This window comes from Hypanus sabinus, chromosome 12 (assembly GCF_030144855.1).
Source record: "Hypanus sabinus isolate sHypSab1 chromosome 12, sHypSab1.hap1, whole genome shotgun sequence".
In the NCBI taxonomy this organism is placed as follows: domain Eukaryota; kingdom Metazoa; phylum Chordata; class Chondrichthyes; order Myliobatiformes; family Dasyatidae; genus Hypanus; species Hypanus sabinus.
In genome coordinates, this window is record NC_082717.1 from 65,038,577 (window position 1) to 65,110,665 (window position 72,089).

At 41.2% G+C, this 72,089-nt stretch overlaps 1 protein-coding gene across 9 annotated transcripts; it reads left to right on the forward strand.

The window, feature by feature from the left end:
- The first annotated feature begins 613 nt into the window (after positions 1-613).
- b3gnt2b (UDP-GlcNAc:betaGal beta-1,3-N-acetylglucosaminyltransferase 2b) lies at positions 614-54,867 on the forward strand. 9 transcript variants are annotated; one of them, XM_059986103.1, is made up of 4 exons: positions 631-972; positions 29,998-30,944; positions 48,665-48,774; positions 52,704-54,867. In XM_059986103.1, exon 4 carries the CDS (start codon positions 52,714-52,716, stop codon positions 53,899-53,901), a length of 1,188 nt encoding a protein of 395 aa, XP_059842086.1. In that variant the 5' UTR covers positions 631-972; positions 29,998-30,944; positions 48,665-48,774; positions 52,704-52,713; the 3' UTR covers positions 53,902-54,867. The 9 variants fall into 9 exon arrangements, with proteins under 9 accessions (XP_059842087.1, XP_059842086.1, XP_059842085.1 ...); XM_059986108.1 differs by having other exon boundaries at positions 642-724; XM_059986107.1 differs by having other exon boundaries at positions 659-728.
- Positions 54,868-72,089: the final 17,222 nt, after the last annotated feature.

Genomic DNA, 72,089 nt, shown 5'->3' on the forward strand with positions numbered 1-72,089 from the left:
CTGACTGCTGTTGAAGTGTTTCGGAGTTTTTCACCAAATATGGAAATACATTTCATGCGGAAGCCGCAGCCACAGATCTTGTAAATCTCTATGCGGGGCGTAGCGGCCGGAGAATATTCGGCTTTCCCATCGATGAATCGCAATCGTAAGTGGCCGTTTACCCTTCCTTGCTTGTTTCTGTGATGGGTCAGTGGTTGACTTGCAGCTGGGCAGGTTATCTTGGCGCCATCTCCATGTAATGTGGCACCATTCAACACATGACACGGGAAATGCGAAATCAACGCCGACTTGGGACGGCAGCAATTCTGGGAAACACGGCGCCGTTTCCGGAATGATCGCAGGTGACAGCAACATCGCTCCGACGTCCCAAGCCTGCAGTCAGATTCAACGAACAAACCAAAAGGGCCCGAGGGAAACATCTCCCACCCTCCCTGTGACCCAAACCTGTCCTTCGCCCCCCAAAACTCCACTCGTTACATTTGCACCCTCACAGTTCCCCCAACTCCCGCACACTTTCTCAAAGCCCTGCCCCGCAGCAGCCAGCGGCTCCACCCCCTGCGCGTCCGGAGTCACTGCCCATTCCCTTGTCACGTAATCTTGCCCGGCCCCTGGAGCTCCATCTTCCCCCTCGGCCCGCCCACCGCCCACTGCCCGGCCGGGACTCGCTCCAGTTCCGTGCCGAGTCGGAGGCCGGTGGCTGCGGCGTGAGCGGCTGTTGCAGCCGGTAGGTAGGTGGAGGCCGGCAGATGGGGGGGCGCCGCCGGCTGTTTCGGGCTGCTCTGGATCGGGCGCTCAGCCAGTTTCCGCGGATGATTATATTCTTGGAAATGTTTCATTTCCGAGACTCGGCGGCCGGAAACGGCTTTTCGCGTAGACCCAGTACTTCAGCTCGTGAACTCGCGTACGTCGTCAACAACCTGTGATCTGTGATGGACTTAGCACGAATTTTAACTGGCGATGTGGTTATTAAAGGTTCGTCAAGATATTTGGTGATACGGGGAATTTAATGTTGGGCGTTTTTGCCTCTGGCTTGCTTTTAACCTTACCTACCTCTCCCGCGTTCTGTTCTCTACACCCGAATGGTGAGTCCCTCTACCCCTGTTACATTTGTTCACTCTATTAGCTCATGAAATGTGTGGGACTGGAGAAAGGTCTGTGTTGGAGGCTTCTTCGTGACTAATAGCACACGGTTGAAACCATGGGTTCTTGCGGCGTATCTTTTCCAACAGTGCCTGTTCTTTCTTGCCGACTTAATTGGCTGTCAGGTGCCCGGAACGTCACAAATGGTGCGGTAGAAAGCAAGTTTTCCCCCCCGGTTGTAATGGAGTTGTGCGGAGAGGGAATCTCTAGAAAAAAAAAAGAAAATCAAGTTTCAAGGTTAATTCATGTTGGTTAAAGAACGAAGTTATTTGTTCTCTTTTATGAAGGAATGGTTTTCGCAGGGATAGGAGTTTTTCAGATTTGGAAATAGAAGATAAATGTTATCCTTCTATTTCTGATTTAGTTATAGGGCAGTTCCGTGCAGGTTTCACTCCTTGCCGATGTTGAAGATGTCAGTGATTGATTTTTAGTTTTAAGTATATAAAAAATAATAAAGCTTTGTGGCTTTGTCAGTACATTTAGTATTTATGCAGCAGAATTTGAATGAGGTATGATTGTTTGCATTAGTGATTGAAATTTTAACTAGACCCTGCCTAAGGCATTTTTTAGAATTAATATTACTAGGGAGAAGGTCCTTGGGAAACTGAAAGGTCAGAAGGCAGATAAGTCACCCGGACCAGATAGTGTACACTATCTGAAAAGGGTTCTGAAAAGGGTGGCTGAAGAGATTATAGAGGCATTACTAATGATCTTTTGAGAAGCACTAGATTCTGGAATGGTTCTGGAAAACTGGAAAATTGCAAATGTCACTCCAGTCTTCAAGAAGGGTGAAAGGCAGAAGAAAGGAAATTGTAGGCCAGTTAGTTGGGAAGATGTTGGAAGCGAGTGCTAATGATGTGGTTTCAGGGTACCCGTAGGCACATGATAAAATAGGCCCTAGTTGGTATGATTTCCTCAAGCGGAAATCTTACCTGATCTGTTTGATTTCTTGCATGTTTGATTTCTTTTGTAAGATAACAAGAAGGATGGACAAAGAATTGGGTGATGTTGTATACTTGGATTTTCAGAAGGCCTTTGACAAGGTGCTACACGTGAGGCTGCTTAACAAATTAAGAGCTTATGCTATTACAGGAAAGATACAGGCACGGATAAAGCAGTGGCTGATTGGCAGGAAGCAAGAGTGGGAATAAAGGGAGCCTTTTCTGGCTAGCTGCCGGTGACTAGTGTTCCACAGTGGGGTGTCTTGGGACCATTTTTTAAATTAAATGTCAATGACTTGGATGATGGAACTGATGGCTTTGTTGCAAAGTTTTCAGATGATATGAAGAGATCTGGAGGGTCAGGTAATTTTGAGGAAGTAGAAAGTTGACAGCAGAACTTAAACAGATTAGGAGAACAGGCAAAGAAGTGACAGATGGGGATACAGTGTCAGGAACCGCACAGTCATGCATTTTGGTTGAAGAAATAAAAGGGTAAACTATTTTCTAAATGGAGAGAATATCCAAAACTTTGTGGTGCAAAGGAACTTGGGAATTCTTGTGCAGGATTCTCTAAAGTTTAATTTACAGGTTGAGTCAGTGGTGAGGAAGGCAAATGCAATGTAAACATTCATGTCAAGAGGACTAGAATATAAAAGTAAGGATGTAATGTTGAGACTTTATAAAGCACTGGTGAGGCCTACTTGAGGTATTGTGAGCAGGTTTGGTCCTCTTCTCATAGAAAGGATGTGCTGAGACTGGGGAGGATTCAAAGGAGATTCATGAAAATGATTCCAGGATTAAATGGTTTGTCATATGAAGAGCATTTGATGGCTCTGGGCCTGTCTTCACTAGAATTCAGAAGAATGAAGGGTTACCTCGATGAAATCTCTAAAACAGTGAAAGGCCTTGATAAGAGTGGGTGTGGAGAGGATGTTTCCTCTGGTAGGAGAGCCTAGGACTAGAGGACATAGCCTCAGAATCGGGGAGTGTCCTTTTAGAATGAAGATGAGGAAGAATTTCTTTAGCCAGAGAGTGATCAATCTATGCAATTTGTTGCCACAGGCAGCTGTGGAGGCCAAGACTTTATATTTAAGGCAGAGATTGATAGATCTTTGATTGGTCAGGGCATGAAGGGATAGAGGGAGAAGGCAGGACAGTGGGGCTGAGAGGAAAATTGGATCAGCCATAATGAAATGGCAGATCAGACTCAATTGGCCAAATGGCCTAATTCTGCTCCTATACCTTATTGTTGTGATGAACTTTTTTGATATTACTATGTTGATATTGAATATGTGCATTTGGGAAAGCATGGACTGGTTAGAGGTAGTCAGCACAGGTTTGTGTGATGGAGGTACTATCTCAAATTTTGTCTTTTGAGGAAGTGTGAACATAATTGAGAATGGATATTTTCTCGTTGATGTGGACTTGAGAAAAAATTTTGACAAGCTTCCTCTTGGTCAGCTGCTCCAGGAAAATGAGACACATGGCATCCATGGCGAATTAAAATTGGATACAAAAATGGTTGGATCAGTGAAGACAGAGGCTGATGGTGTGTTTTTTCCACTTGGAAGTCTGTGGCCAGTGATAGTCTGGAAAGCTCAATGCTGACACCTCAGTTCTATATAAATGAAAAAGCACACAGTCTGATAAGACAAAATATGAAGTTGTAAATTGTGAGGAAGATTGTCAAAGGATACAGCAGGATATCATTTGGAAATTTGGGAGGAGGAATGCCCTGTAGAGTGTAATCTTTCAGGTCAAATGTAAGAGGAAAGTATACAAGTAATGGCAGGACACTGATATATAGAGAAATCTTGCTGTACAAGTCCATAATTCCATAAGGATATGATAGGGTCTTTTAAGAGACTCCTGGATAGGTATACGGTACATAGAGAGCTGTGGGTGACCCTAGGTAATTTCTAAAGTAAGTATATGTTCAGCACAGCATTGTGGGCCAAAGGGCCTGTATTGTGCTGTAGGTTTTCTATGTTTCTAATTCCCTGAAAATAGCAACTCAAATGAACAGGGTGATAAAGAAGGTTTGCGGCATACTTGTTGGTTGGGGCATGGAGTATTAAACTTTCTAAATCATATTGCCGCTGTAGAGAGGTTTTTACTTTGGTCATATTAGGGGTGTAGTGAGTGGGTCTGACCACCGCATTACAGGAAGGATGTGGAGGCTTTGGTGAGATACAGAAGGAATGCATCAGGAGGTTCTCTTGATTGGAGAGCCATAACAATAAGATGATTTTGGATAGAGTTAGACCGTTTTTGCTGAAGCTTCAGAGCCTGATAGGAGTATCCTGAGAGGCATGAATAGGATAGATTGAAGGAGTCTTTTTCCTGGTGTGGAAATGTCAAGTGCTCAAGGGATTTAAGATAAGGGAGGGGGGGATCTTAAGAGGTCAATATCAGTGTTAAAAGGCAGTTAGATGGATAGATGAACATTGAGGGAACTGAGGGATACTGACTGTGCAAGCAGATGGGATGAGTCAGGTTGCTACAGACATTGTGGGCCAAAATATCTGGCCCTGTGCTGCTCCATTCTGTCTGGTTGCACACTTTATAGCTTCATGTGGTCCAGAATTATCATCTGGTATACCAAATCAATTCATTGCTCAACCTGATATGTACTATATTGCTTTGCTAGAGTTTAATTTAAGAAGAACATCTACAGTGCACTCTCCAGGGAGTATGTTAGCAAAGGTGTTCATATCCAGTACTACTTGTTCCACATACCTTCAAGCCTTTGAACTTGGAACTGCAGCTGTATTCTGATTTTTTTTTCCCTCGATGTTGGGTCCAAGGATTAAAATGATTTTTTTTTTCCTTTTTAGGTGCACCTTGACTCCTTTGTTTGAAATGTGTTATCTGTGTGCATTTATATTGTTGGTACCTGTGGTTTTTGTTCCATTTCACTGCGTTGCATTAAATATGACCAGAAAATCTTGACCCTGCAGATAATTCAACTGAGCATAATCTCAGTAAGAAATCAGTTGCTTACTGTAATGCAACAAAGGAAAAATTTAGGGATTATGCTAAAAATAAGAAAAATCTAGTGATGATATGTCAGGGGATGTTCTAGGTGGTCCTTCTTCCCCTCTCCCCACCTTTTTATTCTGGTGTCTTCCCCATTCCTTTCTGGTCCTGAAGAAGGGCCTCAGCCTGAAGCGTTGACATCCATTTCCATTGATGCTGCCTGACCTGCTGAGTTCCTCCAGCATTTTGTGTGTGTTGCTTAAAGACTCTGTGGAGTGATAATGCAAGTGAGAAGACTTGTCATCATAAATATCTGTCATGTGGAAAGTCATTATGAATATTGTCACTTCCCAGAGGCAGAAAAATCTGTCAGTCACAATGGGGTTCTCAGCCAACAAGAGGAAAGAGGGAATGTGGTTTTTATTTCAAGAGAAATCCAAGGAAGTGTGAAAAGCAGCATTGAACTTCGCTTTTGCGAGTTTGTAATGGCGATCAACCCAAAGGGATTGTGTAGAATCTTCAAGTGTATATGCCTGACACGAGCAATGTTTTGTGAAAGTGTTGTTGAATTTTGATACTGATCGGAATTATTCTTATTTCAGTGGGACAACTTACACTGCTCTGTGGTTGTAGAACTTAACTAAAGGGGACTGAGAAATCTTCTTTGGATTTGGCTAAGTTCGGAAATTCTTCCATATGCTATACTTTTTCTATGGTGGCATGCGAGTCACGACCCTAACCAAAGAGTCCAGTGCAATTCCATGCCAAATGCTGTCAGCGATCAGTCAAGACAATCTCACCACAGCAACCTTCCTTGTTCTCAGTATTCCTTGCTGTAGTACTGCATTTGATTTCCCAACAAGCTTCTTGCAGGAACAGAATTAATGAACATGACAAATGGGAAAATATTCGGCCTTTATCATTGAATTCCAAAGCCTCATTCGCTGATTCATAGTTCACAGGTGACTCTTGTGTATGTGCACACACATTGTAGTAGGTTGTAGCTTGCAGGTTCTTCCACTGAAGCCTGAATGGACTGTGCACCAAATATCTTGAAGACAAAGCCAATCTACAAATCTACCTCTCTGGTGCAATAACCACTCCTCCTTCCACCACACAATCAAGGTGTAGAATAAGCCCCTGGAAAACATGGCTGACCATCCATATCATGGGACCACCTTGTCACTTAAGGCCGACAGGAGGGACAAAACATGCCATTGTATCCAGGGCATCAGCACAGCGGTTAGATCATTGAGGAGAAATGTGTGTAAGTTCATGTGATGTACAGATACAATGAAAAACCTTAGCTGCAGCAGCATCACAGACAAAAGCATCAGATGATAATAATAATATTTACAAGAAAGACAAATTATACAAGTGTACTATCAGAACAAAAACAAATTTAATCACAAACAGATTCTGAAGTATTAATATACTGAACTAGTGTTTAAGATTGTACATATTAGTTCAAGAAGCGAATGGTTGAAGGGAAGTAGCTTTTCTTGAACCTGGTGGTGTGGGGCTTCAGGCTTCTGTACCTCCTGCGTGATGGTAGATGTGAAAAGATAGCATGGACTGGATAGTGGGGATCTTTGATGACAGATGTTGCCCCCTTGAAGCAGCACCGCATGTAGATAGTTCTGTTGGTGGGGAAGGATGTGCCAGTAATGTACTGGGCTGAGTCAACTCCACCCTTACATTCCTGCATGTTTGAGTTGCTGTACCAAATCACATTGTGATCAGTCAGGACACTTTCAAAGGTACATCTGTAGAAGTTGGTGTATGGTTACATATTAATTAGACCTCCTTAACCTTTTAAGAAAGTGAATACATTGGTGTGCCTTCCTTTTTGTTCTATGTGTTGGACCCAGATAAGTCATCCAATATGTTAATGCCCAGGAATTTAATGTTAGTGACCCAGTCCATGGCTGATCAGCCAATGTCAACAGTCATTTCTTTAGAATCACTGCCAGTGAGTAGAGGAGGCTGTTGTTATGACACCACTCACCAGGTGTTCAACCTTATTCCTTTGTGGTGACTTGTGATTTAATCAACAACAATGTTATCTTCAGTAGATGTGTGAATCAGAATCATATTGGAACTGTTCTTTGTCACACAGTTGTGTGTGTATAAAGTGGAACGGGAAGCACTCAGCTGTGAGGTGCACCTGTGTTGATAGTCAGTGAGGAGGAGGAGGTAGTGTTACTAATTCTTACTGTTGAGGTCTGCTGAAGATGAATTTGTGGATCCATTTGCAGAGGAAGCTAAAGACCTAGGTCTTGAAACATGATATGTTTGGATGGGATGATTGTGTTGAAGGCTGAACTATATTCTTAATTTAAAAAAAAGATAAGTACAAAGTAAGAAACAGTGCAAAAACATTTGCGTTCATAGCCGTTACACTCAGGTGTGAACTTTTATAATACAAACAAAGAACAAACATGGCACCATTCCATTGTGTGGCTCCCTGGGGTGCTACGCTATTTTTATTGTTCAAGGGGCTTCCCCATCCACCTCTACCTCTCTGTGTGCAGCAGCAGAAGCAGTCTACACTGGATAGCAAGTCCTGGCTCACTCACTCCCACAAAGCCAAGTACAACTCTGCCAGTAAGCGGTCACTTCTGTGAGTTTATTTGTGCTGAAGGAGCAGATGGAGCCATTCAACTTCTCCAGGTACATTGGCTCATCCAAACTTCCCTGCTTGCCATTATCTAACCTCTCCTTGATAAAGGATGGGGAGTTCCGGGAGGCTGCATTGTCTGTTGGCCTATCTGTCATAGAGAATGACAGATAAGGATCTGCAGTATGTCTGTCTGTGAAGATCTTCCTTAAGGCTGTGAGTGACAGAGTTCCCTCCCCTGTGAACCTTCTGGAAGAAAAAGCACGAGCATGTCTCATCCCGCTCAACAAAGCGGATCCTGGATTGAAAGATGATCTTAGAGGAAAAGAGTGCAACTTACTGGTTCTTCACCTCTGAGTTTCACTCTCATATCCTCGCTGCTCAATTGCAGAAGTTGCTGCAAGTTTCCCTCTTGCTTTCAGCATGGAGAACCTGTTGATGTTCTCCTTGGTCGCTTCCTACTGGTGAAACAGAGTTAATGAAGCGCATCACAGTTCTCCAACCTCTGTAATCTCTCTGTAGTTCCTTGATATTCTGAGGTCAGCACCTTGACATTCAACATCCATGTTCCCCTGCCTGCGTTCCAGTGCTCCTGTGGGTGACTGGAGGCATGAAGAAGGCAGTGGTCAGAGAAGAACACTGGTGTGATGTTAGGATCTGACTGTGACTGCTTTTCTGTTCCAATGTAAATGTTATGTGGTAGCTTCCTGAATTCAGCTTTATTTTGAGTATTCCATGTGACATAAAGAAGAAATCCCATTGGTCCAAGTGTGTTTCAGCTCAGCTCCACCTGCAGGGGCACTGAAGGCATTGCAAACTCTGAATCTTTAGCTGTTTCCAGCATCTTGGGCTGCACTTCACTGTCCTGTCCGCACTGTCAGATTGTCCAGCCACCAATGATGCAGCTGAGGTCACTGGCCAGAATGACTGGTTGGGACGTTGTCATCATCGGTGGGTGGGAGCTGGTGGAGGGCAGCTCGACACTCCCTCAGCACGCGTGAGGTGTGGATATTGATTAGGTGGAATGGAGTGTTACCCTATATCAGTCACAAGAGCTGCTCACTCATCAGCTCATTGACTTTAGTGAATGACAAGTTGCCTCCCAGAATACCCAGGATTTGTGATTATTATTTCTCTCACTGGCCACATAGATTTTCCTTGGGACCACCATTGCAACCACCTCCGATAGCTGCAAAGATGAGGCAGCCCACACTCTTACAGCAAAGTCACAACTGCCTTGACCATGGTAATGCATTGGAAGATGTTAACGCATTGCACAGTGCGAGTGTTTAGAGATGCCAGTTTTTATTCTCCATAGCTTTTGGTATTAAGGGATCACGAATATATAGTCAATTAACCTGAGCTCTCACACTGAATGCCTTGGTGAACTACCTGACTGATTTTGGACTCGGCTACTCGGAATGTTGATGCTGGGGAGAGATCTGTCTGTGATTCTGTTTGGATTTCTGTTCTTTGAACTGGGGTGTGTCAGAATGGGAAACCAGGGAGGTTGGGGTAGGTGACAAGCTGAATATCCCCTTGCTTGTATTTGTCTGTGAGCTCTCTGACTCTTTGTCCCCCCTCTGCTTTGATGCTTTCTCTGTCTGTTGGTTTTCCATATTTACTTCATCCTCTGGTGAGGAGAGGTTGCTGCTACCGTTCAGTTGTGTGACCTTTTTCTTCTCATTACTTTTATTCTGATAAGCCCGGTGTCTCTTGTCTTGTCATTGTCTCGTGACATCTTCCTTTTCACAGCCTGTCCATCTGCCATTCACTCTTTTGTTGACTCCTCGTGGGGAGGGGCTTGTAGTTGGGGTTTGGGAGTTCCAGGTGGATGGCTTTTTCTCAGTCCTGGGCTTAATCTCAGTCTCTGTCTTTGTTGGGGCCTCTGCATTGGCAGGGGATGTGTCAGCATTTCTTATGGGGTTGTGGTGGCCAGCTTCCCCTCCCATTGCCTGGGCATGGATACAGGAATGTTGCGAGCAGGCCTGGGCCTGGGCATGGGTAGAGGCGAGTTGCAGGCAAGCCTGGGTCCATGGGTAGAGGCCATGGTGGCAGGACATGTTCTGTGCCTCAAACTGCAAATAGTAGTTGGGCAGAGACCTCTTAAGGCGAGCATGATTCCTGTCTCCTACAAAGATGTGACAGGTGTTGGGGGTTCGCCATTTCATTTTTAATGATAATGGCACCTTGTGCCTCAAGTGCTGCCTTGACGTCTGACTGAGGGGAGACGTAGACTGCAGTCAGGATGATGATGGAGAGCTGTCTTTGTTGGAGCAATAGCCTTATTTGGCATGAAGCTTGTGGCTTGTTGATCAGCAATGATCCCTGCCTTTCTCTCTGCTTCAGTAACAAGGGCAACCTGCAGCAGGCACCTCACAACTGAAGATGCACAGTACTGTGCAAAAGTCTTCGACACCTGTTTAAGAACATGCTGTAAAGTGAAGATGCCTTCAAAAGTAATGAATTGAAAAGTTTTTAAATATCATTACTATAAAGTATAGCAAACTATTAAAATATCAAATCAATATTTGGTGTGACTACCCTTTTCCTTTAAAACTGCATCAATTTTCTTGAAGTACATGGTCATGAGTTTTGTAAGAAAATTGGCTGGTAGATTGTTCCAAGAATCTTTGAAAACTTGCTACAGTTCTTCTGCAGACTTAGGTTGTTTCACTTCTGTCTCTCCAGGTAATTTGCAATAGCTTCAGTGATGTTCAGATCAAGTCTTTATGGAGGCCGTATCATCTGAAACCATATAAATAATCTAGTGTACCCAAGATTTTTACACAGTATTGTGCATATTTTTAATGCTAACTAAAGTTATTCATGCTGCATTCAGAGCCAGTTTATAGTCTTATTTTTTTTACATCAATCTTTTCTATTTCTGCATGTTAAAGGCTGTGAACTAAGTCCACCTTTCTACATTTCTGCCTCGTGCACAATTTTGGGGTACTAGTGTTAATCCTCATTTTACAATATGAAATTTAGGTGCAGCTGAAATTATTTGTTGAAATGCTGAGAAAATGATTTCTGGATCCCTGTCATTAAGAGCAATTTTTTTGGAGTTATTGGTAGATGGTCACATTCTGATACAGACACAGTGGAGGTACATCTTCCCATGTGAAATTCTCCCTGAATGTCTCATTCCTTCGAGTTGTGTGTTGATTTTTATTGGCACCTTGCTTGATTTCATTTCCAAAACTTTAGAAGTTTTATATAGAGGGGAAGAATTTCAAAGAAAGAGTAATGGACTTTACACTAAGACCCAAATGGAATTGTTGACTAAAGGCTTGGTTAAATGGAACCTTTTCTAAGAAAGAGATTGAGGGCTTTTGTTGGTGATGAGCAACTTGTATGACAGTTAAAGTGTACCATCTTAGTCCTATACAGAGTTGTTCTAAGCTGGGCCACATTCAATTTGCCATGTTGTTTTCGATTGCAGATCTTTGCTGCTCTGGTGACAGACAGACCTCTCCATTGCATGGTTGAATCTGGTTTCTGCTGCCAGACTGCCCTTCACAGTACGGCTCCTCCTGTGTTTGCCCTGCTGTCAGATTGATCCCCACATTCCAGTTGTCTCTACCTCCATTCTTTCTCTCCAGTGCTGTGGCCTCTCCTCACTCCCACCGCAGATTTCCACACACCACAGGTATGAGTGCAGGTTTCAAGTTTTGATTTTAAAACTTCACAACCTGAGCAGTGGAAAAAAAAATTGGAGTGTGGGTGGTGAGGGAGTCAATCATTGGATGTTTACAGTTCATTAGTAACTGTGGTTAGATTGAGGGGGATCTCCAATTACCTTTCAAGCAGCTTCATGTCATATCTTAACGGAGTTTCCAAAAGTGGATGGAATCACCGCACTGGAGAAGAGTTTGGAATTAATGGAAAAGCCTATTTATTAGATGGAGCAAATGTTCAGTTAGATTAGAAACACAAAGTAATTAGCTTACTTCATTCAAAGTAAGAGGAAAAGCCATGCAGGAAGCCACTGAAGTGAGCCAATAAGGCTGAGGTTGTAGTAGCTGCTGCAACAGATCTGTGAGTTGAGGGGCTTTCCTTCTGAAAAACACATCCACATTAGGATGGTGGTGAGTGTTGGTAGCTCGGGTTGAGGCATTGGATGTTGTGGTGTTTGGCAACTAGCTTGCAGACATTTCACCGCCAATCGATGTGACATCCTCAGTGCACAGTTGTTGATATTTCTCTCTGGGAGTGTTCGTATTTATGTCGGCCCCTGTTTGCTTGCGTCGGTCCTGATTGTCTACCTCTTCGGTTGACCTTTGAACTCTGGCTTGCGTTTCTTTGGCTCTTAGGGGTTTGTAGATGATGTCTATTTCGATATGTTTGTTTACAGACTTTTCAAAAGAGAATCCGAGAAATTGAAATTCTTGTGTTGACTTCGTGTTTGGCTGCGCCAGAGCCTCCGCGGTAAGGTATCCCAGTTAAAGTGGAGTCCTCCCTGGTGTTCCTGTATGAGATTGGCAACAGTAGATCATGTCTCTGTACTGCCAGTTTGTGTTTCTGTAAAAGACTTGAGAGTTTGTGCCCCGTCCAGCCAATGTAGTTCTTGTCACAGTCTCTACAAGTGATCCTGCTGTCACACCGGGGAAAGAGTTCCTCTTGTCCTTACCTACCACCCCACAGCTTCCACATCCAGCACATACTTTCAGTAACTTCCACCACCAAGCACATCTTTCCCTCCCCCCTCACCTTCCACTTTCCACAGGGATTGCCCTTGACATGATTCCCTTGTCCACTCACCCACCTGACTGATCTTTCTCCCGGCACTTACTCTTGCAAGCTAGACTATTGCCACATGTGCCCCTACACCTCCTCACTCACTGCCATTCAGGGCCCTAAACAGTCCTCCTTGGTGAGGTGACTCTTCACCTGTGAGTCTGTTGGGGTCATCTACTGTGTCCGGTGCTCCCAGTGTGGCCTCCTGTATATTGATGAGACTGCTTCGTCGAGCACTTTCACTTTGTCCGCCACAAGAAGTGGGTTTTTCAGGTGGCCACTCGTTTCAGTTTGGCTTCCCTCTCCCGTTCCAACTTGTGATGAGGCCGCACTCAGGTTGGAGGAGCAACATTTTGTATTCTATCTGGGTAGCCTCCAACTTAATGGCTTGAACATCAATGTCTTGACTTTGAGTAATTACCACCCCTCTGTCCCCCTGACCTTCATCATTCCTACTCTTGTTTGCCTCTCACACCTCTTTATTCGTGCCCACCACCTCCCTCTGGTTCTCATTCCCCTTCTTTCTCCCATGGTCTTCTACCCTCTCCTATCAGATTCCCCCTTCTCCTGCCCTCTATCTCTTCCAGCTATCAGTTTCCAAGCTCTTCACCCTTTCCCACTCTTCCGGTTTCACCTATCAGCTGCCACCTTGTACTACTTCCCCTCTGCCACCTTCTCCTTTCCTCTCCGGCCACAATGAAGGGTCTCAGCCAGTGCCATTGGCTGTTTATTCCTACCCATAGATGCTGCTGAGTTCCTCCAGCACATCGTGTGTATTTCCAGCATCTGCAGAACCTCTTGTGTCTGTGATGTACTGCAACCGTTATCATTTAAAGAAAGACTTTGCTACAAGAAACACCAGGCAGTGTTCCGTCATGGGTACTTGACAAAGGATATACTGGAGTGGTGATCTTGGCTTTAAAAAAAGATGTAAGGAACAAACGTCAGGAAATGAAGCTAAAATACTGTACATGGTAATTGGCTTTGGTTCTCTTGAAAATCATACCAATTATGCTGTCTGAAGGTTGCTGCAAGTCAACGGCTCTGAGCTCTGCCAGGGCATTTTGCATCTTTCACATGTAGAAATGAATGGTCTTTTAAGGATTGAACAGCGAAGGAAGAGGCGACGACCATCCAATTAACTGAATGGCACGAAGTTCACACTTTTCTCAAATCTGGAAATGATTCACCAGCTGGTGATGATTTGGGGAAAATATCTGTGAAGATCACAAGGGGTTGCAGTTAGTTGACTGTGACTGATGTAATTTGCCAGCGTCAAAATAAACGTTAAATATAGTATTTGCATCGAAATACAGACTTTGTATTCCACGGAGCACAAAGCTCAGAATGCCACGCCGTATCGTCATTGTAATACATATCTCCGTTGTAATTTGTTACAGTTAGCTCGTAAGCTGTGAATTGTGAAAATTGGCTAACTGCTACATGTGACCATTACAATGGTTGTTATATTAACAGGGTCATCATTGTTTACATCATCTATTCAGTTACTTTTGTTATTCATTGTATTTAGTGCTATTCTGGGATTTGCCTGGTGTAACATGTTGATCTTTGATCTTTGTTTCAGGCTGTTTATCAACAATGATGATGCATGCCATGCTATCAGAATTTAATAACTTGTGTTTTAGGTGAATTTGAATGCTGATTTCAATGTCCACTTGATACCCTGATTATGTGATCATCAGAATTTTCGGTCAAGAATTCTGAGCTTGATCTCCAAATTCAAACAAGTATGTCAGAGAACAAAACAAAAGTAACCTGGTGACATACTCTGGTAGTCCGCTGTCCCGCTCTTTATAAAATCCTGATGCTTTAGCATCTGGCACACCACTTTCACTAGCTGGGTGCCAACCTCCTGTGCTACTCTTAAACTTACCAGGTCCACTAAGAAGTGTGTTTATAATACTGTGCAACATCTGAATAATGTGAATTCAAAAATGTTGGCTTTTAAAATAAATGGCCTCCAATTGTCAGGCACACCAAAGTTAGCTTTGTGCTGGATCACTGGGGTTTTACTGGAGATGAGGAAGTTTTTCAATTGTATTAAACTGCCAGAAAGAACATCGTAATGATTCACCGTGTGAATGGGTTCTCACCACCAATGCCAGCATACACAAAATCACACACACAGTCATCAACAAGAGAAAATCTGCAGGAGATCCAGGCAAAACCCACCTTGTGTTTCTCCCTCCCCTTCTTCCACTTTTTAACTCTACTCCTCATCTTTATTTCTCCAGTCCTGCCAAAGGGTCTCGGCCCATTGAGTGCACTCTTTCCCATAGATGCTGCCTGGCCTACTGAATTCCTCCAGCATCTTGTGTGTATTACCTAGTCATCAAAATTGCCTTTCCTGCTTGTGTTGTTAATCAGGATACTCTTTTTAGAAGAATGTGTTTCCTTTTAAAAGACTGTGGGCCTCTATACATGGGTGCTTAATACATACAGGCTCTTAGGTCAATATGATGACTTGAATGTTTTTATATAAACATTTACAGTCCAGTATCATTCTTTATATACATATAATGCCTGAGTCAATACTAAAATTTAAAGGCATATAGACATAATCTTACCATTAATTAAGTCTTTGTATAAAAATCATTTGTAAGACAGAGGGAAATTGAAACAGACTGCAAAAGCTGAAGAGATTCAGTGGGTCAAATGCCCTCCAAAGTGCAATAATGTAGCTCTTCTATCCTTATTTTGCAAATTCCTCAAGGTCTAGGTCACCTTTGCAAATTGCTGCACTACTTTCTATCTTTAAGCCCTTGGTATCAATCCCAAAATGATGGTGACTTTGTGTACAGCTCTGACGAGAATCATTAAATGTTTCTGTTTAGGACCAGTACAGCTGAAAACCACAGTCACAGCCATCTTTACTTCAGTAAGCAACATTTTAAGATGTTTTTAAAATCAATCCTTCAAATCATTTGACCCCAGATGACAGACTAGTGCAGTTCCCCTTTAAGAAAGCAGAAACTGGGAAGATATGCTGGTCTACAGGTAAGATTGAAACACAGAAGACTCAGACCCTCACTCCTGACTGTCCTGCTGGTGAATGTATGGACTGAAAAGGAAAATTGAAGACCTCAGAGTAAGATTGCAGTACCAGAGGGACATCAGGGATTGCTGTATATTTGGCTTCTTGCAAATATGGCTCATCACTACCATTTCAGATGCAGCGCCACAGCCTGATGGCTTCACCATTCTCTGCAAAGTGAGGTCATTTGAGTCTTTTCAAGGTAGAGGAGGGGAGTACACTTCATGATTAACTCATCGTGCTGCACAGACATGATGGTTCTGTCTCAATTCTGCTCACCTGACCTAGAACATCTGGAGTTCAAGAGTCATCAATTTTATCAGCTGAGGAAGTTTAGTGCCATCATCCTGGTAGTGGTGTACATTCCACCTCAGGCCAATGTCTGACAGGCACCGGAGGAGCTGAGCACTGTGATTAGCAGTCATGAAACAGCCCACCCCTGTATCTTCCGTATCATTGTGGGGGATTTCAACCAGGCCATCTTGAAGAAGTCTCTGAACAACTAGCACCAACATTTCACCTGTGGAACAAGAGGAGCTACCACATTTAACCACTGTTATACCACTATCAAGAATGCTTACTGTGCCATACCATGTCTGCACTTTGCGAAGTCTGATCATCTGGCTGTACTTCTACTCCCGGTATGTTGGCCGAGACTGAAGACTGCAGCACCACTGGTGAGGACCAAAAAGTATCATCAAGCAGATGGGTGATCATAGGACTGCTTTGAGTGAGAGGACTGGACAATATTAATGAACTTATCTTTGAATCTGAATGAATATGCCATAGTTGTCACTGACTTCATCAAGACCTGTGGCTGAGTGTGTGCCTTCAAGAACATACCGGACATACCCAGACAAAAATCCATGGATGAATCAGGAGATTTGTAGACTGCTGAAGGCTAGGTCTGTGGCATTCAAGTCCAGTGATCCAGATCAGAACAAGAAATCCAGGTACAACCTACAGAAGTCTGTTTTAAGAGCTTAAAAGCAATTCCAATTGAACAACACATGCAAAATGCTGGAGGAGCTTAGCAGATCAGGTGGCATCTATGGAAGTGAATAAACAATTGATGTTTTGGGCCAAGACCCTTCATCAGGATTGGAAAGGAAGGAGGAAGATGCCAGAATAAAGTGGTGGGAGGAGTGGAAGAACGACAAGCTGGCTTGTGATAGGCAAAGTCACGTGGGTGGGAATGAAGGAAGAAGCCGGGAGGTGATAGGTGGAAAAGATAAAGGGCTGGAGAAGAAGAAATTTGATGGGAGAGCAGAATGGACCATAGCAGAAGGGGAAGGGGGAAGTGAAAGGTGGGTGAGGAGGAGGAGCAGAAGAGGCCAGAATGAGGAATAGAAGGGGAAAGGGAAGGATGAAAAATTACAGGAGGCTACCTAGACAAAATATGAAGTGTTGCTCCTCCAACCTGAGTGGCCTCATTGTGGCAGAAGAGGAGGCTGTGGACCAACATACTGGAACAGGAATGGGGATAGGAATTAAAATTGTTGGCCACTGGGGATACTGCACTTCGCGGATGGAGCAGAGGTGTTCAATGTAGTGGTCCCCCAATTGAGGTTGGAGACGGAATTGGATGTACATCAGTTCTGGCAGGTTTGCAGGCCATGAGTACCCATAAGGTGAAACCTAACATCTTGAATGGCTGTGATGCTTCACTCCCAGATGAGCTGAATGTCCTTTATGCACACTTTGAAAGAGAGAATAAAACTATACCTGTGTGAATCCCTGCAGCATCTGGTGACCCTGTAATTTCTGTTTCAGAGGCCAACGTCAGAACATCTTAAATGAGGTTGCACCTTTGCAAGGCATCAGGCCTTGATGGTGTACATGGTAGGGCAATGAACCAACTAACTGGCGTGACCTTTCAAAGACATCTTCAATCTCTCACTGCTGCTATCAGAGGTTCCCACCTACATTAAAAGGCCAAAAATTATACCAAAAGCCCAAGAAAGCAGGATGAGCTGCCTCAATTAACTATCATCCAGTTGCACTCATATGTAATGTGATGAAGTGCTTTGAGAAGTTCGTCATGGCCAGAATGAACTCCAACCTAGCAAGGACATGGACCCGTTGCAATTTACCTATCATCGCAATATGTTTACAGCAGATGCAATCTCATTGGCTCTCCACTCAGCCTTGAATTCCCTGGACAACAGCAATGCTTGCATCAGGCTGCTGTTTATTGATTACAGCTCCGTGTTTAACTCAATCATACCATCAGTACTAATGAACAATCTCCAAAACCTGGGCCTCTACCTCCCTCTACAACTGGATCCTCGACTTCCTCACTGGGAGAGCTCAGTCAGTGCAGATTGAAAATAACATCTCCTCATTAACAGTCAACACTGGTGCACTTCAAGGATGCATGCTTAGCTCACTGCTCTAGCCTCTCTACACCCAGGACTGTGTGGCTAGGCATAGCTCAAGTGCCATCTAAAAATTTGATGACACCAATAGTTAGTAGAACTTCAGATGGTGACAAAGAGGCATACAGTGAGGTAGATCAGCTGGTTGACTGGTGTCAAAACAACCTCACTCTCAACATCAGTAAGACCATGGAAATTGACTGGGAAGGGGCAGTCAAGGGTACACACCCAGTTCCTCATTGAGGGGTCAGCAGCAGCAAGGGTGAGCAGTTTCAAGTTCCTGGGTATCAAGATCTCTAAAGATCTATCCTGGGCCCAGCATATTGCTGCACTTACAAAGAAGTTATGGTGATACTTCATTAGGAGTCTGAGGAGACTTGGTAAACCACCAAAGACTCGGCATATTTCTACAGGTGTAGAGAGCCTTCTAACTAATTGCATCACTGTCTGGTGTGGAGGGGCCACGGAACAGGATCATAAAAAGCTGCAGCATGTTGCAAATGGTTGCATCATCAGCACTAGCCTTCCCACTATTGAGGACATCTTTGAAAGGTGATGCTGCAAAAAGGTGGCATTCATCACTAAAGATCCCCATCACCCAGGATGCTCTCCCTTCTCATTGCTATCATCAAGGAGGAGGTACAGGAGACATACACTCAATATTTTAGGAACAACTTCTTCCACACCACCATCAGAGTTCTAAATGACAATGAACCCATGTTCACTATGTCACTGTTTTCTTTTTTTTTGCTCTCTGTTTGCATTGCTTCCTGAATTTAATTGTTTATATATTGTAATTTAGTTATTCTACCATTATGTGTTGCGATGTCCTGCTGCCACAAAACAACATATTTCATGACATACGCTAGTGATAGTAAACCTGATTCCGATTGTGATTGAGGCCACTGAAACCAGGGACCTGGTGAGAATGCACTTTGGGATCTTTCGGTGCCCAAAAGGCTGAACATTTTCTGAGAATACGATTAAATGACCAACAGCATCCTTGACCCCAACGCCTGTCCCAGCCAGTAACCCTTTCCCTACCCCACATGCCCTGCTTGAGAAGCCTGTCACCTGGAGTGAACAGAGTGACAAAGGACACTGGCCCTCACTTCTCAATTACTTGACACTGTATTGTGTATTCAGCCTTGCCTTACTGTGTTTTCCAATGTAATATAGCCAAGCTTGGCATGCAATAACTCTACATAGTTGCTCTTTGGAGCCTGTTAGGGTCTCAACCCAAAATGTAGATGTCCCTTTCAGTCCACAGATGTTGCCTGACCAGCTGAGTTCCACCAGCAGATTGTCTGTTGCTTCTTAAACCCAAACAGTTCCTGTGCAGGTACTCCTGTCATGAGGATAAATCAACTTCAGGATTTTGACCTTTTGGCAATGATGTAGCAACGCTTTACTTGTGAATCACAGTGATGTGTTCCTTTTGAGAACGAAGTCTCCTCTTGAGACTTTGCCGTTTCCCTTCTAGGTGGAAGAGCTCACTGCTCAGGAGTGGCTGTCAGAGGAGGCTTCAGTGTAGCCAAGGTGTACCGTCTCGGGAGGCACTGAAAATTCAGGTGGTTAGCTGAGCACAGCCAGGTGTTGGTCAGCTTGCCAAAATAGTTTTAGTGTGAAACGGTGTGGCAACTGTCTGCAGTGACAGGGATAACTTGGGCCAAGATTGGCTTTGTGTGAATGTATGCAGTAGGATTGAGCTCTGATGTTGCTCTTAATCGTAAGAGTAGCTATTTTTTGTTGCACCTTTCATATCCCCAGAACAATTCTGAGTACATTTGAAATGTAAAACGGTACTATGTTTGCTGTAGTTGCACAAAGGCACAGGTTCAGTATTGTTGACTGGGATTAAGATTAATTTATTTCCACAGCGAATAGAAGTTCAGTGTTTAGTCTCCGTGTTTATTTTAGTATTTCAAACATTGGTTTGTGTATAGCTTTGTTTCACTTCACACCTAATGTTTAAAGGATGCTACTTCACATGAGGTCACATTGCTCTCAGCAGGTTCTGTTGTAAAATCACTTAGAACACAATTTTATTTTACTCATTTTTTTCACAGCGCTTTCCTGAAAATATGAACTAATGATTGTTCATGGAAGCCTTTTGGAGTGAAGAATTGCCAAGGCTTGAGAAGAAATTGGAAATTCTAGTGGTTTAATCTTTATCAAGTTACAGTGCCCTGAAAAAGTATTCAGTCCCCACAACTGTTTTCACATTTTACTAAATCATTTTCTAAATTAAAATGTATTGAAGTAGGATTTTTTGAGCTAATCCACAAAACATTGTGCATCATGTCAAATTCACAAGAAACATTTCAAAACTTGTCAACAATTTAATAACAATAAAACCCAAAATTGAGAGGCTGAAAAAGTATTCATCCCCTGTGCTAACTTTCCTCCGGTGTAATACTGTATATTACCATCCCAACTCAGCCAATTTGTTGATGCAGAAAATTGGCGGATACAGGTGGTCCCCGTTTTTCGAACGTTCACTTTATGACAGCTCACTGTTACGAAAGACCTACGTAAGTACCTGTTTTTGCTAACCAAAGAGGATTTTCGCTTTTACGAAAAAAAAGACGCCCGCTTTATATGTGTGTTTACCCGAGAAAGACTACCATGACTGTGAAGCCTTGTATGTGCAGTTGTGTGTGCATGCATGTACGTGCATAGGTGTGTATGTGCACATGGGTGTAAGTGTAAATTTTTTTTTCTCCAATTCGATTTCAGCTCGTTGTCTTCCCAATTTTGATACGTGAAACTACACCGTACATATAATATTTCTACTTTATTTAGGCTGTATACTGTATTTATCATATCATTCCTGCTTTTACTATATGTTTGTGTTATTTTAGGTTTTATGTATTATTTGGTAGGTTATTTTTTGGGTCCAGGAATGCTCAAAAATTTTTCCCATATAAATTTATGATAATTGCTTCCTCGCTTTACGACATTTCGGCTTACAGGTGGTTCCATAGGAACACTCTATCTTCGGATAGCGGGGGAAACCTGTATTGGAAAATTAGACCTGTTTTCACTGAATTCATGAGGATATATTCTCCTTAATATCCCCTCTCTCTGTAAGGTCCAACAGTATGGTAGGTTTTCAACAGACCAAACCAAAATGAAGACAGAAGGGCATTCAAGACAAGTCAGGGAAATGATGATAGAGAAACACAAATCTGGGGAAGTGTATAATTCAATCTCAAAGGCATAGATCATACCTTGGAGCTCAGTGCAGTCCATTGTGAAAAAATATTAAATCACAGCCATACTGCCTAGGTCAGGCTACCCATCTAAACTTAATCACCAATGAAGAATACCACTTGTAAGAGAGGTTACCATAACTCCAAGTGAACTGTAGAAGTATTTGGCTGCAATTGGTTGCATATAGTTCATGGTTCCACTATCTCTAAGGCTTTGCACAAAAAGCGTATTTATGGGAGAGTGGTAAGGAAGAAGTTCTAGTTAAACAAATCAGCACATTCTTGCCCATAAGACTTTGCAATGTGCCGCTTAGAAGGCACTGTAAAGATGTGGAAGATGGTCTTGTGGTCAGATGAGACTAAAGTGGAACCTTTTGACCTCAACACTTGGTGTGATGTAAATCTAATACTGCACATCAGCCAGGTAACACCATCCCTACTGTAAACTATGGTGGAGGTAGTATCATGCTATAGGGATGCTTTCAGCAGCAGGGACTGGAAATCTGGCCAGGATGCTAAATACAGAGAAATCCTGAATTTTAAAGAAAACCTGCTGGCCTCTGCCAGAAAGCTCATACTGGGGAGCAAATTCAATTCAGCAGGACAACGACCCAAAGCACACTGCCAGAGCAGCCATGGAGTGGCTTCAAATAAAGAAAATTGATGTCCTTGAGTGGCCCAGTCAGAGTCCTGACCTTAACCCGACTGAACATCTCTGGCAAAACCTCAGATTGCTGTCTACTGCCACCCCCAACTAACTTGGCACAGGTTGAACAATTTTGCAAGGAGAAATGGGAAAATCTTGTTCCATTACATTGTGCAAAGCTAATAATTGAATTGATATGACTTATTTCTTACATCCTTCACATACACAAGGAGTAAAAATCTTTATGTCTCAGTCTGATTGTGCAAATTATAGTAATTTGTAATAAGTAGTTCGTACTGTAAGATGTGCAACAGAACAGTCAATATAGCTTAGAAATATGATTGTGTCATTATGAATTAATCAGTCTGATGGCCTGGTGGAAGAAACTGTCCCGAAGCCTGTTGATCTGGCTTTTATGCTGCAATACCGTTTCCGGGATGGTAACAGCTTGAACAGTTTGTTGTTGGGGTGACTCGGGTCCCCAATGATCCTCAGGGCCTGTTTTAAGCATACATCGCTGTAAATGTCTTCAGTCGTGGGAAGTTCACGTTCACAGATGTGCTGGGCTGTCTGCACCACTCTCTGCAGAGTCCTGCAATTGAGAGAATTACAGTTCCCATACCAGGCAGTGATGCAGCCAGTCAGGATGCTCTCAATTGTGCCCCTGTAGAAAGTCCTTAGGATTTGGGGACTGTTGCCAAACTTCTCCACCAGTCTGAGGTGGAGGAGGTGCTTTTTTAACCAGGCCAAATATAGTCCTCGGTGATGTGTATACCAAGGAACTTGAAGCTGTTCACTCTCTCAACCCCAGATCCATTGATGTCAATAGGGGTTAGCCGGTCTCCATTCCTCCAGTAGTCCACAACCAGCTCCTTTGTTTTTACGACACTGAGGGAAAGGTTGTTTTCTTGACACCACTGTGTCAAGGTGCTGACTTCTCTGCAGGCTGCCTTGTTGTTATTTGAGATAAAGCCAATCAGTGTAGCATCATCTGCAAATTTAATTGGCAGACTTGTCCAGAAAGTCTACTGCTAGTAATAGTTGAGAGAGGTGGCTCAACTAAGCACTGAGCAAAGGAGGATGATTTTTTTTGATTTGCTGACATTTGTTTTCGATTTTTTAGTTTTTCATGCTTTATAATTTTCCCTGTTTTGTTTGGCTCCGCTGTGGAAAGAGGAGCTTGTGATTCACAAATAAAAATTCTCAGTTAAATTGATCAAAATCCCTGGTTGTAATACTCTTTATGTGAACAAAGGGTTGGGAGCAGAATACTTGTACAAGGCACTGTCAGTATAGAGAAATAGAAAGCAAAACTATTGAGGATAGGAAGAAATTTGGGGTTAAGTAGGCATTTTAAAAATTGTCATTACACTGCAAAGGAGTGAAACTTCATGGTTAGTAAGATAATTTTCAGTCTCAGAGAAGGTGCGAATACTATTTATTGAGGGGCTGCAACAGACAAGACTTGGCTTTCTGCAGTAAGTATTTACCACGTATCATGCTGCTTTCTGCATGTTAATTCTGAGGCGGAGAGTGAAAGGCAGTTTTCAGCAGCCACTCAGAATTCCATTTCCTATGTATTAGGATGGTACAAATACACCTTTTAAGTAATCACAGGTATACAGTGCACAAATTTTACAGGGTGTAGTACTGTCTTGCTTGGAAACTTGTAGTTAATAACAATTGTGCACGCTTAGTTAAATAATCTTCACATTTAAATGTGACAGTTCACGTTTTTCCTGCTGGGTGAATTTAAGTTATTCTTTTGCTCAGGGTAGATTATCAAATCCATCATCAGCTTTTCTGACTCAGCAAACTGCTTAATGAATTCCCCTTCAATCCCCCAGCTCTTTCCACACCCACTGCAACCTTCAATAAGCCAAACCTTGGCTGTTCAGTCACTGCGTTATTAGCCCTTTCTGGTTCCCATCCCATAATCCGAATTGCATGATTTTTGTTTGTTGTATTGAGATGGTGAATAACCTTTCATATGTTTCAGTCCTTTTCATTCAGCTCAGTTTGTTGGCTAACTAGAGATTCAGCAATGTGACCAGTAATGATATCAGAGGTCAGCCCAGGGATTTATTAAGTACCCGTTACCAAGCACCTGTCATAACATCTGGTGGTGCAGTCATAATGGAAATGACAATCACTGCTGGGGACTTCCCTTAAACTGGTTATGTGTAACAGATTTTTTGGAAATTGAAACTCATCTGCAATGTATTTTTTAAAAGAATTTAGCACATGATTTGGATTTTTATTACCAAATGGGGAAATGCTTCAAAACTCCAGAAAATTTACAACACTGGATCAGGGTTGTGGTTGATAGCAAACTGATGGAGACTGGCTGCACAAGAGACATGTATTAAAATTGTAATGTTGTCCTGCTTGGGGGAGAATGGGGAGCTTATTTTTGTGCCAATGAGAATAACAGTGAAAATTGATCCAATTAAGTTATTGTCTCTACTAGAATTGAATGATTGCTCAAAAGTAGGTACTACGTCTGTTTTGTTTTGAACTGCATTCCATGATTTATGGGGATATAATGATGACAGATGAGACAAGATCCACTGATTTATCAGTGTTATCCCACAGAGCAGCAATGCCATTTGTGAACATGTACCTGGGGGAATAGTGGTTGAAGCTCTTTGCTGATGAGGGAAAGCTGATGTAAATGGATCAATGACACGTTTAATGTGGATAATAATATTTTTCAGTTTTGAAACGTGTTCTAATCTGGAAAATGTGCGTAGTTTGATCTAGAATTTGTGTGACTGACATTTGTACAGTGCTCACCTCGTGTTGAGTTCTCTGAATTTTTGATGGTCCTCATTTTGGATGCTCTGACAAAGACCACGACCTGCGCCTATGGACTGTCTTGGCATTTCTCAACATTCTTGGTGATTTGTTTTTGAAAATGCTTATACTGAGTAAAATAGGAAGTGATGGTTTTCAAAATGTGCCCAGGGTAGGTTGATGGAGTGTGGTTATTTTGTATAAAGGTCTTCTGTTCAAAAGACTTAACTGTTGGAAATTATTGTTTTAGCACTTAGTTTCATCGTAATGGTTCAGTACTGCAGTATAAATTTGTTGAAGGGATGTGGTTTATTTCTGAAGCAGCATTATGGATTCCACACAACCCTTTTCTGAAAGGATGGAGGATTCTGACTGGTGGATTGTTCCCTGAATATTGGATTGAAGGTTCTTGCAAATGACCTCTAGACAAGAGGGCTGACCTTTACCTCATGCAGGAAAGCAGGAAAAGGAATCCGTCTTGTTCTTTTGCTGCTCTGCCTTGTTGTTTATCTCATTGTTTTTCTCCTACCCTACCTTGCTTAGACAAGGCCTGAACCTCTTGTCTGGAGGTCCCTGTAAATGTCAGTTACACAGTGCTCATCTCATTTTTGATTTAATTCTCTTGAAATTTTGGATGCATGTTGCAGTGTTTACCATGTCCAGCAGTGCCTTGTGATGTTGTTCAGCTTCTTTGAACCTCTGGGAAAGCAACATCACAAAGCTTACTTGCTCCTGTTTCAGCTGGTCACTGTTTGGAGAGTTCGATGCTTCAAGTACTGGACATGAAAATGCTGCAAGTTGCTTTAGTGGACACCAGGGGCCAGTTTGCCTTGCAGTCAGCCCTTTAGTTACCGTCCAGATTGCCGTTCTTAGTATGTGCTTCAGCTTGTATACTAAACCACATTTGTTGTTAAATTGGCACTTTAGTTCAAAGTCTGATTGTAGTGACCTTGGCAGATAATTTGCTTTGGAACATGCTGTCAAAAGAGATGCACTCCATCTTGAAGCACCCAGCCAGTGAAGTGATCAACTTTGATCCTGCCTGTGTTTCTTACCCACCACCACTTAGTAATAGTGGACAGATGCCCACTGCATTTACCATGGTGTGTGCAGTAAACCTTGCTGCTTTTAGATAGTTCACTATACCATCTTCGTCCAAATTCTTCTTTCCAGTGCTCAGGCTTGAGATACGCTTGTTCCCAAATTTTGACTGTCCATTATCAGTAACATTACACATGGTTAGGGAATCAAGAACTAGAGGGCATAGCTTTAAGGTGAGAGGAGAGCAATTGAAGGACAACTTTTTTTTACACAACGGACTGTATCTATTTTGGATGAGCTGCCAGAGGAAGTGGTTGAGACAAGAACAATAGTGACTTCAAAAAGAAAGTTGGATAGTTATATGGTTTGGAAAGTTTTAGTGATGCAAATGTTGGCAAATGGGGCTGCATCTTTGGGAAAAAAAGTACAGTTGACGTTTTGGGCCGAGACCCTTCGACTGTACTCTTTTAAATAGATGCTGCCTGGCCTGCTGAGCTCCTCCAGCATTTTGTGTGTGTTGCTCAGATTTCCAACATCTGCAGACTTTCTCTTCTTTGTGCTGATTAAGCATTCTTTGTTTAAACAATTCCCTACAGGTCATGTGTAAAAAAAAATGTGTGAATAGCATAGGGCATGGTACCACACTTAAAGTAAAAACATGTCTTACCTCCCGACTCTCTTGTTTTCCTTTCAATAATTGTTATGCCTTACAGTAATAAAACATGACAGCTTCCATGCTGCATAATTCAGTGACTCTATTTGGATTCTGGTCTCTGTTTTTAAGACGTTGCTAGTAGGGGTGGATTGGGTTCCATATTCAAAATGATAATGGTCAAATTTGCCTGGAGATGAGCTCTCTCAGCACTTCTATCACATTCATGTTGCTAAACAAAGTTTCACCATCCTCTCAAGTAAAAGGAAGTAGAGGAATAGGTTAATTGGCCCCATGAGATTGCATCATCATTCAGTGAGAACATGGTTAAGTTTCTGAGTATATTCCGACTTGCCTTCCCAATGCTATTACAGCAAAAGCTCTTAATCTTAGTTTGAAAACATTCAGCAACTAGATATGCACAGTTTGATATATTCCATCGATGTACAACCTCCAGGGTCAACAAATTTCTCCTTGGCTCAAATCCTTTTTCTGAAACAAACTCTCAGCCTATTAATGGAGTCCCTGTATCCATCAATGGAACCACCTTTCATCTTGTTTCATGTGTAGGCCACCCCTTCTCAGAGGGCAAGTCTTTTACCTTGGTATCAGTGTGATTAATCTACACTGCACAGCCATCACTTCCAAAGCAAGTGAATCTCATCTTGAGCTGTCAAATTTTCAAAGGGGCCTGTATCATTGTGGCAAAACTTTCTCACTGATTTATTTTTGGCCGTCTTTGAATAACGGCTAATGTGTTGATTGCTTTCTGCATCTTTGTTAATTTCGTGCACTTCATGGCTTGTTACACCAAGGTATCTCCAACCACCAACCTTCACTGTTTCCTATTATTTTCAAAGGTTCGAAGGTCCAGTTTGTTGTCAGAGAAATGTATAGTATATACATCCTGAAATGCTTTTATTTGCAACCATCCATGAAAACAGAGAAATGCCCCAAAGAATGAATGGCAGTTAAATGTTAGAACTCTAAAGTGTCCCCCCCAGTTCCCCTCCCTCCCGTGTGTAAGTGGCAGCAAGCAAATTCTCCCCCCACTGGCAAAAAAAAACATTGGCACCCGCCACTGAGCACTCAGTGTGAGCAAAGCAACAGCAAAGACACAGACTTGCAGTTACCCCAGAGACTTTTGCGTTTCACCGGGTATTCTTGTGCTTAATAAATTCAGATGGTGGTGCGATGTCTATGCCATGCATGAACTTTTACATATAACCCGGAATGAGTTATTTAAACAGCAAAAAAACAATGTTTACAATATTACTGAAATATTAAATACACAACACTCCTCCTTGCTTGGCTGTAAACTCTAACTCAATATAGAATGCATCTGAGGGCAAATACGCTGTTTGAAATGTAATGCAATATAGACATCCCCAGCATAGTAAACTTTAAATTGTCCCATTTAGACCTGAAGATTTAACCACTATGGAGGGTTTCTCACTCTTGTGGGGGATAATATCTTTCCTGATGAGAACGGTCACTGCTTGGTAGGCTGTGAAGCAATCTCATGTTCTGGGGCCGCCTCTGTGGTGGCTATTGGAGTTGGCTTTGGGACTGCAGGAAGTGATCTGACAGACCACCACCTTTCTTTGCCAGGATGCTCTCGGCATCTTCTGGATGTGTTAGCATCCCAAACAGTGCATTGAAGCTGGTTGATGTGTGCATAACCCTTTCTCTGCAGTGGTATGTGAACGTGATAAAGGCTATGGGGCGTTCATTTCCATCGTTCATAACACATGACATGGCTGTACCTGTACCATGAGGTGAGGCTTCACTGGGTGGGGTGGATCTGAATGTTTGGGTATAGTGTCTGACCTCAACATTTCCTTTACCTTTTTGAAAGCCACCTCGTGCTTCTTTATCCATTTCTTCCTGGTCTGTAGGAATGAGTTCAAGGGGTGGAGCACAGTAGACAGATTTGGTGGGAACCAATAATAATAACTGACAAATCCTAAAAGAAGTGACACGTTCCTGGGCCTCAGGGCATCCATTACTGCTTGAATTTTCTCAGCACAGATGTGTAATTCTTGTGTGTTAGTGGTGTGATCACTGTAAGAGATACTTGGTTTAAAGAACTCAGACCTGTTACATCATGCTCTGAGCCCATATTTTTTTAATACTGTCTTGAGATTGTGGAGATGCCCCTTGTCATCCTTGCCTGTAACAATAATCTCATCCTGTCATCCAGGTAACACATTGCCTGGGAGGCCTTGCGGGACCAGGCCCATAGCTTTCTTGCCAGAGTGCAGGTGCAGTTGCTACTCCAAAAATAAGCCTATTATAATGATAGGTCCTTTTCTGAGTGTTCATGGTGAAAAACTCTTTAGATCCTTCTTCCATCTCCATTCACAGTTATGCTTCAGCCAAGTCCACTTTGCTGACGTGTTTCTTTTCAGAAAGGTTTGTACAGATGTCCGGTATCTTGGGCAGAGGGTATTAGTCTACTTTCAGTCCTGGGTTGATGGTGACATTAAAATTGCCACAGATCCTAAAAGACCTATTCTTTTTGGCTACTTGAACCACTGGTATTGCCCGTGGGCTCCACTTAACCTTGAAGCCTTTATGCGAGTTAGCTCACTGTGGCTACTTATCACAGATCGTATAGGAACCGGACAGGCTTTACAAAACTTGGGTGCAGCATTTTCATTTAATACAATTTTACCCTTGATATATTAGAGTTTTCCAATGCCAGTCTTGAACGCTGGCAGCATCTGGTACCTTTCATAATTCATTTTCAATCAACTCTATTGCAGGTGGATGTGGCATGCAAATGACATTCAAGTTGTAGTTGCCTCAGCCAATTATGTCCCCACAATGCTGTCCTTCCTGTTTTTACATCATATAAGCCCAAAGAGGCTTGTTATTTTATTTCACTGTTATGAATGTCATTCCCACAAGAATTATCTTTTCTCCAGTATAAGTTCTTGGTTGGGTGGTACGGTATCTTTGAAATGCCGTTCAAACTTACTTTGTGGAACAACTGAAACAACTGACCCAGTGTCTAATTCCATTTAATTAATTTGCAGTCCACTTCTGGTATAAACCATATTGCTTGTCTATTGTTAGTTTTCACAATCCTGTGTTGCTCTCATCATTATCCGATTTCTCATCAACAGCATACAGATGAGTGCTCCTGTTGAAAATGCAACTTGACTTTTAATCATTTCCTCTTCCCTGAGCAGTCGATTTATTTTGTCTGCCGGATGTGCTGTTTGTATGTGACACACTTTGTTACATTGTCTGCAAATTTCACTTTTGAATCTGCAATGGTAACCTATGAATTCTTCCATTTTCTGCCTTTTTCAAAAAACCTTGGATGTCTTCTTTTGCAAAAAAACCCATACTGCTTTTTTAAAAATTCAAATGTCTCACTGCGCTTTTTGAAAAAACTCCCAACATCTGGCTGTGTTTCAGCATGTAGGTAGTTCTCTGGGGGTTGCTTTAAAACCTCCTCGTCACTACGGTTATGTTTTTTAACACCAAAACATAAATCTAACTGCAAGAAAAAGATGAGAGTCTGGGAGAATGGGTCTTTAGTTTTGTTTTTACTTTCGGTGAGGTGTGCACATATGTTGTAGTGGTGTGCTGACATCTGCCATGGATGTACTTTTACATACAATATTACCAATAATGAGTTATTTTAGCAACAAAGAATGCTTAATCAAATGGTATATTTACTATATTACTCAGATATTACTGAAATATTAAATGCACACAATTTTTAGATCTTTATCAATTTCTTCAAATAGTCTGTTTCATCAGTGTTTATTCTTTTGCAGACATTTTTCAATTTCTGTCGAATCGTAGGAGACAAGTGGTGCTTGGTTCATCAGTTTGGAGAGAGCTCCTTTGCCCTGTTCCATTAGCCCTTCACTGCAGATCTTGGCCCTTTGCATTCACTTCGTCGTTGTAATGTGGTAATAGTTTCTGCCTTCAACCCTTCCTGGCAATGAGTTTCAAACCTCAGCCACACTCCAGGGAGAGAAGACACTTCCTCATTTGAATAACTGAGGAATGAATTTGAACAGCCCACAGGAAATATCTTCTGTTCTTCTTTGCAATAATGCTGCAGTATTTTGAAGTCATCTGAGAGAGCAGATATTGTCTTTGTTATAGTTTTGTCCAGAAGACAGCACCTCTGATGTGCAGGTCTCCTCTGCTGGGCTGGAGAGGTGGACTGCAATTTTCACACTGGCTGAGTGACTTTAAGCTGAGTGAGAAGGATACTAGTTAAACTTAATCAAAGCTGACAATGTAAAGCTTTCCTGTATTCCCAATTTACTGTATTCTCCTTCTGCCTTGGAATCAATTTTTGTCTGGTTATAATTCAACAAATTTCTTTGTGTTTCCATGTTTTATGTGCTAAACCAAATCAGGGCCTCTGGAATTTGTTCCTTATTCATTTATTAAATGTAAACCTTGTATGGCATCTGTTGGTCTCGCGAGACCATGGATCTGTGCCTGGAAAGTCTCCAGGGTGCAGGACTGGGCAGGATTGTACGGAAGACCGGCAGTTGCCCAAGCAGCAAGTCTCCATCTCCACGACACCGATGTTGTCTGAGGGAAGGGCAAGGGCCGATACAGCTTGGCACCGGTATTGTCACAGGAGTTGGCAGAAAAAGGTTGAAGACAATGTCAGAACAAGGTTGAAGACAATGTCAGACTGCCTTAGGGCCTCCAGCTCCGGATTTGTCCTCGGGGTTTACTCCCAAAGCCTCTCCCATGAGTGAGTATGGCCGCAAGGCAGCGGAAGTTTGAAATCAGATTTTCCCCTCTCTTAGATGGACTGCCTTCTCAGGCTGACAAGCTCCATCTACCTGATGTAAACCTTGGGTGTTGTTATATTTATTGCACGTATTGTTTCTAAATGGAGGAAGTAAGCATGTAAGTTTATTTTTATAGCCTTTTCAAACTCAAGGCAGTTCAAAGTTCTTTACATAGAACAAGATATAAAAATCAAACATAAAATTTCAGTCAATATATGAGAGAATAAAATCACATAAAAGTTGATAAATGTAAGTTATAGTGCAGGAGATTCTAAGTAAAAGTTACAGCAAAAAGAAATGTTTTATGTCTTGATTTAAAAGAGCTTAAAGTTGGGGCAGACTTAAAATCCTCTGGCAGGTTATTCCACATATGTGGAGCATAGTAACTAAAAGTTGCTTCACCATGTTTAGTTTTGACCTTGGCTCGGTAAGCAGGCCCACCTCAGGCGACCTGAGAGCTCGGGAAGGTTCAGTAAGAGATCAGAGATGTATTTTGGCCCTAGACCATTCAGTGCTTTATAAGTCAATCCTCTGGACAGGAAGCCAGTGTGGTGATCTGAGAGCTGGAGTGATATGTTCTACTTTCTTTGTCACTTTTAGTGAGGACTAGCAGCAGTGTTCTGAATGAGCTGCAGCTGTCTGAGGGATTTTTTTTAAACAAAGCCTGTGAAAAAGTCAAGCCTACCAAAAATAAATGCATGGACGAGTTTTTCCAGATCTTGCTGAGACATAAGCCCTTTAACCCTTGCTATGTTTTAAAAATTGGAGTAGGCTGACTTTGTAATTGTCTTAATGTGAAAGTTAAAATTTAAGCATCACAACACCAAAGTTTCAGGCTTGGTTAGTGGTCTGTAACAACAGGGATTCTAAGTGAGCACAAGATTCCCCTCCCCCTTTCTTCCAAGGCCTTCCGTCCTATGATACTCCCCCTTCTCTAGCCTTGCATCCCTTTTGCCAAACAACTTCCCAGCAATTAGCTTCATCCCTCCCCCTCCTGTATTCTCCTATCATTTTGGGTCTCCCCCTCACCCTCCCACTTTCAAATCTCTTATACTATCTCTTTTTTTCTGTTAGTTCTGATGGAGGGTCTCGACTCAAAACGTCGACAGTGCTTCTCCCTACAGATGCTGCCTGACCTGCTGCATTCCACCAGCATTTTGTGTGCGTTGACTGACTTTCAATTATTCCTTTTTGGCACCAGAAACAATTATTTCTGATATGTTTTTAACTGAAAGAAATTTTGGCTCATCCAATCAGTGATTTGTTCAATCCAGTTTTTTAGTGATTGTATGGGACCATAGTCACTTGATAACGCTGTTAAAAAAAATCTGAGTGCTTCTGCGTAATTACGGTAAGATATTTTGTTGCTTACCATAACTTGAGCTAGAGTAAGTCTGTATATGTTCAACAGAGGAGGCCCTAGTATGAAGCCTTGAGGCACTCCACATGTAATTTTTGTTTGAAAATGAGTCACTGTGGAAGTTCTCTTGATGCCATAATGCAGCAAGTAGGGGGGATAGAGGGAGGGGTAGATGAATGTTTGGATTTGGAAGATCAATGCATGTAAATATCCAACTATAATTTCCAACCAGCCATTAGGTTGCTTCATGTTGTCTTCTGTAGCCTTGGCATGTAACACACACAATGCTGGAGGAACTCTGTGAGTCAAGTAGCATCTATGGAGTCAGGACATTTGTCAAGTGTTTGTTTACTTATCGGGGGTGTGGCTGGTGTCCAAAACCTTTTATCCTTGTGGTTAAACTGGATTTACTGTGCATAAACCTCCCTTATCTCAGTTTACTGTGAAGTCTAGTACATCTGCCTGTGAGGATTATCTAGAGTGGCATTGCATCTTTTGGAAAGTTGGGCACACTATTCAGGGAACCGTAGTGCAAGAGACATAAAGATTAGCTTTTTATATACAAAGCCTGCGAGATGTGACTTCTGGAAATAACTGCATTATCAAGCATAGCATTTAGAGGGCTTGTCTCTGAAAAGCCAGACTCTGAAAGGGTTCTGCAGATCCTTAATGTTTTTCATTCTTGAATCCTCTGGTGATGGGCAGTTTCCCAGCATTAGATCTTTTAAAAGTTGGAATGCTGGGGTCAAATATTACTCCTGAACCAGTAAAGAGCATGCAAATGCAACCTGTAGAGACTGTTGCCAGGTTGTTCTGGTTCTGTCTAATCCAGATCAATCATAGTATTGGTTGGAAAGTGATGGATTCATGAAAAGATCAGGAGCTGCTCCTGATGCTGTCTGTTGTTGGCACCTGGAGCTGCCATTTGGAAGCAGATCTTGATGAAAAGTAATCAGTACCTGAAATCCTTGACTCTGTTAATTCTGTGTTTCATCATCCCTGTGCAAACAGTCCAGCAGTGGTTGTCAGTTGTCATGAACTGGGTCAATGATGGCTGTAGATCTGAGTTTAATTCTCTGTACTGAAGAGTTCCAGTTGATGTTAGTGAACTCAGCATGTCCACCTCCATTTATTTTACAGATTTTTAACAGTTTTTCAAAAAAAAGTGTCCAGAAATCTAATGATATGAACAACCAATTTGTTTCATTTGGTCTAAACTGCCTCTAAGTGTCACAAGGGGAGTTCCCCTGAGAGATTGTGCTAGCATTGCAAGTTCAGATTTATTCTGAATGATGCATTGCACAGTGTTTGTTGACTGTAGCATTTCTTTAGATGGTGTCTCAGTACAAAAGTTGGTGCAAATTCAATAAAGTGGTTGAAGGAAGCTCGAGAAGCTCGAAACAAAAATGGTCAAAGGTGAGGAAAAAGAAAAATGATATAGTTGGAAAATACTTAAGTGGAAGTAAAATTAAAAACTGCACTTTCTTTTACTTCCATCTCCCAGATTACTTTTAACTTGCGAGGTATGTTGGAACAGGATTAATTATGTTAGCATGTTCCTAACAACTTATTTATCAAAAGGATTCCAGTGCCCACTTGTATTTAGTCAGAATTTCATTCCCAAGGTGAGGCTCCAAACATGCTGAAAGCCTTGGCAAGTTAATCATCAACGGAAAACTGCTGAAATGGTTGTTGACATCATTCACCAGTTATTCTATTCGGGTTCGACCAGAACCACTCACCCTCAGAATTAATTGTAGGTTTGGTCCAAACAGGAACGAGAAAGCCTGATTTCATGTAACTATGACTGTCCTTGATGCCCATCCATTTCCAACCATTTTCTGCTGTCATTGTGACCTCCCCGTGACATCTCGGCAAACTTAAACAGTAGAATTTCTATCGCCAAGGCCAAATCTTACTCTAAACACAATTGTAATTTGATATCAGAAATGTATCTGAACTGGTGACATGAGTACTGCAGATACAAGAGTATGCCTGTGATTAGGTTTCATACGTAGAGAAGTTTATGGTTGCCCATAGCAGGTCTACCATTACAAAACATGCAGGGAGTGTGAAGAAATAACTCTGAGCTTGCCTTGCCGGAGCATCTTCAACACACTTCAGAAACTTGATAGCAAGGTAGTAAAGCAGATTACTTGTCTTTACTTTCATAATTTTAAATACACCCTCCCTCAAATTGCACACTGCAACCACAATCCCTTTGCTAATTATTGCAGAACTCTCCAAGGCTTTGTTAAAATAATCTCCAAAGCTGAAGACAACTGCCACCTTGAAGCACGTGTCCAACAGATGTGTTCATTGTAAAACCTGATCATTCCTCAGTCGCGCACAGCAATCTGCCTTGGAAGTATTTTGCTGCTCCTTCATTCTGACTGGGTTAAAATCCTAACAGCATAAACTGTGACCACATTACTTAAGTAGTTCCACAGTGCTCACCTCCACCCTCTTGAAGGCACATTGGGATAGGCAGTGAATGCTGATCTTACCCATTGATGTGCAGCCCTGGCAAGTAAAACAATGCACATCCCCTGGCATCTGCTATATTGGAAAGTAGTCATCTTGTTTCACGGTGCAAGTTATTCCTCACATTCCGTTCTCTGTTTACCATTGGCATCTCATCGTTTGATGACTGTTCTATGAAGTAGTGTTTTCCTGCTACCAACCACTTACTTTGAACCAGCTGTTGTTGGGTGATAAATATCTTTGAAACATAGCAAACTACAGCACAATACTGGCCCTTTGGTCCACAATGCTGTGCTGAACAGGTACTAACTTTAGAAATTACGGAGGGTTACCCATAGCTCTCTATATTTCTAAGCTCCATGTACCTATCCAAGAGTCTCTTAAAAGTCACTATTGTATCTGCTTCCACCACCGTCACTGGCAACCCATTCCATGCACTCACCACTCTCTGCATGTAAAACCAAATAAATAAATAATAATAATAATAATAAAAAATCTTTACCTACTTCCAAGGACCTTAAAACGGTGCCCTCTCATATTAACCATTTCAGCCTTGGGAATAAGCCTCTGACCATGCCCATGATTGAATGGCAGAACAGACTCAATGGGCTGAATGGCCTACTTTTGTTCCTATATCTTATGGTCTAATGATCAATGCCTCTTATCATCTTGACTGTTTTATCTGTGGATCTGAGATGGACAAGTTTAGAAGGGACTATGTCTGATCTGTCATGACTTGTGCCAGTGAGTGAGACACGTAAGTATGTTCCTTCTTTCAAAAGTACTTTTTTAATGCTCTCTGTTGACTAAGCCACAGAATCCCAATAGGTCTTGTGGAAAGTATAGGCAAGCTTTGTTTCTCACTACTCCACCATCTCCTTAAATTAGCTCTCCTTTTTGATTTGTTCAACTATTGCTCTGACAAGTTGTGAGTTCAGACTCCATTGTCTCTGAGGTAAACACCATTATTTCTCACTTTTGGAAGGTATCAAATCATATCACCTGGGGGTACAGTTGAAATGTTCTGAATATTTTCTTTGGTAACTGTTTAGTTTTCTCTGGCTAAGTGATGGAACTCGATGGAATTGATGTAAGATCTTTTAACCTGCTCCACCAGCCATCATATCACGTATAATTTCCTCTATTGTCAATGAGGTGTTGCTAACAGATAACTTTTCCTCTTCTCCCTCCTCCTCATTTCCTGTGGGACTCTGGTTTACTCCATTTCCATCTCTAACACCACCTCCTTCTCGCAGCATTTCCCCATACAATTGCAGGAGATGCAACACCTGCCAATTTTCCTTTTCCCTTGCCATTGTCAAAATATGTTAATGCTCTGAACAAGTCAAGCAGTCATTCACTTAGAATTTAAAAATTTCTCTGTAATGCCTGTAGTGCTGACTCAACACCGGCACCTTGAAAAGCATCCCCTTGAGTTCATTAAGGGCAGAATCAAGCATTTTAGTTGTCTTGTCAATTTATTTTTTTTATTGTGCAATCATTCAAACTTTTGGCCTGTTTGTGTTCTATATCAGGTCAAATGATGAGATTTGTCTTTTATCTGGTTGTGCTACATACTTAGGGCTAAATATTGAAGTCAGCAGCTTCAAATAATCAGCCTTTCAAGTTTGTGTCAGAACTGGCCAGTCTGACAACTGAGCAAGAAATGCTGGAGCTACTCAGCAGTTCATATAGTCATAGAAAAGTACAACACAAAAACAGGTCCTTTGCCCATCTAGTCCATGCAGAAACCATTTAAATTGCCTATTCCCATTGACCTGCACCGGGACCAAAGCCCCCCATACCCCTACTACCTTTGTACCTATCCAACCTTAGCTGAAATGTTGATATCAAGCTTATGTGCACCACTTGTGCTGGCACCTCAGTCCACACTCTCATGACTCTGAGTGAAAATGCTTCCCCTCGTGTTCCCTTTAAACCATTCACTTTCTCCCCATTAATCCATGACGTGTGCAGTCCCACCCAACCTCGGTGGAAAAAGCCTGCTTGCATATATCCTGTCTGTACCCCTCATAATTTTGTATACCTTTATTGAATCTCCTCTCAATCTTCTACATTCTAAAGAATACAGTCCTAACCGATTCAATCTTTCCTTATAACTCAGATCCTCCAGACCCAGCAACATCCTTTTAAATTTTCTCTGTACACTTTCAACCTTGTTTACATCTTTCCTGTCAGTTGGTAACCAAAACTACACACGATACTCCAATTTGGGCCTGACCAACATCTTGTACAACTTCAACGTAACATCTCATACATTGGTTTATGAAGGTTAATGTGCCAAAAGTTTTATTTGTGACCCTATCTACCTGTGTTGCCACTTTCAATGAATTATGGACTTGTATTTCCAGATCCCTTTTTTCTACCACACTCCTCAGTGCCCGACCTTCAAAGTGGAAGACCTGTCCTGGCTTGACTGAAGTGCAACACCTCACACTTGTCTGCATTAAATTCCATCCACCATTTTCAGCCCATTTTTCCAGCTGATGCAGATCCCGCTGCAAGCCATGATGGCTTTCTTCGCTGTCCACTGCACCCCAATCTTGGTGTCATCATATGTAGCCTTCTCACTGGGGTTCATTTACAATCTTGGCCTCACCAGCTAACTCTACCAACAGCCAGGTGATTCAGTGGTGAGGTCCACCTTTCATAAACAATATATGGCTAGAGTCGGTATTATTTGGGGTTCAACCAAATGGATGTTCCAATTAAGGGACAGCAATTGTAGTGAAAGCTGTGTAAATACTACCCAGACATGGTTATCAGTTGCCCAGATCGTACACCAGCGTAAAACTATAAAGAAAGTATATTTCCTAAACTTCAGCTTTATCAAACAGTTAACAAGAAAAGAAGCAGCATGAAAGGGCACATTACAGTTAATCCTGTCTAAATACACTTAAATATTGGAGCTCATGTCTGTAATAGCTGGGTGAACTGCTTTACTCACGGCATTGAATTCACATTGCCAATCATAGGTAGAACTTCTCTGCTTGAACTCTATGCATTAAGGTTTTCCCTTCAGATAGGATCCTCTCCTCTCTACATCCCCCGTCAAAAGGCCCCAAGCCCAACTACTGTCCATCAGATATCTCCCTCTACCCAGTTCTCTGTAGAACCTTCGCTCCATCCCACCATCTGATTAGCTGACCCAGCATTCCTAAGTTGAGTAACGTGTCTCCTTATCTTTAGCTGAAACCAAAACACTGCTCCTTAGCACACTGCTTTTACTGAAAACTACTAAAGTACAATACCTCACAGCATAGCAGTAGAAGTCTTAATCGGCATTACATGTAAGTTTGCTGATCAAGTTAACCACATTATCATCTTGATCATTGATATAGATGAGAAACAACAACAGACCAAGTACTGATCCCTATGGCACTCCACTAGTCACAGGCCTCCAGTCTGAGAAGCAACCATCTATTACCACTCTCTGGCTTCTCTCACAAAGCTAATGTCTGATCCAATTTACCACCACCTCTTGAATGGCAAGTAACTGATCCTTCTTGACCAACCTCCCATGTGGGATCTTGTCAGATGTCTTATTAAAGTCCATCTAGACAACATCCACTGCCTTGCCTTCATCCACTTTCCTGGTAACTTCTTCAAAATACTCTTTAAGATTTGTTAGACATGACCTACGAAGCAAGCTATGTCCATGTCTGTCCAAATACTTGTATATCTAGTCCCTTAGAATACCTTCCATAACTTTCCCATTACCAATGTCAGACTCACTGGCCTATAATTTCCTGGATTATGTTTAGAGCCTTCTGAAACAGCAGAACAACATTGCTATCCTCCAATCCTCTGGTACCTCCCCTGTCGTTAAGGTTGATACTTTCGTAGTAAAAATAAATGTGGGGACTATTTTCTAAATGGGGAGAAAATCCAAAAATCTGAGATGCAAAGGGACTTGGGAGCCCTTGTGCAGAACATTCTAAAAGTTAACTTGTAGGTTGAGTCGGTGGTGAGGAAGGCAAATGCAACGTTGAATGAAATGCATTCATTTCAAGAGGTCTAGAATACAAGAGGAAGGATGTGATGCTGGGACTTTATAAGGCACTGGTGAGGCCTCAACTTTGAGTATGAACAGTTCTTAGAAAAGAAGTGCTGGTATTAGAGAGGGTCCAGAGGAGGTTCAAAAGGATGACTCCAGGAATGAAAAGGTTATCATGCAAGGAACATTTGATGGCTCTGGGTCTGTACTCACTGGAATTCGGGATGAGGGGGCCTTTTGAATGTTGAAAGGCTTAGAGTAGATGTGGAAAGGATGTTTCCCATGGTGGGAGAGTCTAGGACAAGAGGGCACAGCCTCAGGATAGAGGGGCGCCCTTTCAAACCGGATGCAGAGAAATTTCTTTAGCCAAAGGGTGGTGAATTTGTGGAACTTGTTGCCACATGCAGCTGTGGAGGCCAGAACATTGGGTGTACTTAAGGCAGAGATTGATAGGTTCTTGATTGGACATGGCATCAAAGGTTGAGGGGAAAATGCTGGGAACTGGGGTTGAGGAGAAGGAAAATGGATCAGTCATGATTGAATGGTGGAGCAGATTTGATGGGCCAGATGGCCTAATTCTGCTCCTATATCTTATGGTCTTATGATATAATTATCTTTACTAGAGCCCCGGCAATTTCTGCAGTTGCCTCCTGTAGAGTCCAAGGAAACACCTTGCCACGCCCTGGGAATTTATCGACCCTGATTTGCCTAAAGACAGCAACAACCACCTCCTCTGTAAACTGTAAAGGGTTCTTGAAGTTGATGCAGCTTTGCCTCACTTCTGTGGAATCTGTGTCCATCTCCTGAGTAAATACGGATGCAAAAAATTTTAATTAAGAGCTCCCCCATCACTTTTGGCTCCACACAGGATTACCGTTCTGATCTTTCTGACCAGTTTTGTCCCTTGCAATCCTTTGTTCTGAACATAGCTGTGGAATCCCTTTAGGATTCTCCTTTACCTTGTCTCCAAGGGCAACCTCATGCCTTCTTTTAGCCTTCCTGATTTCTTAAGTGTTCTCTGCGTTTCTTGCACTCCAGAAGCACCCTATGTGTGCTGACCTGCCTGTACCTGCTATACAACTTTTAACTTTTTTTTTCTTAACAAGGGCCTCCATATCTGCGAAAACCAAGGTTGCCTACGGTTGTTATCTTTACATTTTATTCTGATATGCACATACAAGCTTTGTACTCTCAATGTTTCACTTCTGAAGGCCTCCCACTTAGCATAGGACACAGGAGAATTGGGCCATTTGGCCCATTGAGTCTGCTCTGCTATTCAATCATGGCTGATCCCTTTCAACCTGCCTCCACAGCCCTACTCCCTGGCCTTCTCCCCATAACCTTTGATGGCAGGACCAATCAAAAACTTAGCAATCTTCACCTTAAGTACACCCAACGACATGGCCTCCACAGCTGCCTGTGGTAACAAATTCACCACCCTCTGGCTAAAGAAATTTCTCCGCATCTGTTTTATATGGACGCCCATCTATACTGAGCCGGTGCCTTCTTGTCCTAGGTTCCCCATCATGGGAAATATCCTTTCCTTATCTACTCTCCTGGCCTTTCAGTATTCAAAATGCTTCAATGAGTTTCCCTCCCATTCTTCTAAGTTCCAGCAAGTTCAGGCCCAGAGCCATCAAATGTTCCTCATATGACAACCCTTTCATTCCCAGAATCACCCTTTGAACTGCCTCTGAACCCTCTCCAATTCCAGTGCATCTTTTCTCAGATAAGGAGCTCAAAACTGTTCACAGTTCTCAAGATGAGGCCTTACCAGTGCCTTAACAAGTACACCTTTGCCAAAAAATAACATGCCTCACTTGCAAGATCATTTTGACACCATAAAGATTGGTCTTTCTCCAATTTAGAATCTCAGTCCGCAGATCAGACCTGTCTTTTTGCATATATACTTTGAAACTAATGTGATTGTGACCATTAGATGCAAAGTGTTCTCCTACACTAACTTCTGCCATCGTGCCCTGCCTCACTCCCTAGCAGCAGATCAAGTATCACATACTTTCTCATTGAGACTTCTACGTACAGATTAAGGAAACTTTCCCAAGCGCTTCTGACAAACTATCCCATCTCGTGCTTTTACAGTATGGGAGTCCCAGTTAATATGTGGAAAGTTAAAAGCACCAACTATAATAAGTTTCATGCAACAGTCTGCAACCTCTGCAAATTTGTTCCTCTAAATCTCTCAGACCATTGAGTGCCCTGAAATATCGCCCCATTAATGTGGTCATACCTTTCTTATTCCTCAACTCCCCCATAATACTTCACTTTGCATGTACCCTGGTCTGTCCTGAATGAGCACTGCAATGACATAATCCCTGACACCCCTCCTCCTTTAATCTCTCTTGCTTTGTTGTATCTAAAACAAAGGAATCCCAGAACATTGAGCTGCCAATCCTGCCCCTCCTGCAACTATCTCACTAGTGGCTGCAATATCATAATTCCTTGTGTTGACCCATGCCCTGAGCTCATCTGCCTTTACTACGATACTACTTGCATTGAAGTACCCACAGATCAGAACTCTAGTCGCATCACAGTTAACCTTTTGATTCCTGACTTTGTTCGAGATCTTACGAACATTGGCCTCCACAACCTTTTGATTCCTGACTTTGTTCGAGATGTTACGAACATTGGCCTCCACAACCTTTTGATTCCTGACTTTGTTCGAGATCTTACTAACATTGGCCTCCACAACCTCTCCACTAACTGTTCTGGCACTCTGGTTCCCAACCCCTGCTACTCCACTTTAAACCCCACTGTGCAGAGTTAGCAAACCTTCCTGATAGGATAATAGTCCCGTTACCCCCCCCCCCCCCAGTTCAGGTGCAAACTGTCTCTTCTGTACAGGTCCGCCCTTCACTGGAAGAGAACCCAATGATCCACATATCTAATGCCCTCCCTCCTACACCAACTCCTTAGTCATATATTAAACTGTATACTATTTCTATTTTACAATTTCTGTCTTCACTAGCATATGGCATGGTTAGCAATCCTAAGATTACGGCCCTGGAGATCACAACACAAACTCTCTGAGCTCCCTTTGCAGCATCTCGCCACTTGTCCTTCCCATGTCATTGATACCTGCACAGACCACAACCCCTGGCTGTTCACCCTGCCACTTAAGAATGCTGAGGACTCGATCTGAGATATCCCAGACCCTGGCATCCGGGATATTCCGGGAGGAATATCGCATCCGGGAATCTTGTTCTTGTCCACAGAACCTCCTTTCTGTTCCCCTAACTAAAGAACCTTCTGTCACCACAGCTCACCTCTTCTCCCTCCTTCCCTTCTGAATCACAGAGTCAGACTTGGTGGCAGTGATCTGACCTCTGTGACTTTCCTCTGCCCCGACATCCATCCCAACAGTGTCCAAAGTGATACCTGTTGTAGAAGGGGATGGCCACAAGGCTGCACTGTCCTGGCTGTTTAACCCCTTCCCCTTCCTGACTGTCTTTCAGGTTCCCGTGTCCTGCTCCTTAGGTGTAACTACCTCTCTATATGTTGTATCTATCACACTGTCAGCCTCCCGAATGATCCAGAGTACAAAATCTCCACTCTTTGTCCTCTGCACTCTACTTGACCCTACCTTGCTTTAATTTGTTCTTGTCAATTGATCCAGAACACTGATCGGCCTCTTTGATTGGCTGCTATCTGTGAGCAGGGAGGCAAGGTTAGCATTTCAGTTCTGCTTTACTGTGATGTAGTGGTTCCTTACATCACTTTTAGACTGTATCCACCAAAATATCTGAGCATCATAAGACAGAGGAGCAGAATAGGTTCCTAAATATTAACTCTGTAACTATGCTTCCATACTGCTTGTACTTTGATTTTGCTACATGTTCTGTGAATACTGAACAACGATGAGTGCTGTGGTTAATTGATTGAATTGATATGCACTAAGTGCATGGCACAAAGCCTCTTTTTTAAATTGCAATATTTGCAAGCTAAATGTCTTGCTGCTTCAGTTCTGGCAAATATTCATCAACAAACACTGACGATTTGCTGAATGAGTTACCTTTGCACTGGGTAAAGTGATTTGTTCCCATGCCTTTATAGCTTCAGTTATTTTTGTCTGATGAACTCACAAGTGCTTTTCCAGCAAATTCTTAAGGGAATTTTTTTTAAAATCTCGAACTTGCCAATTAATCTAGTTGGAATTAATTCCTTCATTTCTGCGGTTGTTGTTTCAAGAGTCCAGATAGATTTCATATCCTGGTGTCCAGGCGAATAGGTTGCTCTCAAACGCAGCACACTTGTGCCTTGAAGTTGTACGCAATTTGCAGGCAGTTTCCCTCTCTCGACCCCCATAAAATCAAATCTTGTTGGCACTTATTCACTGGTGCCTTTCATTGTTTTGAACTTGGGAGCATTTCTGCAATGTATCTACGCTGCTCTGCTTAACCCAGAGTTAATTTCTCTTTCTTTGTCCTAATTATTCCCTTCCTGTCATTTCCCATTCTGAAATTATACCTTTTGCAGTGTCAAAACAATGCGGACATATCATGAATAATTTCTTTCATATTCCTGAGTTGCCTCAATATGTACAACATCCTACACAATGATTTTTAAATGCAGTTACTGTCACAGCAAAGTCCAGTAGGAAACTTGAATGTAACTCCTGCAAAAATCAATCTTACTTTTGTTGTACAGAATTAGGTCATGGTAAATGGGTGAGTTAACAAAATATTCAGTATTGTTCAAGAATGTGATCCAGGGTAACATTTAATATGTGTGATGGAAGACAACGTCCCCCTCTATGCTGTCCCTTGTATTCAGATTTCTGTATACACTTACACACTTAGCATTGCTACACATACTTGATAATGCCCCTCCATGTCACTTATCCCCAAATCAACTTTGTTCCCTCAAAACCGCTCTCTTCCTTCATCTCCCCCAAAGCTTTATTTTGCTTTACTACAATACATGAAATTTCATGAGATATTTTTGCAAAATCACTGTCTGTGTCTCTATAAGTTATATGATACAAATGCATAAATCTGGATATTGATATTTTTATTCTTGGCTGAGATCATTGCACTTCGGTGCAACTCCTACCTGAATTTAAGTTTGTCACAGAATAAGTGTTCAAAATGGTGGAATGTAGCAAATGACAGTAACTAATTTGTACAAAATTGCTACTTCATCCTCTTTTGGGTGGAGGATTGCTTCAGAAATCGCTGAATTCTGTATGCCTGGCTGCTGTGCTTCAAATCTAAGAACTCTGTGACGATTTACCCCACTAATATGATGAACTGAATAGCAAGACTTTGGGCCTACGCCGGGGATTTGTGTCTAAGGACTCGATTTGGTTCGGATTGTTGTTGTTCCTTGCTTCTGTTGTTTGCATGATTTTTTTTTTCTTTCTCTATGTGCATTGGGGGTTGGTCATTTTTTTAGGTTCCTTGCCTTGTGGCTGTCTGTAAGCAAACAAATCTCAAGGTTTTTGAATCTTTGGAATCTGATGTGGATGATAAGGCCTATGTGAAATCCATAGGTTTGCTATGGGCCAAGCACCAAGTAATGAGTGCGCAGTTTGAGAGGTGATGCACTCTCTGTTATTTATTGAGCTTTTTGCCCACTGTGCTTTTTGGCATTATTGGTCTTTTCCTTTGATATAATACAATGTTAATGTCTTTTGTTGGCTGGAGTGGGACAACTCTTCCAATCAGGCTTCTCTTACCTTAAAGAATTTTTTTTTGTAGATTTTACATTAAGTATTTGCAAACAGATAAATAAACTCCTCTTGGGCTTCCAGCCAGGCGCAGGTATTAATTATAACTGACGTTTCCATGACAAACTCTGCTATTGAGGCCTGGTATCTGATTGCAGAATTTATCATCGAAACATCGGCTATAATTGATACTTGTATTTGGCTGAAAGACTGAGAAGAGTTTATGCACCGCATTCGCTGGGAAAGCACTGGATCCTTTTACTTTTATTTGCAAGCAGATTTACTGTCATGTTGTAGAATTCTCATGAGATGGGGTTTCGAGCCCAGTAGGGTAAAGCTAATTCTGGATTGGTGTTGGATAATTCATCTAATTTTATTCGGGAGCTTAAGGTAAAGGAACTCTTTGGAGATATTGGCCGTAATATGGTAGAATTGGCCCTGCAGTTTGAGAGGGAGCGGGTAAAACTGGATGTACTGGTGTTACAATAGAGTGAAGGGAAAAACAGATGCTTGAAAGAGCACCTGCCCAAAGTTGATAGGAGGTGAATAGCAGGGTTGAGAGTGGAGCAGAGATAGCTGGAGTTTCTGGTAATTCAGAAAGCACAGGATTGGCTATTCCCAAGAAAATGAAGAACTCTAAGGGGAGGATGAGGCAACTGTGGCTGACAAGGGAAGTTAAAGACAGCATAAGACAAGAGAGGGCTTACAATATATCAAAAATTATTGGGAAGCTTGAGGATTGGGAAATTAAAAAAAACAACTATAAAAGTATTAAGGGAGAGAAAGATGAAATATGAAGGTAAGCTAGCCAATAATATAAAAGAAAATATCAAAAGTTAAGAGAGGCAGATGTTAACACTAGACTGTTGGAAAATAATGCTGGAGAGATAGTAGTGGACAATAAAGACATAGTGGATATTTGCTGAAGAAGTACTTTGCATCAGTCTTCACTGTGAAGACTCCATCAGGATGCCCAAAACTCTGGAGCAGCGGTCCCCAACCACCAGGCCGTGGCTCTAGTGAGTTCCCCTGAAATGAGTGCAGTCACTATTACTCAGGAAAAGATGCTTGCTAAGCAGAAAGGTCTTAAGGTAGATAAGTCACTTGGACCAGATGGACTACACCACAGTAGTAATAGTGGAGATTTTCAAGAACTTTGAGCTTCTGGAATGGTTCAGGAGGGCTGTACCACTCAACTCTTCTATCTCCTGGGATATTTAGTGGCCAGGGGGAAATCTTGTCTGAAAAACTTGGTGGAATTTTGAGGCTAGATGGATAGCCAATTGATGTTTATTGTTATTTCCAGAAGGCCTCTGACAAGTTGCTGCACGTGAGGATGCTTAATAAGATGAGAGCCATGTTATTACAGGAAGGATACTAGCATGGATTGAGCATTGTCTGACTTTCAGGAGTCAGAGTGGGAATAAAAGGGGCCTTTTCTGGTTGGCTGCTTGTGACTAGTGGTGTTCCACATAGGTTAATGTTGGATCTGTTACTTTTCATAGTATATGTTAATAATGTGGATGACAGAATTAATGGCTTTGTGGTCAAGTTTGCAGATGATGTGAAGATAGGTGGAGGGGCAGATAGTAAGTGTTGAGGAAGCGGTGAGTCGACAGAAGGACAGATTGGGAGAATGGGCAGATAGAATATGGTGTTGGGAAGTCTATTGTCATGCACTTTAATAGAAGGAATAAAGGCGTATATTATTTTCTCCACAGGAAGCAAGTTCAGAAATCGGAGGTGCAGTAGGACTTGGAAGTCCTAGTGCAGGATACCTTAAAGGTTAACTTGTAGTTGAGTGGACAGTAAGGAAGGCAAATATAATGTTGGCATTCATTTCGAGAGGACTAGAATATAAAAACAAGTATGTCATGCTGAGGCTTTATTAGGTATTGGTCAGACCATTTATGAAGCATTGTGAGCAGTTTTGTTTCTAATCTCTGAGAAAATATGTGCTGACATTGGGGAGGGCTCAGAGGAGGTTTATGAGAATAATTTGGAGATGAAAGGATTAACATGAGGAGTGCTTGATGGCTTTGAGTAATCAAGAGTGAGGGGGGATCTCATTGAAACCTACTGAAAATTGAAACACTGAGATAGAGTGGATATGGAAAAGATATTTCAAATAGTGTGAGAATCTAGGACCAGAGGGCATAGTGTTGGAATCGAAGGATGTCCCTTTAGAACAGAGATGAGGGGAATTTCTTTCGCCAGAGGGTGGAGGCCAAGTCATTGGGTGTCTTTAAAGGAGGTGATAGGCTCTTGATTAATAAGAGCATCAAAGGTTATGGGAAAAGGAACAGAGAATGATGTTGAGGAAATAATTCAGCCATGAATGAATGGCAGAGCAGATTCAATGGGCCGGATACCCTAATTTTGATCCTATGTCCAATGGTTTCCGAGCACATTGTGTAACTGACAGTCTTGGTAACCTAACTGATACCGTTGTAGATTCCTTTAAGATTTAAAACCAATGTTTTTAATTGAACTCATCACTTAAAATCATTATGTAACATAAAGTACCATTATATTGTGATTACTATTTTCAAAAGACATGTTAACTAAAATATAAATAATGAAACCTTTCTGAATACTAGAACTATAATTAGCTATTCCCTTTTTGGTTCCTCAAGACACTGTTGTAGAAAACATCTTTTATACTCAATGAATTCATCCTCCGTACAATTACTGCTAGTAGAATTTATATTGAGATTTAAACCTGACCCCTCCTCCATAGTTTTTGTACTATCTCGTTATATGTGTCTCTAATTCCCTGATTTTTACAATGATTTGCATAACCTTTATTGCTGATTGCCTGCAGACAATCTTGATCATCTTTTGCTGCCCCATGCTGTTTCTTGGCTCCACCCATAATTACTTTATTTGTGGATTTTCTGATGGTTTTACTTGATTACTTTAATCCCCATTTTTTTTTTCACCAGAGCTTCTCCTTTACAATTTTGTCCATCTCTTCACAAGTTTTATATCTTGGAAGTTTGGACAAGTTTTCCAAGCGGAACTTGAGATGACTGATTGACATGGTCTTTCTGCAATTTGGAAATTGAGTACTCTTCCCACAGAGGAGTTCTAATAACAAAGAGTTAAGAGCAGAATTTAAGGCTAGGAATGATGCTTGATGCTGACTTCCACAGAAGCTTATTATTAACTATTTGGCAAGCCAGCAGTTATGTTAAAAGGTTCTTGATAAACAGATACAGAACAAAACAGCCCAGGAACCCTTTGATCCACAATGTCTGTGCTTACCATGATACCAAATTAATCTCATTCTCTTCTGCCTGTATATTATCCATACCCCTCCATCCCTTGCACATAATGTGTCTAAGAACTACTTAGACACCACCATTGAATCTGCTTCCACCAGTACTGTTCCTGGCACCTTTCAGTCTAAACAATGAAATATATCTCATCACATACTGTATCTCTTTAAAATCTATCCCTCTCTCACTTTGGATGCATACTCTTTTCTACTTGACAATTCAACCCTATCTAAGGCTCTACCCTTGGCTCCAAAGCTCCAGAAAAAGCAGCCCACGCTTGTCCAATCTCTCCTTCCAGCTCAGAGCTTCTAATCCTGGTAAACATCTTTGGCACCTTTTATAAAGTCTTCACATCCTTCCTGCAATGTACCCTTCGCAGTATGTCACCATGGTGCAAAAGACCAATTCCTTTGGCACTGAACATGAATGATATTTATTCCAATGCACCATTTTAATGGCTTCTTTTCAAAAAGTACTTTGTAATTGGTTGATCAGAAATTAAAATGTTGTACGATGGAGAGCATGGAACAAATGCCAAGAGCTGAGAGCTCATTATCTTTATTATTTTTATCACCGCCTTTAAAATCTTTTTAGTTCTATTTTTACCTCTGAAATACTTAACACTGCTTAAAGCAAACTGTCCTTTGCCAAGGAAATGCGGAGTGAGTGCCTGATCCCATGATTTTTCCTTTTACTGTTCTAGCTTCAGCTGTTTTTTGTTGTTTTGTAAAGATTTGGCACTTCTGCTACACTTGGGCTGCAGTTTTTTGCACATAGAGCTTTTGATTCGGAGAAATAAGAGGTTTTACTCAGTGTAACAAATATTTTAATAATTTTACTTGGAATCCTAGATGTTGATGTTACCGGACTGCTCTGTCAGAATAAGATGAACACAGAGTGGAGGATTTCCTTGTTTCTGTCTGCTGGCAGCTGGACATCGACCAAGTGAAATGCTATAAATGTAAGTTCAATACTAATTTGAAAGCATTTCTAAAATCCTGTTGAACTATGCTAAGTATATTTTATATTTAATGTTGATGGGAATTGGGGAGAACATTTCCTGAGGTTCAGGGTTATTGCCATTTCCAGTGGAACCATAAATATTATAATGACATGTCAGAAAAGACATGCCAATTGTGAATGCAATTCTCACAACTCTCTGAAAGGAGTTTGTACATTCTCCCCATGACTGTATGGGGCTCCCCCAGCTGCTCTGCTTTTCTCCAACATTCCAAAGACACAAGGGTTAATAAGTTGTGGACATGCAGTGTTGCTGCCAGAAGCATGGCGATGTATTTCACCTTGTGTTTTGATGTACATGTGACAAATAAAGCCCATCCTTACCTTTATAGATTTTTAAAGTTTTCTTTTAATTTGCTTTTTTCCTCAGTTTCCATTTTTCATTTTTATTTTCAGGGTATTTTCAGAGAAAAATGCAGAGGAATATAATCCACAGCATTGGAAAGAAAATCACATTTTTCCCCTGCAGGCAGCTGGAGGAAATAACTCGATAGTTTCAGTGCATTACGTCCCATCCCATTGTTTAGGAAGGCATCCCTGCTTCTGGTTCCCGGAGCTGTGATGTTCCATTTTAGCTTCTAGGCAGGTTGTTTGTAATGTGCTGAATACACTCTCCCTGGTTTAATTTCAGTGCTTTATGATACGTTACAATTTTCTACCTACTGGAAAGAATGGCTTGTTTACCTTCATCTGTTATATTTTATGCAGTGTCAGCTCCTATTCTAGTGTAACGTTTTTGCTCACTGTTTCGATTTGTAAAATGGGTTATTTGCATAGAAGATTCATGGCTTGTACTCGTGTTTGTTCAGTGGTGTACTATCTCATGTTGTTTCTTGGTTCAAATGCATGTATTTTAATTTTCAGGTGTGATGTTTAAATTTCTGAGTTTCATTGACCAATACTTCTAATACCTTCCATCTGTCGTAAGATCCTGGATGATAGCCAGTAAGCTAAAGTAACTTTCAGCAAATACAAGAACTTACAGGCAGAGGGGAAAAAGAGAGAATTTGGTTTTTTGGATGAGTCAACAGATAGGTAACTGAATTGAACCCATTTGGCCTTTCTTTCTGAGGATTGAGGAGGATTTGTTTTCACTCCTGAGAGTATAGGAACTATCAATAAAGGCAATGTGGGACCTGGATATTTTTGCCACAGCTGCAGTGGGTGATTAAGAGGATTTGAAGTGGTTAATTTAAACTCTTTCAACCCTCTTAATATTGGGCTGTTCTGTACTCCTGATCTGTGACCTCAAAATCTTCAACACTGCACCAAGAATGCTGCCTTCACTTTGAACAGTCATTGGGAATGGTCTGGCAGGTGTCATTGGGAATGTGGTACTTTGTCCAAAAAGATTTTGAAAACCACCTTGAATCCTTCCCTCTCTCCACTTGGTAATCTCATTCCCACCATGGAGCTCCAAACAGTGTCTGAGGATTCTGGTATGGAACATGCCACTACATGGCCATTTTAAAACAACTGGCTGAGTGTAATTAGCTCTTTGATGCTTGGGATGTTTCCCTTGAAACTGTAACATGAATTGGCTTATCCTTACTGCAGGTTGGAGGAACAGCATTGAAAGTATCTTTCAAATGCTTTTACGGTACCTACTGCATGCAGTCAGGAGGAGGAGGGAAGTGGTCACTGTTGTTGGGATTTGTGCTTGGTTTGAAGTCTTGATCTGTACAAATCCTTTTTTCTCTGGACAATCTGAGTCACTGGAGGAACACAAGTAATTGTAAATACTGGAATACAAAGCAACAAACTCTCCAGTTCCTAACTGGAGGAATCCCCTCAGAGGGTCAAGCAGCACCTGTGGAGGGGAAAGTAATTTCTGGCGTTCCTGATCAGTGTTTTGACCCAAAACATTGATTTTTTTTTCCACCCCCCTTTCCAGCAGGAGCTGCTCAAGTCACCAGATTGTTTGTTGCTACCTAGGATTGCTCAGGCAATGAAGATGTTGAGGAATTTCATTATCGATGTCCACCCGCACTGAGAGGTGACACCCGAACTGTGGGAAACAGTCCATGGTTTGCAGTGTTTTCCTGTGGAATCTTACATTTAGAAGTTGATTTGTATAGCAGGGGCAAATTGGTAGAGAATCTTTTGTGGACAATAATTGCAAGATATGTCCATTGATATGCTTCAGTAAATAAGATGACGATGGACCAACTCAACTCTTGAGGATAGGATGACTTTGATTCTGTAGTAGAGGCTGTGTTGTTTAAATGGATCACTGTCTGTCTTGTCGATTAAATTTCACTATGCCAGTAAGTTTCTTTAGAACTGAGGTGAAGCTTGTCAGTGATGAAGTCTGGAATAATGTCACTGGATGTCAAGAGTGGATGGTAGAGGTATTGATCATCTTTTTGTTGACATAGTTGCACTGACATTGTATGTCTTTTGGGCCAGCTGGTTGGTATAAACAGCATTAATGCCATCATAAAGCAAACACAAGGTGGAAAAAGTATTTGTCAAATTTAAAGAGGATGTTTGTGTCTGATGGAGTCACAGTCTGCGGTGAGGTTGAGGAAGATCATGTGTGGGAGTTGTTTCTGCTTCCCACAACCACTTTGAATTATTACATGGTACAGACAGATCTTACCCTTTGGTGAGTTTTAGGGAGCAGCTTTCCCATCACCTGTGAGAAAGCAGTTGAGAGGGATGACTCGATGACTTTATTAAATTGTAGAGATGCCAGGGTTTAATTCATCTTTCTTGAAGATGGTCATGATGACAGCGTTTCATGAAAGAAAATGGTACAAATCTTATAAGGGTATTCCTTCCTATGTTACTGTATTCTGCTAAATATATTTTTGCTAATCTGTGGTGTTAAAAAAAATAAAAAGGATCTGTCTAAAATTTTGTAATATTCAAAATAATAGCAGGTGCACTAATCCCTTTGACTGTTGTACCAGAGCTTGAGATGTTGGAGATGATTTTCTCTATTTGTGCAGTGACCCACATTCTGTGCAGAAAATGTAGTGTATTTGTCAGATCAAGTGAATCTGTGGTGAATAGAATTAGTTTTCCCATTTAGAATCATGTAAATTTGTTCTGTGGGTTGTGAAACTTTGCAGAGGAGTTTGTTTCAGTGAAGCAAGGCCTCTATTAACACTTGGAAATATTTCTTGGGAAGTACAGAAGGGGTGGAGGTGAGAGAGCATTATCTTCCTGTGGATGTCCATCCTTTCATGTGGTGGTTGCCAACTGTGCTTTTACTACTTTCAAGTTTACACTTACTTTGCTACCGGAACTCCTGCTTCAGTTTGTGAGGAGTTCATTGGAGCCATATTTGTCTCCCTTCTCTGACTTTTGATACCAAGCTGTGGTAACCTGATTTCAGAGTGTAAGAATTGAAGTTTTATTCTGAATGTTAAAATGGATTGTGACTCTGGATAGAAATACAAATAATGAATTGAAATTATCCACTTAAGAGTTCATTAAGGGTGTAGACCTACTTACTAGTTTCAGTAGTGCAGTGGTTGTTTCCGGAGACTGTTGGCACAACTTCTGGATTACTGTTTCCAGTACACCAACATGAAACTCACTGTGGCAGCTAGGAAATTGAAAAGTTATTATATTGTAGAAATATTTTAAATGGATTTAGTAGTAGTAACCACAATATTACTAGACTGTTATAAAATCCTACCTGGCTCACCAATTCATCAAGTCTGTCCTACATGAGACACTAGTCTTATCAAAGATTCTTAACTTGCCCCTTCAGTTGAGTAATTAAGGTGAACATTTGTCCATGAATTCTAGAATGACTAATACCTAGTCACCAGCATTTTAGCAGTGATTCTGTCTAATAAGTATTAAAATAACTTCATGCTATTTCTATTTGGTAATTATTTATTTTTTATTTTGCAGTTATGAAAAAATGAGTGTGGGACGCAAACGAACAAAGCTGGTTGTGATTATGATGATAGTAAATTTCTTCATTTATGTCATGGTAGAAATTTCATGGAATGATCATGAAGACAAAAACTCAACCAAAAAGATGATAATTTCAGACAGTGTCTTTTGGAAGCCAGTGACGCATATTAAACCATACTGGAATCGAGAACAGCACAAGTTAGATGAATTGTACAACCCTGTCATTGCTGCTCTACACAACAGAACTGTGATGGGGAACAGAAACATTACGAATATGTATACTTGTGAACCTAATACAAATTTGAAGGAGGAGATTAGTAACTTTGATAGTTTGCCGGACCGTTTCAAAGATTTTCTAACATACTTGCGATGTCGGAGCTATCCCTTAGTAATCGACCAACCGACGAAATGCCAGAACAAGCCTGTGCTTCTATTGGCTATAAAATCACTGGAATCGCACTTTGACAGAAGGCAGGCCATACGTCAGTCCTGGGGAAGTGAAGTTACAATAAAAAATAAGACCATTGCACGAATCTTTTTACTGGGCAGGTCTTCTGAAATAGATGACTTTCCCAACTTATCGGATATGCTTCAGTATGAGAGTAACCAACACAAAGATATTCTTCTGTGGGATTACAGAGACACATTCTTTAATCTGACACTAAAAGAAGTATTGTTTTTAGAATGGATAAGCAAATCCTGCTCCAATATTCAGTACATTTTTAAAGGAGATGATGATGTCTTTGTAAACACATTACAGATTATAGAATATATAGATGCATTGGATAAGGATAAAGCAAAAGATCTGTTTATTGGTGATGTTATTACAAATGCAGGACCTCATCGAGAGAAGAAACTGAAGTACTATGTTCCCGAAAGTGTATTTGAAGGTGTGTATCCTCCTTATGCAGGTGGAGGTGGGTTTCTCTACTCTGGATACTTGGCAAAGAGACTTCATAATATTTCATATCAAGTAGCACTATATCCAATTGATGATGTGTATACTGGAATGTGCCTTAGAAAACTTGGCCTTGCTCCAGAGAAACACAAGGGATTCAGGACTTTTGATATTATGCAAAAAGACAGACAAGTCACCTGTGCATACAAAAATTTAATATTAGTTCACAGCAGAAATCCTCAAGAAATGATAAGAATCTGGAGCAGGCTTCAGGATCCGCATTTGAAATGTTAGTCTGAAATACTATATGGAGGGGGGGGGGGGGAATGGTTGAGGGCATTGATACCAGCTTCCATTGGACACAGAGGGTCACCAGATTTTGCAGAGTTATAATCACTTAATGATATCATGTTACAATTGGGCTGTGCAAAATCTGTGCATGAAGGTTTTTCTCCAAGGATACCAGTTGTGAACCTCAGAAGTATTGTGGGTCCAAAGTCATCTGTATTGCTTAATCAGGATTTGAATTGGTTGTGCTGATCAACCTGAATGCTACACTTCACTGAACGCACAGAATGATTTTATGAATTTCACAATTTCCACCATTTTGCTCTCTGATCTCCTATAGAGAATTATTCCTGTTCTCTGTCAAAAGGAATCCCCAGGAGGTGATTCTGGAGCCAATCAAAATAAAGTCTGGTGGGAATTGGAGTAGTGTGCTTCACTGCATACATAGTAGCCAAATAAAAGGTGGGGCACAAAACGATGACAGAATATTATCCTGGACAGTGTCAGCCATGAGTGTAATTATGTCTCTTTCAATCTTGTGCGAGCAGATTATTTTAGAGATTCACTATCAATTGTGTGTGATTATCTGTGCTGTACATCATGAAAGGGGATGTTTCATGTCTTCAAAGAAGAATGTAAATGAATTTTGTTTAATAAATCTAATTTCTGAATAGAAAGTCAATGCTATTTAAATTTTAGTGTGAGTGGCAAAAAATCCAGAAGTTTTGTAATAATTCTGGATTTGTACCAGATTATTTCCAATCTATCAAAGGTTGCTGGACTTACTCCATAATATGTAAGCATGTGTGCTTCCTTGTGTTTTATGTGGGAAAAGTGCCTGCCATTTTATTTATTCAGATCTAAGACCAAATTGTTTTTAAAATGGAACTATATACAATGTATTATTTTGTCTGTAAAACCTGTTAAATGTGACTTGTCTCTAAATAAACAGTTAATATAATCCTTGGCATCTTTCAAGAGATACTCCCGAAGCATTTCTTTAAACCTGAGAGGGAAATGGCTGTAACTGCACATTATACAGGATATCTAACTCCCTCGATGGTGGCTGCTCATAGATCAACAAGTTAAACCAAGAGATACCCTGCTCTCTCCAACAGCTAATAAATGATGTTAAAATCATCCTAATCCACAAACCTTAAAACATCTTATCCTCAAAAAAAAAAAGTAATTAATTTCAACTTTGTGGTTGCTGGTTTTAAATGGGGCCCTCAGTATGTGTGAAAGTGAGGAGAAAAATGCTCCTTTTCTGACTGACTATGACATCAGATTTTCACCCCGTTGCTATTTTCTCGGCAAGGTGGTTGGCGGTGCAGATAGATCCCATTGATTTTAATGTGCAAGCTATTAAGGATATTCAATTTTTAAGAGTTGTTGAATTTTCTCTTGGGATTTATAAATACTTAGTATGATTTGGTATATTGAAATTTAAATTAGAACGTTGTTTCTTGTTCAAATCATTTAACGTGCCTGTCAAGAGAAATAACTGCTGAGTTCATTGCATAACATGGATGTATCTCACTCAGGATGAATGTATTTAAAATGAATGAATTGTGGTTCATGGGTGTACATTTCTTTTTCCATTGTGAATTAGGTTGCAGTATTATAATTGAATTAACTTTTGTTTCTCTGCTAGTTAAATTAAGAAACAACATAGTTCATGATTTTGTCAAATTAGGGGAGGAAACATCAGCACCAGTGAATGTGTGACTTATTTACTGAAGATGTGCTTGTGTTCACTGCTTTACTTGGTGTTATACAGGAACTAAAAATGGGAAATTATGAACTGTTCAGAATTTAAAGGGTCTGGGATAGTGTGGTTCTGCACCTTAACAGTAAAGGTCCTGGGGTTTAATAAATCTGGTGTGTAGATGGGGTTCTTAAATTTGGCTTAAAGGATTAAAGTGATAAGTCCTTGTGTAGGTTGGACCCATATTAAATTAACATTCACCATGAATGTTCTCCAATAGTTTTTTTTCTTCTTAATGGTTTATTTTGTGTCCTGCTTTCTGGATTGCTTGGTGTACAAGGTTATGGTTTAGTTCATAACGGGTATTGACATGCTTTGAGTTGAAACATGATTAGAAGTAACTGCATAGTACAAAAGAAAGCTTCAAGAATTTCACCATCTAATCCAAACTTCTTAAAAAAAAAATGTGACAAATCTTCCATTTGAAAGTCAGTGCTAATAATTGTCTTTAAGTAAATAAGCCATTTAAGTCTCTAAATAAATGACCTCAGATGGTACAGTATAATGTGATAAATGGGTGTTTCCTTGAGACTCTGAACAAGAAAATGTTGATTGACCATTTTCTTATTGGTAATTTTGTTGTTATAGTTGTGGCCTTTAAATCAAATAGGCTACCCCTTACTGGAACTGTAGGAGAATTACATTTGTATATGACCAACCAAGTAGTAGCTTGCCCATGAAGCGGCATTAGGAATTGCGATTGTGGCAGAGGCTAGATTTTCCCATCACCCTTGAATGGAATAATGCCTCATTTTAATTCGAGCTTTGTCTGTGCAACATACTGTCATAATTTAACCAGTTCAGCCAATTTAAAAAACATGTCAAACTTGATCTCAACCCAGATCTGCTTGTTGGAGTCCTGGATGATTATGATAATTATACACACAGTAACATTACAAGGTCAGTGTTCTGAAGACATGAGTATAGATCTAATTTAAAGCAGAGTATATGCTCAAATTCCTCAGAAAATAAGGGGTAAGATCTGGTGTGGATGTAATTAACCATTGCTGATTGTTACTGAAAGAGTACATGTATTTTTTCTCAGTAATTGCCCTTACTATGTAGTCAAATGCTTGCTCCTTTTCAAATTGGAAAAAGATTAGTATAATTTTAAACATGAACAGAAAATTTAACAATGCAGGACAACGAATACAAGACAGGACAGCTGGAAATTATCTTCTGTCCTGTGCAAATGAGGTATATTTATTTTGTATTACGTGTTTATCTTGCTGAGATAAAAGTTATAATTTAGTATCTAATAATGCTGCAACTATTTGCTTAGTTTCCAAATATAATCCAAGAAAAATCTGAGCCAAAGACACAAATATTCAGCTCCCAAAAATGCTGGGTTAGAAGTTGGGTTCTTCAATATTAACAAAGACTATTATTTCAGTGGAAGTTTAGAGAAATGTTTGTACCCCATCAGTTTGACCAGGTTCTTTGTTGCAGTGGTAAGATAAAATTTGTAAATTCAAGCGTTTGCACTCCAAGGGCAAATTGGCCAAGTGATTGGAAGATTGTGTCCTTGTGAAGTTTCATAACATTTAAATCTGACTTCAGGCTAATCATCCCAGGTTTTATTTTAGTTTTATAGTTTTTGCTCTTTTGTATACACCTACATAACTGTGCTGAGTGATTGATTGTGCTGTCTTAGCCACCTTCAAGATGTTGTATAAGTCTGGAATCTAAAATGATAAAGTGAGGCAGATTATCAGAAGGAACGTGGGAATGAAAAATGTGAAACTGAGCCCTTCCAGTTAGCTTATTGTTTTGCCAAATTTATGTTGTGACTTCGCAATTTTGCAAAAACAATTAAATTCCCACTTTTTAATTCCATTTCAGAAATATATTTTTTTTATTTTTCTCAGTAAATCCCCTCAAATGTACATTTTAAATGTGTGGGATTCAACAGTGATTAAGTAAGAGTTGTAAATGGTATTGCAATTAATACCATTTGCAATGAGATCAGACCTGAAAAGGGAGAAAAGTTTGTCCTTTGCTGGAGAAGTATTTCCTTTTGCCTTTATACTTTGGCATTGGCCAAGTTTAATTGCTTTTGAAGACATGCAAATTTTTGTATTAAGCGTCCACTTTATATTCAGGTTGTGGGCAGGTGGCAACAGCCCTTTGCATCTTTCATGTCATCACTAGCACACAAATGATGCAGTACTCCTGATGGCTGACTCCAAACATTTCCTGTAACAGTTCCAATTAACATGCATGCTTTCTTTTGAAGGATCATTGATATGAAATGTTAACCATGTTTCTGTCTCCACACTTGCTGCTTCAGCTTCTGAGCCTTTTCAGTGTTGGCCACTTTTCAGATTTACTTATTTTCCTTTTGGCTTGCCCCAGGTCAATTTCCAGCCCTCTGCAGACCACATCAAAATGCACACAATCCTTTACTGCAGGATTCTCAGATATTAACATCAGAAGTTCCCACCATCTTTTTGTTACATTTCATGAATCACCCAAGCAACCCCATCAGCTCTTGTGACAAAAACTTGTGTATGCCTGCATGATGGATCCTGCTGACCCAATGGAGGGTTAGGTGAGGTTGTGGCTATTTAGTGTGTTCAAATTAATGAGGAATGTGAATGTTCTTAAATGTCCCTGGGATTGTGGGGCACAAGCCCAAGTCCTGTGTAGGGAGTCTGGACACTGAATGGGGAGAGGGCACATGTACATTATTAAAATTTTGACCTGTTTCATGGAAGCCAACTAATGTATTTTCAGCAGATTCAAATAGTAACCAGCCTTTTATTAAAATAGACATTGCATAAGTATTTTAATTATTGAAATAAAATTATTTAAATATGATAGATGTCAGGGCTCCTTCACATTTTTGATGTTCAAAGAAACGTGAAGTAAAACCTGCTTTTTTTAAAAAATTGCTTTTGCTTTATGTACTAAAATGTATACATTTCCTTCTTTTAGCAAAATCTCTTTCTGCGCCTGAATAATGAAAATTATTAAGTATCATGTACCTGAGGTTATAAATGTCATTGATTCTCGTGGATACTCTTGACCTAATTCTTGGTAATCTTGTTTTACCAAATATAGCAAATTTAATCCAATCAAAAAAATTAGAGCAATTCAGAGGGAGTAACATACCACTTGCTGATCTGTGACATTAAATTTATTACCCTGAAGTGATGTATAGTAAGTATGTAATATTTCATGAATATCTGAAATAAACCTTAATCTATATAATAGACGAACATGGTATAACTCTCCAATTAACTTGCATATTGGGTAAAGGTCATGATGTTTGATGTGTGAATGATAATTATAAACATTCACATATCTATCAACCAATATTAAAAATACTGCAAATGGTCCATTAAACTTGTGTATCATTTAAAAAAAAAGCTTATAAATTAAGTTTCTCATTACAAAACCATTTCAAGCCTCACCTCCAATTCATGAGGGACAAAGAATCGGGTTAAATTAACCAGATTTATTTTAAACTACGTTGTGTTGTCTGCTACGTAGCATGTTGAGTCAGTTGTAATGAGTATAATTTAAGGTGTCTCACCATGTGACTAATAAGGTTGGAACTTACTGAATCATACTGACTCAATAAACAAAGTTGCACTTTCACTCAGTAATCTTCTTTGTGCTTTCATGTTTGAAAAAAACCTGTGTGCAGCTTATGCATGTTCCATCTGAAAAGATGAACATCGTGTAAAATCCCCATGCTCATGAGGGGGGGCAAATATCCCCTCTCATTAATACCAATTGTGATGCATTAAGTACAGAACTATCCTTACACATGAGGGTGAACAAACTGAAGTGCAAGTTCTGATGCGAAGTTTCTTGGCCCAAAATATTGACTGTTCATTTCCCTCCATTGATACACCCTAACCTGAGTTCTTTCTGTGTTTTCTGTCTGTTGCTTAAGAACTTCAGAATTTGCTGATTTTCCAGCAAATGCCTTGTAACTCTGCAGAATCTGCAACCCTTACAATACCTGCAAGTAGAATTTGTGATGCCCTGCCACTCAATCTTGTTTTACATTTTTATCCACAGGTGGGTGCTCCCTTACGGAAACAAAGTGTTGGAACTTCCAGTCTGGATGTCGTGTGTCTTGGCATATAACACATGCTGGTGATGCCTTTTCCCTGAACAACCTTCAACCCCTTGGTGGGTGGAAGTGTGTGTAGGTTTCGAAGGTGCTATCAGAGTAGCCTTCTGAATAACTTAAGTGCATTTTGTCAATGGTTTATGTTACAGCTATGAACCATCAGTGATCAGTCGAGCACCGATAAAACTCCTTGTCCTCGATGGTGTTAAACTTCCAAGTGATGTTGGAGCTGCACCCATTGAGGCATGGTCAGAACTCCATCATATGTGAAATGTAGACATGAATGGTGTGAGGCAATAAGGGAGGCAAGATTAGAACTAATCTAACGTCGTTATTCAACATCATGACTGTTTTCACATTCTTTGGTGACTAGAAATATAACATACAAGGTCAGAATCTGGGCAGCATAATAACAGGAAAAAGGGGGTCCAATAATTTATAAGTATCTTGGAAAAGGTTTCAGTTTGTGGGCAGCAAGATCTTCACACTTGATGCTTCTGAAAACAGTTTTCTGCATCTGATCAAATGGTAATGTGATTAAAAATCAGGGGGCATATAGAAACAAACTGATACATTATTTGAAAAGATAATATTTAGAAACCAGTGGACTTTATTATTTCTATCGTTGTCTTACCTAGATTCAGACCAGCTCTTGTCGCCACAGCATTTGTGTGACTTGGACAGTTATGTTTCTGGTCAGAGATGTTGTTGGATAACAAGGTTGGACAGTTTAATTCTCCTCTTTCTCACGTTGTCATTGCTTGGAACCCAAATTCCACAAATGCTATCTATTACAAACAGCCCCTGCTTCAAAACTACTCTTGGTCTTGCCAGATGCAGGGAAATAACTGCTTTATTTCCTGAGGAGAACTGAACTTTCTGCAACCTTAGAAACGTGGAATAGTTATAGCATGTGAAAAGGCTACTTGGCTTGTTGAGTACTGGTTCCATGCAGGAAAGCCTCTTTCATCTTGCTTTACTCCCACATCTCCCCTTCCACAGTTCAGTTACTTCCTTTCAGACACTACAATCCACTCCGAGCCTTGGCAGTTCATTCCACAGACTAATAACTAACTGAAAATTGTACCAGCGCCTTTTACTTCATCTCATTTGGTTCTCAATGTGCCAAGGGAACAGTTTCCATCTACCCAATTGATCAGTCTACTTCGTGATTTCAAGCTAATTGCCAAGCTCAGCGAACACCGCAACATCAAGTACCTTGGCCTCCAGAGAACAACTCTAGCTCTCATAATTGAAATACCACGGAGAGTGCCAGCGACACAGGTTCAATGCTGCCACCCTCTGTAGTTCACCCAAGTGCTCTATTTTCCCTCTCATGTTCCGAAGGTAGGTTAATGGCTCACATGGGTGTGACTGGGCCGCGCAGCCTCGTTGGGCCCGAAGAGCCTTCTGCCATGCTGCATCTCTGAGTAAAATAGAACATTTATGTCTGGGACTTTTTTGCATTGTTCCAAAAGCGTGCTTCTGAAAACTTGGCACAATAATCTATTAGCTTCCCAAATCATTGACTGTTTCACTTTGTAGACACCGCCTGCCTTGCTCATTTCCTGCTGTATTTTGTGTGTGTTTCACAATATTCCAGTGGTGGCTAAACCAGTGCTTTACAACGGTTTATTTATGATTTCCTTTTTGTGAAGTAAGTGGCTCTGTTTATAAAATCCAGGGCCGGGGTTGTTTTTGCAATCTTTTTATGAGCCGGTACCGCCATCTCCAATTATCCGAGGAGACGAATCTCTTATCTATTTGGATTTTTACAATTTTTCCTTTGGTTTATATTGCCATTTCCCAACCTTGAGTAAAAAAAACACGCATTATTTTATATGCCACAATTTTCCCACCTTTTGTCTATCTCTTTGAATACGATCCTCCTCTCAGTTCACTTAGCCTCCATGTTTTGCGTAATTTGGACTTGAAAAGTCGTCTCCGATGTAAATAAAACAGAACATTAATGCCAGTGCAACGACGCAGGTCATTTAAGAAGTAATCGTGGATGGTTGTACATAAATTGCAGCCCGGCTGAAAAGCCACTCATCCTAACAATTAGGGAGTGAAGTGGAGTTTTACTGCCAACTTGTTATCATTCATTTGACACTATCTCACGAAATGAAAATTGCTTGTGTATCTGAGAGGGAAAAAAGAAAGTGGGGGGGGGGGTGTGCTAAAATCGAGAGAAGCTTGAAGAGTCCGGTATTCCATATAAAGAAAGCCAAGGGAACTGTTCAGGGTTAACAATACTTTCAATAAATAAACTAGTACACGGTTATTTGCACAATGGCACGTACATACACCAATATGAGTGTCAAATGGCAGAAGAAAGATAAAAATACAATCTGTCAGGGTACTGCACCAGCACCCATAAAACATATATTGTTCACGGATCATATTATTAAAAAGTTGGGAAGTATTTTCTTATTACATAAGTGATGGTAAGAATTAAGGTCATACCTTCAGAATTTCCACGTGTATAAAAACTGAATTGCAAATATGTCATTAAATCGCAACAATGCCATGCATGAATTGTGTATGGAATTTGCACTGAGAACTAATCCCTGACATACAAAAAGCAACTCAGCCAGATGACGTTACTAAACAATTGCTGCATTAGACTGCCACCTAATGGAATATATGAGAAATTTCTGATAAGGTACACTATGTAAAATTATTTAGTATGAATTATTGTCTTTTTATTTAGACAATGTACACAACATGGTCTCAAGAGTAGAAGCAAGATGAATAATTTGTCAATATGCATTTAGAAGTGCTGCTTGAGGGAGAAACATCAGATGGGAAAGTGAAAACGTGAAACATTTCTCTTATTGGTTGGGATTCTACGTAAGTCATTAGTTTATTGATGAAAAGTTAATCATATTTTTGAGTTCTTCTCATAATGCAAGAAGTGAACTTCTGCAACGTTATAGGCTTTAAATGGTACAGTATTCAGTCTTTTACACCAGCTTCACACTGATGGAGCTCAGATTTGAAGCCTGATTTCAGCTTTTTCCATTACTATTTCTGCTTTGACCATTATTTCTTAAACACTTATCTTACTGTGCCCTGGAGGTAAAGGACATTGATACTGAAACCACAATACATATTGGGAACTTGATAAAAGAATTGGAGGAAGTCAATGTAAATTGGCTAATAAGAGCATGGGGATCACAGAACTGAGCTGAGGACTTGTTTGAAAAGTTAGATTAAAGCATTGATCAAAAGCAAAAAATGCTGAAAACATTCAGCAGGTCAAACAGTGCCTTTAACCTAAAATGCTCTCTCTATTTCTGCTTCAATGGACGTTCTTATTTCTGTTCTTATTTCAGATTTCTAGCATCAGCAATTTAAAAAAAAAATTAAAGCATGGACATTTTGAACTGATTTTTTGTGCGTAGATTGGGCCAAGAAAAAGAAAATACAGACTTCATAAAAATGAATAGAAAAGAAACTTCATGAAATATATGTCGGGGAAGATTAAAAAGGATAATGAGGTGGAGCCAACTGAGATCAATGCTATGTGACTGATTAGCGTGCGTCTTCACGATCTCTCAAAGTGAGTTGTTAATTAAGAAGCAACTTGGATCTGCTCCAACTTGATTACTGGAGCAACAAGCCAACAGCAGATGCCATCTCATTGGCTCTTCACTCAACCCTGAAACATCTGGACGGCAGAAGTGCATACATCAGCATGCTCTTTATCGACCACAGCTCAGCATTCAATACCATCGTCCCCCCCCCCCCCAAATTAGTTAATAAGTTTCAAGACCTTGGCCTCAATACATCCTTGTGCAATTAGACCTTCAATTTCCTCAGTCAATTCAGATCGTCAACAACATTTCCTCCACAATCTCCATCAGCACAGGTACGCCACAAAGCTCTATGCTTCGTCCCCTAGCTCAGCTTACATTACACTAACAACTATGTGGCTAAGAACAGCTCCAATGCCAAGTTCAAATATGCTGACGACACCACTGTTGTAGACTGAATCAGAGGTGGTGACGAATCAGCATGCAGAAGGGAGGTGAAAATCTGGCTGGGCGGACAACAAGCTCTCACTCAATGTCAGCAAGACCAAAGAGCTGATTTTTTGTCTTCAGCAGGTGGAAACCGGAGGTCCATGAGCCAGTCCTCATCAGAGGATCGGAGGTGGAGAGAGGCAGCAACTTACAATTCCTTAGTGTTATTACTTCAGAGGGCCTGTCCTGGGCCCAGCATGTAAGTGCAATTATGAAGAAAGCATGGCAGCATTTCTATTTCCTTTGTGAAGAGTTTGTGAAGAGATGGCACGACATCTAAAGCTTTGACAAACGTCTATAGATGTGAAGTGGAGAGTATATTGACTGGCTGCATCACAGCCTGGTGTGGAAACACAAATGCCCTCGAACAGAAGTTCATACAAAACTGTAGTGGATATGACCCAGTCCATCACAAGTAAAGCCCTCCACACCGGTGAGCACATTCTATGACAGAGCACTGTCACAAAAAAGCAGCATCCATTATCATGGACCCCCACCCCCCTCTCTTCTCACTGCTGCCATCAGGAAGGTGGTACAGGAGCCTTGGGACTCACACCACTAGGTTCAGGAACAATTATTACCCCTCAAACATATGGCTCTGGGGTAACTTCACTGATCTGGTATTGGGAAATGAATCTGGTCAGGTGTCAGATCTCTCAGCAGGAGAGCATTTTGGAGATAGTGATCACAACTATATCTCCTTTACCATAGCATTGGAGCGGGATAGGAATAGACAAGTTAGGAAAGTGTTCCATTGGAGTAAGGGGAAATATGAGGCTATCAGGTAGGAACTTGGAAGTATAAACTGGGGACAAATGTTCTTGGAAATGTTCAGAAGAAATGTGGCAAATGTTCAGGGGATATTTGCATGGAGTTCTGCATAGGTACGTTCCAATGAGACAGGGAAAGGATGGTCAGGTGCAGGAACCATAGTGTACAAAGGCTGTTGTAAATCTAGTCAAGAAGAAAAGAAAAGCTTACAAAAGGTTCAAAAAACTAGGTAATGATAGAGATCTAGAAGAATACAAAGCTAGCAGGAAGGAGCTTGAGAACGAAATTAGAAGAGCCAGAAGGGGCCATGAGAAGGCATTGGTGAGCAGGATTCAGGAAAACCTTAAGGTGTTCTATAGGTATGTGAAGAACAACAGGATAAGACATGATAGAATAGGACCAATCAAGTGTGACAGTGGAAAAGTGTGTATAGAACCAGAGGAGATAGCAGAACTACTTAATGAATACTTTCTTCAGCATTCACTATAGAAAAGGATCTTGGCGATTGTAGGGATGACTTACAGTGGATGAAAAAACTTGAGCATGTCGGTATTAAGAAAGAGGATATACTGGAGCTCTTGGAAAGCACCAAGTTGGATGTCACTGGGACCAGACGAGATGTATCCCAGGCTACTGTGGGAGGTGAGGGAGGAGACTGCTGAGCTTCTAGCGTTGATCTTTGCATCATCGGTGGGGATGGGAGAGATTCCGGAGGATTGGAGGGTTGCAGATGTTCTTCCCTTATTCAAGAAAGGGAGTAGAGACAGCCCAGGAAATTATGGACCAGTGAGTCTTACTTCAGTGGTTGGTGAGTTGATGGAGAAGAAGAAGCAGGATTTATGAACATTTGGAGAGGTATAATATGATTAGGAATAGTCAGCGTGGCTTTGTCAAAGGCAGTTGTGCCTTATGAGCCTGATTGAATTGAATTTTTTGAGGTTGTGTCTAAACACATTGATTAAAGTAGAGTAGTAGATGTAGTGTACATGGATTTCAGCAAGGCATTTGTTAAGGTATCCCATGCAAGGCTTATTGAGAAAGTAAGGAGGCATGGGATCAAAGGGGACATTGCTTTGTGGATCCAGAAATGGCTTGCCCACAGAAGGCAAAGAGTGGTTGCAGACGGGTCATATTCTGCATGGAGTTTGGTCACCAGTGGAGTGCCTCAGCTCTGTTCTGGGACCCCTACTCTTTGTGATTTTTACAAATGAACTGGATAAGGAAGTGGAGAGATGGGTTAGTAAATTTGCTGATGACACAATGGTTGGTGGTGTTGTGGATAGTGTGGAGGGCTTTCAGAGGTTACAGTGAGACATCGATAGGATGCAAAACTGGACTGAGAAGTGGCAGATGGAGTTCAACCCAGATAAGTGTGAAGTGGTTCATTTTGGTAGGTCAATTATGATGGCAGAATAAAGCATTAATGGTAAGACCCTTAGCAGCGTGGAGGATCAGAGGGATCTTGGGGTCCAAGTCCATAGGACACTCAAAGCTGCTGCACAGACTGACTCTGTGGTTAAGAAGGCATAAGGAGCATTGGCCTTCATCAATAATGGGATTGAGTTTAAGAGCTGAGAGGTAATGTTGCAGCTGTATAGGACCTTGGTCAGACCCCACTTGGAGAACTGTGCTCAATTCTGGTCACCTCACTACAGGAAGGATGTGGAAACCATAGAAAGGGTGCAGAGGAAATTTACAAGGACGTTGCCTGAATTGGGGAGCATGCCTTATGAGAATAGGTTGAGTGAATTGCCTTTTCTCCTTGAAATGACGGAGGATGAGAGGTGATCTGATAGAGGTGTATAAGATGATGAAAGGCTATCGATCATGTGGATATTCAGAGGCTTTTCCCAGGGCTGAAATGGCTAGCACAAGAGGGCACAGCTTTAAGGTGCTTCGAAGCAAGTACAGAGGAGATGTCAGGGGTAAGTCTTTTACTCAGAGTGGTGAGTGCGTGGAATGGGATGCCAGCAATGGTGATGGAGGTGGATATGATAGGGACTCGTGGATAGGTACATGGAGCTTAGAAAAATAGAGGGCTATGGGTAAACCTAGTAATTTCTAAGGTAAGGACATGCTCAGCACAGATTTGTGGGTCGAAGGGCCTGTATTGTGCTGTAGGTGTTCTATGTTTCTACGTTCCTAACTTTGCTTCATGTTATATCGGAGGGATAGGAAGGTAGGCAGAGGGGGTGGTGTGGCTCTGCTGATAAAGAAAGGCATTAAATCAGTAGAAAGATGTGACATAGAATTGGAAAATGTTGAATCCTTCTGGGTTGAGTTAAGGAACTGCAGGGATAAAAGGATGTTGATGGCAGTTATATACGGGCCTCCCAACAGTGGCTGGGAGATGGACCACAGGTTACAACACTAAGTAGAAAAGGTGAGTCAAAAGGGCAATGGTATGGTAGTCATAGGAGATTTTAGCATGTAGGTTGATTGGGAAAATCAGGTTGGTTATGGATCTCAAGAGAATGAGTTTGTTGAATGCTTAAGGGATAGCTTTTAAGAGCAGTTTGTCGTTGAGCCTTCTAGGGAATAAGCTATACTGGATTGGGTGTTATGTAATGAACCGGAGGCAATTAGGGATCTCAAGGTAAAAGAACCCTTAGGTACCAGTGATCACAGTATGATTGTGTTCAACTTGGAAAATTGAGAGGGAGAAAGTAAAATCTGATGTAGCAGTATTTCAGGAAGTCAGGGAAATTACAATAGACAATAGGTGCAGGAGTAGGCCATTCAGCCTTTCAAGCCAGCACCGCCATTCACTGTGATCATGGCAGATCATCCACAATCTGTACCCTGTTCCTACCTTCTCCCCATATCCCTTGACTCTGCTATCTTTAAGAACTCTATTTAACTCTTTGAAAGCATCCAGAGAATTGGCCTCCACTGCCTTCTGAGGTATGAGAGAGAGGAGTTGGCCAAAGTCAATTGGAAGGAGCTTCTGGCAGGGATGTCAGCAAAGCAGCAATGGTGTGCGTTTCTGGGGGAAATAAAGAAGCTGCAGAGCATGTGTATTCTAAAAATGAAGAAATACTCAAATAGTAAAATAGTACAACTGTGGCTGTCAAGGGAAGTCAAAGCTATTGTAAAAGCAACAGAAAGGGCATACAGCAAAGCAAAAATTAGTGGGAAGATAGAGGATTGAGAAGTTTTTAAAAACCTGCAGAGAGCATCTAAAAAAATTGATATAGGACTGCGAGAAAATGAGGCAGGATAAATAATAACGGGGGACAAGGAGATGGCTGATGAACTAAATGAGTATTTTACATTAGTCTTCACTGTGACAGACACCAGCAGTATGCCTGATGTTGTAGTGTGTGAACAAAGAGAAGTGGGTACAGAGGAACTTCACCCTAGGATTCTGAAAGAGGTAGCATTACAGATTGTGGTGGCATTAGAAATTATCTTTCAAAAGTCATTGGACTCAGGCATGGTGCCAAAGGACTGTAAAATTGCAAATGCCACTCCACTTTTTAAGAAAGGAGGAAGGCAGCAGAAAGAAAATTATAGACCAGTTAGCCTGACCTCAGTGGTTGGGAAGATGTTAGTATCGATTGTTAAGGATGAGGTGATGGAGTACTTGGTGACGCAAGACAAGATAGTACAGTCAGCATAGTTTCCTTCAGGAAAAATCCTGCCTGATGAACCTGTTGGAATTCTTTGAGAGATTACAAGTAGGATAGATAAAGGGGATGCAGTGGATGTTGTATATTTGGACTTTCAGAAGGCCTTTGACAAGGTGCCACACGAGGCTGTTTACCAAGTTAAGAGCCCATGATATTACAGGAAAGTTACTAACATGGTTAGAGCATTGGCTGATTGGTAGGAGGCAGCAAATGGGAATAAAAGAATCATTGCCTGGTTGGCTACCAGTGACTGGTGGTGTTCCACAGGGGTTGGTGTTGGGACCGCTTCTTTTTCTGGTATATATATAAATGATTTAGATGATGGAGTAAGTGGCTTTGTTGCCAAGTTTGCAGATGATTGGTGGAGGGGCAGGTAGCGTTGAGGAAACAGGTAGGCTGCAGAAGGACTTGGACAGATTAGGAGAATGGGCAAGAAAGTGTCAAATGAAATACAATGTTGGAAAATGCATGGTCATGCACTTTGGTAGTAGAAACAAAGGTGTGGACTATTTTCTAAACGGGGAGAAAATCTAGGAATCTGAGATGCAGAGGGACTTGGGAGTCCTTGTGTAGAACACTCTGAAGGTAACACCAATAATGACAGAAGTGCCAGCTTCAAAGTTCATAATAATATTTATTTAGGGACACTTTATACCTGCTTAATAGATGCTCGCAGTCATTGAAAACATGTAGTCTTTTACATGGGAGGCCTCTACAGTAAGAAGCAATAGCTCATTTTTGTCATTTCTCAATCTCTTTGAATTAGCCTTTGATACTTGTAAGGTGAACAAAGTCACTGGAAAGACCCTGAAGCGAATGGATATAGAAGTGCTTTACTCAACAAAAACGAGCAGCAGGCATCATATTGAGACACTCTCGGAGGAAGAGGCCTCCTGACCTTATATTACATGACATTTTTATGGGCTAAAAATCAAAGGTAACAGCAGGACAATGCTATAGTTACAATCTATCTACAATACTTCCTTTGAATTATATATAGTTTTCACACACCTCCTTCTTCACATCCACACTCCTGACTCAAAAAATGAATGTTAATCAGTGTTGTTTGGTTTGCAATCAACTCCAATCTACAGCTCCAGGAAAGGAATTGTTCAATACTGCATTTTAGACTCAATGTACGTCTGAAGATTTGTTGCTGGTGAAATTAGTTTTTGCTATATACCCCAAATGCCCTAACAATACTAACCTCAATATTCTTCCCCACTTCCATTTTTATTTCATTCATTCATTCATTCATTCATTTCTGTTTCATTTCTCTGGAAGTAGTTGACAATTCCTTAGTCTTCAGAGAAGACGAAGATGGAATGTTTTCTTAAGCAATTGATGGATGACCCTAGAATACAATAGGGTCTTTTAAGAGACTCCTGGATAGGTTCATGGAGCTTAGACAAATAGAGGGCTATGGGTAAGCCTAGTAAATTCTAAAATAAGTACATATTCGACACAGCATTGTGGGCCAAAAGGCCTGTATTTTGCTGTAGGTTTTCTACGTTTCTGTATGTTAACTTGCAGGTTGGGTCTGTGGTGAGGAAGGCAAATGCCATGATGCATTAATTTCAAGAGGTCTAGAATACAAGAGCAAGGATGTGATGCTGTGGCTTTATAAGGCACTGTTGAGGCCTCACCTTGATTATTGTGAACAGTTTTTGTCCCCTCATCTTAGAAGAGATGTGCTGGCATTGGAAAGGGTCCAGAGGAGGTTCGCAAGGATGACTCCAGAAATGAAAGTGTTATCGTACGAGGAATGTTTGATGGCTCTGGGTCTGTACTCGCTGGAATTCATAAGGAGGAGGGGGGCATCTCATTGAAACCTTTCGAATGTAGAAAGGCCTACACAGAGTAGATGTAGAAAGAATTTTTCCCATGGTGCGAGAGTCTAGGACAAGAGGGCACAGCCTCAGGATACAGGGGCATCCTTTCAAAACAGAGATGCAGAGAAACTTCTTTAGCCAAAGGGTGGTTAATTTGTGGAATTTGTTGCCACATGCAGCGGTGGAGGCCAGGTCTTCAGGTGTATTTAAGGCAGAGATTGACAGGCTCTTGATTGGACATGGCATCAAAGGTTACGAGGAGAAGGAGAACTGGGTTTGAGGAGGAGATAGAAAAGAAATATGATTGAATGCTAGAGCAGACTCGATGGGCCAGATGCCCTAATTCTGCTCCTATGTCTTATGGTCTTACCCCTTCATTGAAATGTTCCCACAACCTATGGACTCACTTTCAAGGACTCTTCATCTCATATTATCAATATTTATTGCTTATTTATTTTTGACTATTATTTCTTTATTTTTGTACTAGCAATTTGTTGTCTTTTGCACACTGGTTGAAAGCGGTCTTTCAATGATTCTCTTCTGGTTATTATTCTATTACGGATTTATTGAGTATGCTCACAAGAAAATGAATCCCAGGGTTGTATATGGTGACATAGAACATAGAATAGTACAGCACATTACAGGCCCTTTGGCCCACAATGTTGTGCCGACCCTCAAATCCTGCCTCCCATATAACCCCCCACCTTAAATTCCTCCATATACCTGTCTAGTAGTCTCTTAAACTTCACTAGTGTATCTGCCTCCACCACTGACTCAGGCAGTGCATTCCACGCACCAACCACTCTCTGAGTGAAAAACCTTCCTCTAATATCCCCCTTGAACTTCCCTCCCCTTACCTTAAAGCCATGTCCTCTTGTACTGAGCAGTGGTGCCCTGGGGAAGAGGCGCTGGCTGTCCACTCTGTCTATTCCTCTTAATATCTTGTACACCTCTATCATGTCTCCTCTCATCCTCCTTCTCTCCAAAGAGTAAAGCCCTAGCTCCCTTAATCTCTGATCATAATCCATACTCTCTGAACCAGGCAGTATCCTGACACACATGTACTTTGATAATAAATTTAGTTTGAACTTTGAACTTAATTCTCATTCTTGCTTAAAGTACAAAGTAGTAAGTTTTCCATCATTTCAGTTGGGAAACAAAGATTTTTCATGAGGGTTTTCCTTGAATATACTGTATTTCCTTCTTTCCATTCTCTGGTTTGCACTGTATAACAGTTTCACAGATTTCCATGGCTAATGTGCCACTGCTTGGGCCTGTTTCCACAGCCTCTTATGCTCTACTTTGCAGTTAAGGACTACTACTGGTTTTACCTGTGTCGAGACCCTTGAATCCATGCCAGTGCTGGATGCAACCTTCTGAAGATGCATAATCCTTTGGTCCCCCTGTCCCAGGCAGTGGTACAAAATTGGCCACAACTGATTGGAGCACAGATGTAAAGGAATCTGCGCAGACTGATTATCAATTACATACAACTTTCTGCTGAAGGAAAGACTTTGGGGGCCCAACCCTTCAAGGAAACTATCTATATTGGGAGTCTGGTAGGGAATTTGACATACATCAAAGAGGGTTCACAGTCAATTGTTGCATGGTTCTGGCATATGATAGCAGTGGTTCTGCAGTGTCTGGGACCTCTGTGGTTCTTCATCTGAGACTCTGGTCCATTTCTCCCTGAGACTGCTCACACACTCACATTCACGCACTCTGACCTGTATAACGAAAAGTCAGTGTGCTTCAATGCTGTTGTTCAGTCGAATGTTTTAAAGATGTTCTTCATGGTTCTTTCAAATACCCTATCATGTACTCTCACAGTGACAAGCACCTTGACAGAGCAAGGACACTGATTAAGAACAGAAGAAATAGGAGCAGGAGTAGGCCATCTGGCCCGTTGAGCCTGCTCTGCCATTCAATAAGATCATGGCTGATCTGGCCATGGACTCATCTCCACCTATCTGCTTATTCCCCATTATCTTTAATTCCCCAACTATACAAACAACTATCCAACCTTGTCTTAAATATATTTACTGAGGTAGCGTCCACTGCTTCAATGGGCAGAGA

Excerpts from the sequence above, each read along its gene's own strand:
- b3gnt2b (XM_059986104.1), top strand. The coding sequence starts at position 52,714 with ATGAGTGTGGGACGCAAACGAACAAAGCTGGTTGTGATTATGATGATA.